The 58,407-nt window shown below is 43.3% G+C and overlaps 4 protein-coding genes across 5 annotated transcripts; 3 read left to right on the top strand and 1 right to left on the bottom strand.

Annotated features, from left to right (window-relative positions):
- Nucleotides 1-1,608: 1,608 nt before the first annotated feature.
- CDC25C (cell division cycle 25C) lies at nucleotides 1,609-14,526 on the bottom strand. The gene is made up of 15 exons (XM_056862674.1): nucleotides 14,339-14,526; nucleotides 13,312-13,409; nucleotides 11,019-11,052; nucleotides 9,681-9,717; nucleotides 9,440-9,529; nucleotides 9,098-9,193; nucleotides 7,996-8,127; nucleotides 6,849-6,929; nucleotides 6,290-6,442; nucleotides 5,271-5,372; nucleotides 3,514-3,576; nucleotides 3,093-3,191; nucleotides 2,881-3,014; nucleotides 2,655-2,766; nucleotides 1,609-1,825 (listed from the first exon to the last, which is right to left on the bottom strand). Exons 1-15 carry the CDS (start codon nucleotides 14,524-14,526, stop codon nucleotides 1,685-1,687), a joined length of 1,560 nt encoding a protein of 519 aa, XP_056718652.1. The 3' UTR covers nucleotides 1,609-1,684.
- Nucleotides 14,525-19,229, top strand: LOC130475542 (histone RNA hairpin-binding protein-like). The gene is made up of 5 exons (XM_056847343.1): nucleotides 14,525-14,697; nucleotides 15,895-15,972; nucleotides 18,514-18,612; nucleotides 18,697-18,801; nucleotides 19,058-19,229. The coding sequence occupies exons 1-5, from the start codon at nucleotides 14,525-14,527 to the stop codon at nucleotides 19,227-19,229; spliced, it is 627 nt and encodes a 208-aa protein (XP_056703321.1).
- Nucleotides 19,230-22,182: 2,953 nt separating this feature from the next.
- FAM53C (family with sequence similarity 53 member C) lies at nucleotides 22,183-36,672 on the top strand. Of its 2 annotated transcripts, XM_056862448.1 has the most exons (5): nucleotides 22,183-22,233; nucleotides 25,980-26,241; nucleotides 31,612-31,669; nucleotides 34,566-35,293; nucleotides 36,251-36,672. In XM_056862448.1, the coding sequence occupies exons 2-5, from the start codon at nucleotides 26,164-26,166 to the stop codon at nucleotides 36,512-36,514; spliced, it is 1,128 nt and encodes a 375-aa protein (XP_056718426.1). In that variant the 5' UTR covers nucleotides 22,183-22,233; nucleotides 25,980-26,163; the 3' UTR covers nucleotides 36,515-36,672. The 2 variants fall into 2 exon arrangements, with proteins under 2 accessions (XP_056718426.1, XP_056718435.1); XM_056862457.1 differs by lacking the exons at nucleotides 22,183-22,233; nucleotides 31,612-31,669 and having other exon boundaries at nucleotides 36,251-36,669.
- Nucleotides 36,673-37,975: 1,303 nt separating this feature from the next.
- On the top strand, nucleotides 37,976-52,220 carry LOC130489887 (C-terminal-binding protein 2). The gene is made up of 9 exons (XM_056863679.1): nucleotides 37,976-38,055; nucleotides 41,103-41,257; nucleotides 41,734-41,878; nucleotides 43,703-43,909; nucleotides 45,830-46,044; nucleotides 49,622-49,752; nucleotides 50,104-50,231; nucleotides 50,741-50,861; nucleotides 51,410-52,220. Exons 1-9 carry the CDS (start codon nucleotides 38,007-38,009, stop codon nucleotides 51,576-51,578), a joined length of 1,320 nt encoding a protein of 439 aa, XP_056719657.1. The 5' UTR covers nucleotides 37,976-38,006; the 3' UTR covers nucleotides 51,579-52,220.
- The last annotated feature ends 6,187 nt before the right edge of the window (nucleotides 52,221-58,407 follow it).

The raw sequence follows: 58,407 nt of genomic DNA, 5'->3' as shown, positions 1-58,407 counted from the left end.
TTCATGCTATTGCCTTAAGAAAACTAAACTTAAATTGAATTGCCAGCTATAGCAGACACAACAGCATTAAAGAAGTCACTAAATCCTACATGCCCCTGCATGCATTACTTAGGCCATGCGCTTCTGCTGTCATCACCTCATTCTTCTTCCCACAACCAAAGGCTTTCTTCCTTCATGGATTTTGGCTTAAGCATTCTCATTGCGCCATCTGGTGGCATTTCTCTTGTCTAGCAGCTGATTCCCCCCCCTTCTGATCAACACCTCTCCCTCAACCCACCAGCGAAGGGCAGTCCAGCAATTCACTAGGCAGCTTATTTTGTCACCCACCTTCTGTGTTCACGATAAGGAAGCCAGCACCACCCTGCTGTAATATGATCTTCCTCCATTAAACCATTGACCTTGAGCTCCTTCCTCCCTGGCAGAAGATAAGGAATTTTCCAACCTTTACATACATTGTGTCTCCTCCCAGAACTCTAGGCTTGAGGATTTTCCCTCCAACCCTTAATAAAGGCTGAATATGTGCAACTGCACCTATGCACGAGTCAGTCAAAGAACACACTTTGTAAACAATTAGTCTAAACAGTAAACCCAAGCAGTGACAGACTACAAGATGTGGCAAAGACCCTGCAGTAGCTTTCTGTGGGATTTTCTTCACCAGATCACAGGGTGAATTGTCTGTCTGGACCCTAACCAGCAGTTTCAACATCTCCTAGTGGTCAACTGTGACCTAAGTTTCAATGTATCGTGAAGATCAGGCCAATGAACTACAGACCATGTATATAGATGTAAGTTTTAAGAGATGCTCAATACTGAGCCTGGGCTCCAGCTACAGAAGAAACTGGCAACTAACAGTGTCAGGTTACAATTCTTTAAGGGCTCTTGCTTTATGACAGACTGGGATACCGTTTTATACAGCAATATACTACCATGCCATTTTGAACTACGGCAACACATCTAACACTAGATTCTAGCATTACGTATTGAGGGCTGAAGTCAACATGAAACCTGAACATCTGAAAGAGCCTAGCTCAAGATAAAGTTGACAGTTCCAAATTAATCAGCTGCTTCCTTTAACTCTACTGCCAGAGTGTACAAAGCATAAGGAAGTTTTCTGATAATAGTCTTATATGGCTCTGAGTACCGCCTAGATTGTGGGAAAAGTGGTATAAAAATAATGTTTAAACAGTGACACAGAGGAGGATTGGAAGTACAGAAATGGTCAGCAGTGAAACACTAGCATCTTGCGGAACAGTTTATTATTTCATGAAAACAAGGCATTTACGTTTTTTTCATTTAACACAACATTAAATAAAGTCTCCCTCCAGCAGCTGGGCTTTGAACCTGGGCTACACAACACTGTAGACAGCTACCTTTGGAAAGCACCTCAGGGGACAGTCTGAAGGTTGGCCACCCCCGAGAACCAAACACTGTTTTTTTTCCACAGCACTACCAATTATACTGGATCTCTTCTGCTATGATACTTTGCTTTCAGGCACAATGTTGCCCAGATGAAGCTTGTGAAATTAATGTACCCCATTTCTGAGCTCTTCACATTGTCACAATGGCCAGATCCACTTGATCCTGGCATGTTCATCTTTCTAGCCTCTGTGCAGAATCATCAGTTACAGAGAAATAAGGCTTTCCCTTTACAGGGGAATCCCTCTTGCTTATTGCCTATGATGCCTCACAGCTTCATGATATGAGCAATTTGATCCCTTCTCTTCCGCTCTCCTGCCCACGTCTTGCTTCTGACACGGAACCTGAGCATCTCTGCCTTGAAGTCCTGATGGTGCATGGGGCAGTAGCTCTGAGGCTCACACAGCTCCTGAGAGGGGGAAAAAAAAAACAGTCAACATCAGAACACAGATTTTTGTAACACAGGATCCAGCAAATTCCTCGCAAATTGCAATCAAAAGAACAAGAAAGCCACTAGCCTTTTGGATACCGAGGGGAAATGAGTCTTATGTACAATTTCTTCTAGATGCTAAGAAGGCAGGAGTCCGAGTGTGAGGAAGTATTCTGCACCAAGAACAGCTTACTTTTCTGCCCTACTCTTCTGCTTCTATATACCCTTCCTTTAACTCTGCCTGGCCAGAATTATTCCCCATGTGTATTCCATTCTTTCCCTGGTTTTGTGCCCACATTTTAAATTCTACACGTGAAATGTACAAGAAGAGCCTGCATGTGATCATGATCTCATATGCATAAGTTTTTCTTGCACCAAAGTCTTCCCATACATCTGGTGTACAGTACACAACAGCAATAGTTTATCCAACTTCTTCAGTTATGAGAAAGCTGTGCAGGGTATAAAAACCGAACAAAAATTTTAAAAAGGGAAGGTGAAAATTTATTTACTTGGTAGAAACAAAGCTGGAAGGGATCCCAAGGGGCATTTCAACCCCCCTGCACAATGCAGAAAATTAACAGCCTTCCCCACTCCCTGTGATCCCTCTTCTATACCCAGAGGAAGACAAAAAAACTCCAGGAACCCTACGCCAATCTCCATCTATCAAGCAAAATGTAGTTTAATCATCTGTCCATAGCAAAGACATGAGAACGGGAAGCTTTAGAGTTCTAATGACATCAGCGACACTATCTTTGCATTTTCTAGAAGAAAAGAATAATGCAACAGAAGCCTTTACACTTGCTATTACCTTGTACTCTAGAAAAAAGTCCTTATATCCACCCTGAAGGACATACAGTTCAGGGTAGTGCAGCGCAGGATACTCATTCATGGCTCGGTCTTCTTCCCTCAAATAACGACACCTTCAACCAACAGGAAACAGAAAGGCAAGGGGAAGATATCCTATCAAGAAACCTCCCAGATTTTATTTTTCTTCTCAAAATAGCTCCTCTGGCCTTAGTGAGACCTACACTCACATCTTGGGGCCTCTCTCAGAGGAGAATTCACAGTGGAACACAAGTATAAGACGCTTCTGTGGTGCTGATGGGAGAAGGGGCTTCCTCAGGAAATGCTCAAAGAGATCCTCTTGCCTGTGGATATTCAAAGCTCCCTGCAACAGGGGAGCGGGAGATAAATTGTGAGCAATACGTACAGAGAACAACCCACTCCCAACAAATGAATTCTTCACCTTGATGTGCCCTCCGTGATACTCATAGGGGTAGCGGCAGTCAATGATGCAGAATTTCTCTATAAGGCTCTGGAACTGATCATGGAACAGAGCAGCCATCTACAAGCAGAGCAGAACACTCTAGTTCAGCTGTAAAGGCTGCCCCCAGCACATGGCCATCTATAGACCAGTGAGACAGGGAACAGCCCCTGCTACAGGATAAATTATGGTCCCAGCTAGGAACATATAGTCAAGCACAAAAAATATTGAAGACAGAGCAAATCTACTTTGGGTCGAGAACTACTGCTATCCTGCCCAGCAAAGTAACCTCAGTTTTAGAATGGGACTTCTACAGAAGCAAGTGTGGAGCCAGAGTGCTGCATGTGTGGAGCAGACATACAAAGCCAAGGACACACACGGAACAACAGGGGCCACTGCTCACCGTCTGTGAGGTGATGTATCTCAGGTCCTGATGCCTTCCCATTACTGTTGGCAGTGCAAACACCTAGAGCGAGAGCGCACACCACATTTTATTTCTGGTCTCTGAAGAGCAGCAGAGGGCCCACTAGCTAAATTCTAACACCAAGTTGTGACCCTTAATTGGGACTCTGGCACCACTGAACTCAACAGGCTGTACTTCCACCCAAGCCATCATGCAGAAATCCATTCAGTCCAGAAACATTAATACAGAAAGTCTTCATTGCAACACGGAACATACCTCGACCCCCTTTTGATAGCAGTGCTCCTTGTGCTTTGAAAAGCAGCACACAACTGCCTGCTTAATCCTTACGCTTAACTGCATGTTCTACAAGGTTACAAGGCACAGTATTAAACTCTAGATTAAAATTGTTGGGTCTGAATAACTAGAGTTATGTAAACTGGGGGAAGCTTATATTTTGTTCAAATAGTCAGGATCAGATAAAGGTAGGTAGGTAAGGAAAAAGGCAATTTATGTGGGTTTGGAGAAGCACCATGGAGTAGGATGATCCTACGGCAACTGCACAGAACACCACATGGGGCAATTTTCATTTGTGGCTAAATTAATGTTATTTGTCTCATGTCAGTTCATGATTTAGATATCACCCAGAATTTCCAAGGTTTCGCTCCATGCCAGTGCTGTTGTTTTACTTCTGATGTAAGGAATGCATTAGTTAAAGCAACACCAAACACCACTATTGGCAGTTTAAGATAGGCCTGAGCTTGTTGCCCAAGTTCACTGTCTGGTTGATTTACTGAGACCAAAGCCCCTTTTTTTGGAATTAGGGTTTAAAAAAAAATTTTTTTTGCATAGACTAAATTTTTTTTAAGGTACTAGAACGATGCAGCAGAGGGAGAATGGGGTAAAAAGTTAGGAAGCAATAGAAGTATTTAAAGAGATATGGACCAGAACTAGGAGTTCTGTAGTACAGAAAACATACTGCCTGATCATTGCTGTAGGTTTTCTGTGCTTTCAGAATGGGTTTGTTTATTTATTATGTCCATTTGTTACCCAGCTCCCCGGCCAAAGCCAGGCTCAGAGCAGCTGAAAGCTCCTCTGCAAAATGATGGCCAGAGAGAATTTATCTGGATTCTGAACGGCACAGCAGGTTGTACTAAATATAATTCCCATTGTCCATGAATCAGCAAAGCAGCTCCCCTAGAGTTTTAACATGGAGAACCGCTGTAAGGCGGCACACACAGATTTAACATTTTGTCTAAGAAATGTAAACAGACCCTCAGGTTGCAGAGCTGATGACTGAGCGTGTAGAAAACCTGAAAGTGAAAGAACTGTGGATGCTTATGCAAAATATATGAAACTATTCATGGACTGTTACACAGCATAGTGGAGCCACCCCCCCCCAAATATTGGTGTTAGATAACAGATTCGACTCACATATGCAATGACCCATTTGGGTGGCCACCTAGGCAGGACCTCCACATGTCAAATCACTCAGCAGAGCAGCTCAGTTGGAGCTCCCCTCACACAGTTGTTTCACAAAAGTCTTCACACAAGTCACTGGATTAGGTCATACTACAGGATGAGTTTCATCCTCTGTCAAAGATTCTTCATGGCTTGAGGCCCATCTCCTCCAAAGGCAGTAGGGACATTTATACATATAATAGAGTCCTCAATTCCCATCGTTGTTCAAGAAGATATTTTTTACACCAACAATTAGCGAGGCTGAGAAACCCCGATTCAGAAGCCAAGAAGAAACCTACATTTGAGAAATCTCCAATTAGCTGTCTGTGGCCAAAGTCTTGATCAAGTGCTCTGACAATCTCCATGTCAGAAAAGGAGGCTGTTTTTTTCAAAACCACAACCTGTAAGCAAACAGTAAGCCATCAGCTACACGTAAGCAAACAAGTCCCTGGTCAGCTACTTTTCTTTTCACTGACCACACAAGCAACATCCCCTCTGCTAGATACCTCCATAACAGCACTCGTATCTTGTTCAGAACCAGGTGAGAGCTGGCACCTGGACTGTAGCGTTTATGTGTAGTTGTTTGTTCTTGTGTCACCTGTAGGCGTGTTTGGGGGAGCAGAATGGGGTGGGAGTTGATGCCAAGTGTCAATAGCATGTGGGGTAGGAGGAAATACAGTGGTGGGAGACGACTGGACAGGGAAGGGGAAGGGACAGCGTATATCTGTGGGCTATTGCCCCTTCTGGCACTTCTTCCAGCCTGGGTGATGCTGGTGACCATATTAACATCCTGATGGGCTATATCTTGCTTTTAAATGCTAGGTCAATTACAGGTGAAACAGCAGCCATCTAGGATTTAATTCTGGATGAGAGGGATGACCTGGCATGGAGCACTGAAACCTGGCTAAGGGAGAGGAGTGAACCTCTCCCAACGATGGCCCCCCAGGGTACTCAGTGATACATCAGCATAGGTCTGGTGGGGAGGGAGGTGGTATTGCTGTAGCCTGCCAGGATTCTATGCCCCTGGCTCGATGCCCAAACTTTGGACATCTCTCCCCAGGAAGATTCATCGGTCTCCCTCTATTGTTGGCTTCCACCCGCAGGTAAAGACTTTGTTTTATTTGCATTCCCCCACTAACTGTGATTGTGTTGTGTGTTTGCCACCTTGGGGGTGGAAAGGTGTCACAGAAATGTTTTAAATAAAAATAAAACACTGTTTGGAATACCAAAGTAAGGCTATAAATGGGAATCCTGTTTTGCCTTTTCAGGTTCATGAAAGAGATACTGGAAGGCATACTTGGAACAAATACAACTGTACCCCATCTGGCTGTTCTTGGACTGGGGTGTGTTTTCGCTTTGCTTTCATGGGCATTTCATCACCATGGTTCTTGGTTGTCTGCTTGAGATTAGCCCTGCTCAGTTTCTCTGGCAGTGATGGAGATCGGAAGAGACGGTTCTTGTTCACGGAGACCTACTCAGAACAGTATGTCAACAGGAAAAATAAAAACTTGGGAGAGGAGGGCAAAAACTTCCCCCAGCTCCCTTAAACACATTGACAAAAACTTCAGGGTTCCCATAGAGAATGCTGGAATTGAATGAGAAAGTAGGTTTTCATTTTGGCAGTTACTAGGCGATGTTTCCTTACATAAAGTTGACTGAATTCTTTCAACACACTCCTTGGATGGGTGTGAAAATAACAGTAACGAATCACCACCTTAGCAGCTTTGCAAATAAGTCCATAAAAAAAGTTACCAGCCTACCACATATTTATACGAGTCATCTGGACTCTAAAAGAGAAAGAAAGAGCAAATTCACCTGGAGGAGAGCACCCGACAAGATGCTGGGCTTGCCATAACACACACAAAATTCATATTCACCTCACTGACATTGATGTCCTGAGAGAGAAGAGGTCCAGACAGCAGGACAGCCATGCTGGAGAGATGGCTGGCAAGTGGCTTCTAAGAGAGAAATATGGCAAAAAGCATCAGATACAGAACCCAACCGATACTTCGTCAAACTAATTTTGCTGAATGCTAGGTTATCCTAGAATTGCTTTTCCTCACGAGAACATAAAGCAACCCTCCCTGTATTTCAACAGATGCAAAATTAGTGTTATCATGCACAGTGTGATGTAGTGGTGGCTTGGAGCGGTGGTATAGTGGTTAAGAGCGGTGGTTTGGAGCAGTGGACTCTAATCTGAGAACTGGGTTTGATTCCCCACTCCTCCACATGAGCGACGGATGCTAATCTGGTGAACTGGATTTGTTTCCCCACTCCTACACACAAAGCCAGCTAGGTGACCTTGGGCTAGTCACACTCTCTGTCCCACCTACCTCACAGGGTATCTGTTGTGGGGAAGGGAAGGTGATTGTAAGCCGGTTTGATTCTTCCTTAAGTGGTGGAGAAAGTCAGCACATAAAAACAAACTCTTCTTCTTCCTCATAAGTCAGAAGAGAGGATTTGTTTCTTTTTTTAAAAAAAAAGCACTACACAGATTCAAGATCCTCTTATTCTACTCCTTTGCTTCAGGGACGGATACATTTTTATGGGGGGGACTGCACTGAGGAGCAGATAGAAGTGCAAAATGTTAGAATAAAAATGAAAAGGTATCAGAATACATTTCCTTTAACTTTGTCCACAGCTCTGATTATCAATCAGTTATGAAACTGTCTCTTGCTGTGGCCCAAACAGCATGTGACGTTTTAGCAAAAGGCTTCTTCATATCAGCAGAGAAAGTACTGACCCAGGAACAGATCTCCATCAAGATTATACAGTCTCATGGGGTTTCACTTTTTGAAAGTTCTTAGTGTAATGCTACACAACTCTGGGGTCTCATGTACTCCCAGACCACGTTCACTTGCCTCCTACCAAAGTTCTCTCTAGCCAAATCTGCAGCGTTGCAGCATAAAGAGATCGAACACTGCTTTCTTGGGGGTAGACCGGTAATGCTGCCACTTATGGCTGCCAACTCCTACTTTTGGTTGTCAAAGAGGTTCCATGCTCAGCACCAACGACCCTTCTCACCTCAGTCTCCCCCAGCTCTTCAGGGCAGAGCTCTGGTAAGCCATCCAAGGCCTCTGGCAATCTTTGTGTTTCCCCAGCAGCAATTGGGCTGCCAAGATCCTTCATCTCATACTCCTCCAGACTACCCCTTTCCTGCCAGGAGAAAAGATGAAACAGTCTCACGGGTGAAAGCCACAGCCTCCCCAGCACAAAAATGCTTATTGTAGTTCATGAATAATGTATTTTATGGATGAGATGGAGACTGACCTCCCTCTGAAGCCCAAGAATCTAAATGAATTAGGATACAGTTTAATATCACTATTATATATATAATCTCTTTGATTTGTTTTTCTAGAATGTTGATTTCTCTTGCAACTTTTATATATCTGTGACTATATGGATAATTAGCCCTGGGGTTTGTGCCATTATGGATTGGATTGTTCTAAACAGTTATTCACTTACAATATTGTTACTTTTAAATCTCAGTGTGCTCCAGAATTCTTGCAAGTGTACCTATTTTTTATTTAGGAACACTCATTCAAAATGTATCAGTATGTGGTGCTCAACTAATGATCTGGGATTATATGAAACTGTAGAGTTGTAAAAGCTGAGCAGGGACAAACCTAAACAGTAGGGTCAATGGGAGACTACTAAAAGCCTTGGGGAAAAGTAGTGCACAAGTACACTATAATAAGTTTGTATGAGTATCTTATTCCCTCTGTGATCCACAGTGATGTACCCACAGTGAGAGTTGTTCCATATTTCATTAGGATTTAGGAGACAACAGGTTTGTACATAAATCATTGCTGGAGCATTAAGCTTGGGGCATGGGTACTCCTGAGCTCTCTCATCCAGATGCCTAATTTCCTACCAGAGAAACACCTAATCACTGAGAGCCAACAACCCACTTGAACTGGCCATTTGAGTAGAGTGCCACATGGGAAATTTTTTTCATAGAAGAGTGGAAATTTGAGCAACCATGCTATACAGATTCTCATTTGTCACTGTGTACTGGACCAAGATACTAATGACCTAGAGCAGACAGCCACCTGATATCCATAGGCCTAGCAGAAGCTTCCATACCTCGGTATATTAGATAATCTAGTAAGAAGTATAAACTCACCAGCACTGCAGCATAGCGAGTCAAGTGTGGTGGTCTCTTCTGGAACAGCAGGGACCTGGGCATTTGCCACCCTGGGTACTTAAAACAGCTGCTCTCCTGGTAGGAGATAAGGAGAGGAAGTAATCTTTAGTGCCAAGAACCAGTGTTACTTCTGGAGTCAAGTACACAGGGAAGTTTCAGAAGGCCTAGGGCAAACATCACTACTAAATAACAGGAAAGAGGTACATGGATCATTTATCCCTTGGCTCTGCTGAGCGGAGGTCTTCTTTCGCCTGGTTGATTTCCTGACATTCTGCTTACAAATACTTATAGGAAGCATCACTTGCTGCAACAGGCACTTACATTCTCCTTGTTCACAGAAGGGCTGTTGATCTCCCAATTAACTTGGTGGATGCAACCTGGGGTGCCTGGTGTACTGCACAGTACCTCAGCCTGAAATGCCAAAAGGGAAAAATATTTATTGCAAATGAATGCAAGAGGTGCAGTTGATGGCACAGGTCCCCTGACTGACATCTTACAGCCTTTCTGGCACCTGCATTTCACGCTAGGTGAATAATACCAATAAAGGAAAGGAAATACTTACCTGGAGCAATTGTGCGCATTGTCTCCTTGAGTCTCTGCTGGGAAAAAAAAGCTTATAGTCGCAGAGTCAGGTTATGGTTTATTTTGCTTTACCAACACCTCCTAAGGAGATTCTGGTAAAAACACAATGGGGACATTTTATTTTTCATTTTCAGTGGGAAGAACTGAGGCAAAGACTCTACTACTGTCTATTCCCTACTTTATTTAAAGGGCACGTCCATCGTTTGTAAACTGGCTCTGAGCTCAAGCTACTTTCCACCCACTTTTTATATTTCCATTGGTCAACCTAAGGAAGGCACAAAGCCTAACCCATTATGGTCAGAATTACCACATCGTGCCCAGCAAACACCCAATATGCTGGCACTGCATGTGCCTTGACAGGAAAGTACAAAGAATACACTACGTAAGCATACGACAGTTCCTTTATACTCTGATGACCAAGAGACCATCAATGAGAATGGCATATATGGAAACAATACCCTGAACTAGGAACAAAATCTTTTTGATGTGGATTAGGATTGCCAGGTCCCCCCAGCAGGGGATGAAGTGGTAGCCAGATCCTGGTTAGGAAATTCCTGGAGATTTGGGGAAAGAGCCTGGGCAGGACAGGGACCTCAGTAGAGTACAATGTCATAGTGTTCACCCTCCAAAGCATCCATTTTCTGCAGGGGAACTGATCCCTGTAATCTAGAGATAAAATGTAATTCCAGAGTATCCCCAGGTCCCACCTGGAGGCTGGCATCCCTAATATGGATGCATGAAGATCTGTACAGTGACCTAGTACCCAGCACTATACCATACAAACTAGCAGCAGCCCTCCAGGTCTGAATGCATCTCCAATGCGCCATTCGATGCTGAACAAATCAGCTGTCACTAAGTTATGAAACAATTGTGCACAAGGGAGTCTAGGTCCTATCAGGCCATTTGGTAGAAAGTAAAAACAAACACAAAAGTTCTCAGCAGTGTGAATTAAAAAAACAAAAAATGTAACCAGCAAAAGAACCAGGAGAAAAACTAATATTCCTTCAAATATTTGATTACAGAGTTTTTCACAACATGCTGCTCTTCAAGCCCTGTGGAATGGGCAATAGCTTTGGTTCTGGTGACAAATGGCAAGTTACAAAGCACAGCGTGATACTGAGAAGAAACCTTGATTTTTGATTTTGACCCAAGAGTTCAAACACTTATATACTTTGAGCAAGTTCATAGTATTTCCTAGAAACCTAGCACTTAAAACAGAAGCCACAAAACTAAAGTTCTTCTCCTACTACTCATATTTTAAAGTTCAATTGAAAATAAAAGATCTATTAAGCTACAAGAATGCATAGACAAAACTTACAGACTATCCTGTGGTTCTGCCGAGTCCTTCTGACCTGTAATGAGAAAAGGAGAGAGGTCAATAATGAGCCCAGATTTAGAAAGTAATTTACAAGCAATGGGATGAAAGCCAGAAGATATGCCAACACAAACAGATTCCTAAAGGGATGGATTAGACAGGAAAATGAAAACAATGCTAAACATCAAAAGAATCTTGTAACAATAATGCCTACGTCCAAGCTAAAATGCTCTCTACAGCTATAATTATACAACAGACCTATTACTGATGGATACTCAATGCTTGCTAAAATGTATTCCTGTTGTGTGATTTCACTTGGCACAAAACCCATGAAGTTAATCTTGGCAAGGGCACTGCATAGCTAAAGCTAGAAGTTAGCGGACGGCATTCAGTCTTTAAATCAGAACCCTGGAACTCAGGAGCTCTAGCCTGGGAGGAAAACCACCATCCGTAGGGCAGAACAAAATGGCACAATAACCTGTATACTCTAGCCACCCCCACATAGAAGCCTAGTGCACTATGTAATTAATGCTTTAGCTTTCAAGTACAAGAAATAGAAGACAGACACTTCTCTCTTGTAGTAGCATAATGAATCCTGCATCCCACCCCCACCATCAACCCCAGGGATTGGTGGGAAACCAGCTTAGGCAGAAGGCTAGAGAACATGTGAATTCTGGGCATCAAATACGTTTATTTATCCTTACAGAAAAAGCATGGAACACCCTGAAACTTTCTATGATGAATAATAAACTTTATAGTCAGAATCTATTTCTTTATTGTCTGCCTTTCTCACTGGGACTCGAGGCAGATTACATAGTGAAGTAAGTGCAATCAATAGAATGAAGAGACATCTAAAACAATGAAATAGGACTAAGACTGCAGAAATAAGGCATAACTATTAATCCCCGTGGTGCAGAGTGGTAAGCTGCAGTACTGCAGTCCAAGCTCTGCTCACGACCTGAGTTTGAGCCCAACGGAAGTTGGTTTCAGGTAGCCCGCTCAAGGTTGACTCAGCCTTCCATCCTTCCGAGGTCAGTAAAATGAGTACCCAGCTTGCTGGGGGTAGGGAAGATGACCGGGGAAGGCACTGGCAAACCACCCGGTAAACAAAGTCTGCCTAGGAAACGTCGGGATGTGACGTCACCCCATGGGTCAGGAATGATCTGGTGCTTGCACTGGGGACCTTTACCTGTTATTAATCATTACATGCTAAAGCAAGGAAAGGTATTACATAAGTAGAAATGTAACGCAGTGAGAGTAACAAAAACAAAACAACAGATAATGCATATTACTAGTACAGCCCACAGTCCTGTCCCTTCTCTTGAAGCATCTTCCTGAATCATTCTGTTACAATGCAGCCCTGTTTTTTTTTAATGCCCTCCTGAACAGTTGTTTTCCATAGGGTCAGTGGGGGGGGGGGCTATAGACAATACACATGTATGGACAGTTGTTGATCTTGTCCATTTGCAGGATGGCACCTGTAGAAGGCCCTGTTCAGATGAGTGAGGTTGTCATGGCAGGGCATAGGAGAAGAGACAGTCCTGCAGATATGAGTGTTAAAGGCCATGAAGAGCTCTGTAGGTGCTGGCCAGTGTCTTGAATTGAACCAGAAAACTAGTTAATACTCAATGGAGTGAATGCAGAACGGGTGAAAAAATCATCCAAAATAAGCAAAAAAAATTTCATATATAGTTGCACTGTCTTTTCTTTGTCACCCTTTGGATACCTCTGCTAGACAGATATGACAAGTGACATCGTATGGATTTATTAGTGCCATTAAAAACAACAACCAAAGCCTCTTAAACCTAAGTATCGTGGTTTAATGTTAAAATTTAATATTCATGATGGGAAAGGTAAGTGCACTGACAGGCCTTATGATAAGCTGTTCTAAATGAACAAAGGCTAGCAGCAGGATATAGAATGAAAGTTGTAACAAATGCTGTCAACAGTACTAGCTTCCTGGAAAATGCTTAGAAAAGTAATTAACAGAAAGTATTGATTATAACAGTAGGAGAATCTAGTAGACAAGTCCATGACGAGCTTGCAAAATATTAACTTTTTAGAGAACGGATAAGTAAATAAGTTGAATATTCAATGACTAAAGTCAGAATAGTATAATAATGGCAAAATACTAGTATCTGTTTTACCCAGGTACAGAATGAGATTGTTTTCTCTCGTAGTTTAGTTGTTAGGTTTTTATAGTGTTTTGTTACATTGACTTTGTAAGTCTGTAGTACATCCACTTTGTCTATTTTTGAAAAACTAAATAAAATACTTATGCAAAAAGAAGAAGTACCAGCTTCCAATGTTCCTGGAGACTGACTGAAGTTGAAAGCAGTTTCCTCTCCCTCGTTACTGAGGTTGGACAGATCTAGGCGGCATCTTGGTGTATCTCTGTGAGAATAAAGTGACACAAATGCTTGGTGGAAAAAACACCTGAAGTTCCTACAATGCGATATAGGACACTGAAATTGAAGACTGGTTTCCTCTGGACATCCGTTTCTAGAGCCTTTCTGCTCTGACCAGTTTGAAGGCTTCTAGGCAAGAGTACCATCCTAAACCATTGTTTTAAGGATAATCATCAGAGGGATTGAAACCAGCACCAGAAAATTGCTATCAATGCAATCCTAAGAAGAATTACACCCTAAGTCTACTCACTTCAATGGAGGGTATAACAGTGCTTAGGAGTGTGCAGCAAGTCATTTACACAGTGGTGACTTTTAGAGAAAGCAAGAGCGACTTTGTACCCCCAGCTCAAATACTTATATCCAATTACTCATCAGCAGCACCTATATTTCTGGCCATCTCTAGGACAGTTATATACCATTCCAGCTTTGCATACCAAGCAATTATTACTATTAACAATTTTATGTACTTACCTCATTTATAGTCCACGTTTCTTGCTGAGACTCAAGGAGTCTTCAGACTCCGTAACTAGAAACAATGCCGTAACAAAGATACAACTGAGGAAGCAGAAAACTTAGCCATTGGGTATGTTGTTGAGCATAGAACACCCCTCTGTTTGGGCAATTTGAATACAGTCAATGATTTCAGGACATCCTCATACACACAAAAATAAATTCACTAAAAGAAATGGAGATTGGATTAAAATTCTTTCTGATGATCAGAAGCCTTTACTGAAACCCCTAGAACATTTAATTTGTCAAGGCAGGCAGGCATGTTACGTATTTGTAGGCTACCAACAAAAGTTAATTTCCAAGTCTAGATGCATTCCCCCTTACTGGTGGCCGCTCAAAGAAGTCGACAACATTTAAGACATAAAATATGACTCAAGGTCTCTTTCGGAGTCCCAAGAAATGTACCTTTCTAAAGCGCTGGCGTTTCTGAAACCTTGAATCAAGTTGGACGCAGGAGCAAGAGGCGGTTCTGGAGTGAAGGGTAGGGAGATCTCGGTCTCCCGGAACAAATTAAGCAACAGCTTGCAGCTGGATCGGAACTGGTAACGCAAACGAGGGACATCGGTCTCCAAGGGGGTCCAATTCGCAGACATGATGGCATGCGGTTCCTTCCACCAACCAGCCGTCCGCGGAGAAAACAATAAGGCTAAGCAGCGGTCAAGCTCGGGAGATGATGCAGCTCACACGGTACCAGCTCTGGACGCTCTTCCTCCGCATTATGAGAACCGCCAGAAATTGCAACACGAAACCGATGCAACCTCCCGGCAGGGGAACCGCCTTCGGGCTGTTCCTCCCCCCCCAGTTAATCACCATCCCTTGATTCCACCGAGTTCTCCCACGGGTCGGGCGCACTTAAAAATCAACAGAATTGTGGGAACTTAAATTGACCGGTCTGATATCGACCAAACGCCTCCCTTTTTACCAACCAATCAACCATCAAAGTACGGGAAGGGGGAAAAAAAACTGGCTATCTGTTTAACAGCTTTTTAATTGGCTAGCGTTCGTTCCTACGTCGACGGCGAGAGAGCATCGATTGGGGGGGCGATGTAGGGGGGCGGGCCTTGTTGGACCACATTTGTTATTGTTCGACAGCTGGGAGGAGGTTTCCGTCCTCCTTTGTGCTCTTCATGCAGCCAATCGCTCGCCCAGAATCAGCCTCCTCCCATCCCCCTCTAATTGTGTTCCTGGCCTCTTAGAAAGCCGCCCTTCCTCCCTGCCGGAGGGAGATTTAAACCGTGGCAAGCGGGTTCTAGCTTTTGCAGGCGTGTTGCTTGTTTGGTGTAAACTCGCCAGTGGGGAGTAAGATGCAGGGCGGCTGGGGTCCTTTGACCAACAGGTGCCAGACCTTGCCTTGTGGAGGGAGGAGGGAGTGTTAGATGGCCCTGGGGACTAGAAAGTGGTCGCAAGTGGTTTCCTTCTTTCCAACGCCAGGGTCGTGGGGATAACAGTAAAGATAAACAGTAAAGATACTACAGGGGCACAGACTTGATGAAAGCTTCCCTGTTGTAGTGCACTTCTGTAATGATTTTTTTCTGGTTTGGGAAGCTTGATTACACAAAGGTTTAATGCTTGTACTCTAGATACCATATAGTCATGTCTGTGTGCTTTTTCTGTCCAGGGGTTCAAAGCTTCTGTGTTTTTTGAGTTTGTGTTCTGGATGTGAGCCCCATTTTATTTTGCTTGGAAACATGGTGTCATGTTTCAGGTATGAACATGCAGGCTTTTGCTAGTTCTATACTGTTGTTGAGTGGGATAAAACTGAATAAGGAGTGATGGCTGGAAGCTATTATTAACCGTCTGTCTTACCAGGAGTCTTGTGAAGTCTGTTTCTTACCTGATGGAGGCCACTTATGTGGTGGGTCAACCTACTATGTGGGGAGAACGCAAACTCTGTTCATTTGGACATTAGTAACAGCTTAGGTATTGGTAACATGATGATCTCTCTTGTAACTTTTCCTCAGTTCTTTGCTTTATGGCTCTTTGGGTTCCAATTATGGAGGACTTGCTGCTGGGACATCACCAGTGTTTGAAAGAATTGGGTAGGTAAAACAAGTTAGGATGAGAAGAGGAATATGAATGTGGGGAGAAGGGAATTTCTACAAATGGTGAAGAACCTTCCTCTACACATTGACAAAAATCAGCCACCTGGCTTTGATACTAGAGTTGCCAACTCCAGCTTGGGAAATTCCTGAAGATTTGGGGAGGGGGATAGTGCCTGGGGAGGGAGCTTGGTGGGAATTTAATGCCTTAAAGCCCATCTTTCAAAGCTTTTGAAGCTCCTACACCCTAATTTGAGAAGAAACTGGCAACTTCGTGTCCTGGAATGTGTTATATCATGAGGGGCATAGGGTATTTAATAGAGAATGATAGCCAGTATTCTTTAAATAATTGAAACATGGTTCATGCCTTTCCCAACTCTGTTTTTTTATGGTCTTGGATTACCCTAATGCAATTCCCAGTAGACCCCCCCGCCCGGACCATTGTGCCTCCACTGAATAAGAGAGACCCAATAAGAAACCCATCTTAGACATGGGGAATGAGTTGGGAGAAGATGTTGGGAGCAACTTGTAACTGCCTGCCACTGAGAACCATGACCCAGAAGAAACTCTGTGAGAGAGCTGGCCTTCTATAGGGTTTCTCTCCCCGCCCCCCCAGTTTATGGCAAGTAGGAATTTTCCGCTCTATTGCGGAATATTTATCAGCACTTCATAATTTACTAACCTCTGTAAAAGTGAATGGCTTCCATTGGCAGAGGCTGCAATCAGAGATGGGAAGAATGTGGTACAAACCTGTCCTGTTGCCCACATATTGGTCATTCTTGTATTGAGAGGTAAATTTTCTCCCCGCTAAGGAGAAAAGCGAAGTATAAACATGTGCTTTCCCCCCCTTTTGTTCTTAGTTGATAGTAATTCCATAAAGATCCTCTAATGGAAAGAATAGCTCCTGTTAACATCTATGGAGCCTTTACTTATTGTGCCTCATGCCTCAACAGGAGAGGAAGGCATAGTGCACCAGAAGGTTAAGTTTATACAAGGGTGTTAAGGAGAACACACTTGAGAAAAATGAGGATATGTATCATGCTGCCGTAGCTGGTGCATTAGCTTATAGGCCAGCTTTCTCTAAACCTTTTCCTCTCATCGGTATTAATTGGGAGAACTGGCTTAATGGCAAGCATTTGCCTATAAGTGATCTGTAGCATCCATTTGTTGCTGAGAATTCTTGAGTCCTTTGAACACATGAGACAAAGGATTTTGCTTGTACTTGTGAACTGCAAAAAAAAAGTTAAGGTAAAAGAGGGGATATGTTTCACAGTGAACCATAACCTCCAGATCAAATTATCTTGGCCCATGTTATTAATGCAATGTTTTCCTTCTCTTCCCACTCAGGGACATTATTCTACACTACAATATAAGATGCTATAGCAATGTGGCACCCCTGAATCTCTTACACTGACAGCAATTTACATAAAAGCAAAATAGCTTGAAGGAGTCCTGTACAAGATTTGAGGTCTACCTATGACTGCTCTCAGGAGAGCAGCCAAGAGCCTGCTGAGAGAGTTGATAATTAATGACTTCATTGTGGCAAAACAAAGAAGGCATGTGGAGTGGAAAGAGATACTTGACTTCAGATATTTTTAGTTTGGTTTGAAAAGTACGTTTTCCATCAGGCAATGAAGGCAGGCAAGCATGTACAATACTGGCCCTTCTCCATCTCTCGTTTATCTTGCATTAGAACAGCTAGGTCCGAGTCTACTAGACTTTTGCAGACCAACACAGCAACCCTCTGAAATTATCTTGCAGAGCTATCATGTATATTTAAAAGTAACAAGAGTTCAATGTTATACTTGACATAAAGTAAAATAAATGCCTGTGATTTGATCTTGAACTGGATCTTTCTTTTATAAATTTTTATTGATTTTTTTAACATAAAAAACAAACATGTAGAAACATATAAAAACAAACAAAAAAAGATTAATAAAAAAAGAAAATACAAAGGAGTATCATTTGCAACAGTCATAATTTTATAATTATAACAAACCAAAACGATACCCCCTCAACCCTTCACCCACCTAAAAAAGTGATCCATCACCCAACTTCCGTAGAAGTGTCTGACAGTTTTAAAAGTAAAAACATTTACCTTAAAATATAAAGATATTAAACCTTATATCTATAGCTCACTAATTAAAATATTAAAGTCCATTTTTGCCAGTTTGTCCCAATATTGATCTTGAACTGGATCTTAAATTGCCTTGCTGTTGAGTTCCAACTGCTAGTCCCCTAGAGGAAAAACATTTTGCACATCGCAGGTTTATTAAAATGATTCCATTATTCAGTTGTTTCCAAGGAATAAAGACTATTTGAACATTGGGGCATCTGTTTTAGCAATTTGTGCTCTGTGGCCTTGTCCATAGCTCTAGATTGCAAAAAAAAAATTATGCTTCACTTTATTTCAGAATTGCAATATATTAGTCTGTAAAGATCATAAAAATGGCAGCTATGCTATGATGGAGGTTGTATGATCCTTTTATAGGTGTCAGGTTTGCATGTTCAGTATTCAAAACCTTATTTTCTTGTGAATAGGTCATCATCATCCCAGGCCTTTTATCTTGAAAGGCAAATGGTCAGTGTGGGTGTGGGCACAAGGCCATATAGGCCAAGAAGATCTTGCCCAGGATTCAGGTGAGTTTTCTTGGGGCAGCAGCTCTGGATCATCAGGAGCTTGCCTTTCTGTTGCCTTCAGTGTTCTCTGTCTGTCCTCTGCAGGTCTGATGAGGAGACGGATGAGGCTGTCTTGCTAAGGAGACAGAAGCAGATAGACTATGGCAAAAATACCATTGGTTACCAACACTTTGTCCAACAAGTCCCCAAGTAAGTGATACCTGCTTCTTGCCTCCTAGGTTTTTATCTAGAGGCGGGCTCTTCACAAAGGAGTCATCCAACCTGTGCTGATTAGACACTTCTCTAATCACACCCTATGATTTTGGTTATCTGGCATGTTCATTTTGGCTTATCTTGATGAGCCCTTGGGGAAATGTCTACTTGCATCCTTGTTTTGGGGAATCTTAATACTGCTTGAAGGCAACCTGAGTGGCAGAACCTGATACATTTTTGTGCTTCAATCCAGAGCTTTTCGGCAGTCAGGTATTCACCCCCGTACTCCAAATAAACATAAGAAGTACAGTCGTCGTTCCTGGGACATGCAGATTAAGCTGTGGCGACGGGCACTGCATGCCTGGGACCCACCTGAGCTGAATGCAGAAGGACCTGAAAGGGAAGTGTTTGTCAGTTTTTCTTGACTTCTTCTGACCAACTTGAAGTGAGAATATTTTGCACTGGAGTAGAAAGAGAGGGTAGGGACACAACTGTGGGACATGTATCCTCATAGCCTAGGCCAGTTTTATCCCCAAACATTCTGCTGTGGTGAACAAATTAACTTATTGCAAGATGCACCTTTAATCTGGGTTCTATATTAGGAAGTACCTTATTGTGCAACATCTGTTGCCATTAGCTTGGTGACCCATGTATGAAGTAATCATGAAACACGGTTCGGGGATCACTGGCCTAGTCTACATGTGCTTTCTCCCTGATACTCCTTATCACCATGGAGACCCAGTTAATTGTCAACAGAGCTGTGTCTGTTCAGTGAGAGCTAATGGTTCCTTTGCCCATCAGAGCTTGGAAATACTTTGTAGTGAGTGACATGTGAATACCTAAAGTAGTATGGCTTGGTGTGGGTATCTTGCACATAGAAAGGAAGTGGAGATGCAGATATGCTATAGAAGGGAGGAAAGTATAAATAACTTTCTGCTGTTTTGAACTGAAGCTAATTTTCTCCCTAATGTACCTTCCAGAGATTAAAAGATTTGAGTTTGTAGCCCTATGTTTACTACCCATACTAAAAACATAAGTAATACGCCTGTCATTGGGTATTTCATGGTTTCCCTCTTGGATATAACCCTATTTGATGTAATTTGATTTCTGATACAATTTGAATGAAACTGTTCTTGGTTTGCAAAGGCAGGAGCTGGTGATTGAGAAGGGTCCTCTGGTCTTCTCACATGGCTGCTTTGGTTCCCAAGAAATGCTAGAAAACCCATGTGAAGAAATCTTAAAACAGGTATTTGGACTCCGTTTGGGTGACATAAGCAATGGCTAGCTGTGGGAGGGTACTGCTGAGTAAGTTGAATTCAAATGCTCCCTAACACTCTCTACTGACTTTGGAATAGTTCGGATGACTAGAGGATTTCAGTTTGTAACCAAAATTATATATATTTTTTATTGGCGTTAAGCTTTAGGAATCCTAGACCTTTATGAGACCAAAGATCCATTGGAATTGCTATTATGGTTAGAAAGAAAGCCATTGAGGTCTGTTATTAGGAGAACTAACTTAAGATAATTTAATTCATGTATTGTTTTTTTTTTTAGGTTGCTAGATTGTCAGCTTCTGGTCACTTTGTTCCATGGCTGCCTGAGAATTATCACTCCAGTGGGGGGAACTTTGCTGAGGGCACAGAAGATTGTTTACTCTTCCCTGAGTGTGGATGTGATGTCCTGAGAGTATGGAGGAGCTTGACTCCCTTGAGAAGACACTGTTTAAATGAGGGAAAGACCTGAGACAGGCATGAGCCTTTTATGCCTCTGCCCCACTTATGTACCTTCCCAGTTATTTTGCTATGATATCCCTAAGTCTGTAGCAGGAGCTAGCCTATCTCTATAGCTGTCATGGTACCCAGTGTCTCTTTTTTCACTCTTCATATACACAGAGTCAGTACCTGATCAACTACCTAATCTACCTTTGTTAGTCACATTTCTATTGTAGGGGTGTGGGTTTGGGTGGATGGGCAATGGTGAAATATTATAGTTGAATAGTTCTTGTAGGCTCCTGACTTGTAAAAAAGAGTGTGATTTGAGCAACAAGAGGATAAACACTGTGCCTGAACTACTTTGGGAAAGAAGAGTATCCCTGCATGCCACTTTGGTCCCACTAAAAGTGGCTGATTAAAAAGTGTTATTTGGCTTTTGATTGCTTGAGCAGGCAGTGGCTGGGGATGTTAACACTCAGACATAAGCTTGATGGTGTGGGGTGAAAGGGGAGGGTAAGAAGCAGAGCTCACACTTGTTTTGTCAAATATACTTCCTGTTCAAAAATAAAAGTTGAAACTGCGGTGAGTAGCCAAGGAAGGCTGATTAATGAGAAGTAAATGAGCAGCTACATAATCATGAAGCGTCCAATGAGCAAGTAGTAGGGCCTGGCCCTTCAAAGCTGGCTGTAAGGCTATACTTAGGCCTTCCTAGCTAGCATTTCCTAGTGTATTCTGCTCTGTATGCCTGTGTTTTAAAGTGAAGCATTGGCTAGTTAAAGAAACAAAGAGCAATAGGTTTCGTTGCTTTCCTGCAGTTACACTACATGGAGCTTTAGCATACCTTTGCCACCAGTTGCTCATTCTTGTCTCATATAGTTACCCAAATGGTTCTTGCTTTGTGCAACTAGACCGGCTGAGGCTCAAAGCAAGGCCCCCCGATTGTATAAGTTTACTTCATATGTCTGAAAACTACGTAATAAAGCGAGGCACTAGAAAATCTAGTAATACATTAACGTTAATATATTATCCCACTGCATATGGCTGAGCCTTGTTCCCGAAAGCACAGCTTGCGACCGCATCTGGCTCAAATTAAGTACTCTACGGAGTTAGAAAATGCTTCTGGGCCGCGAAAGGAAAGGACCAGCGGGGTGTGTGTGTGTGTGGTGGTGGGGGGCGACGACACACAAATACCATTCCCCAGCAGACCCACGTCGAACTACATTTCCCGGCATGCTTTGCCACGTGGTATGGGCCATAGAAGGGGAGAAAAAGAGTATGGTGTTGGGGCAACATCCAGAACCGTGGGAAGATCAGCCCCTCTGGTGTTGCAAGGGGGGGGTGGGGGTGCACATGTCCGGCTCCCTTTCTCAAACGGCCTCGTAGGTCCTTTCCGCACGAGCGGACGTCCACCCCCCCTTTGTAGTGTGTGGGTGGTTTGAGCTCAGCGGGTCGGTCCACTCCCGACCGAAGGGGGGAGCGGAGGCTCCTGAGGGGGGTGGTGGGGCTGGGAGCCCGGGCCGCCGGGGGGAGCGAGGGAGGACGGTGGTGGGCGGTGGGGCTGGTGCTCGGCAACCTTCCCCTCGGCGGATGGTCGGCCCCGGGGGTGTTTCGCAGTGAAGGTTTCGGGGCGGGGGGGACTCGCCAGACCATTCGGGGCGCACAACCGCTCTGGCCCCGCGAGGAGGTCTCGGAGCCGCCGCCACAACCTACTGGCGCGGTGGGTACCGGAAAAGGTGGTATGCGGTGGAGGGGGCTGTGGAGCTGGGTGTACGTGTGCGTGCGCGGGGGGGGGGGTCGGGTCGGTTGAAATATTTTGGGGATGCATTAAGGATCTCGGTGGTGCCAGCTGAGGTGGTGGTCTGGCATCTTCGTGGGGGGGGGGTTGTCTTTGTGATCTGCCTTTCTAAGGTATGCAGTGTGAGGTAAAGGGAATTGTCACGCCAGGGCTGTTTTGTTTACGTGGGTTGAAATTGGCTGGGCCGGTGGGAGCGATGTTGGCGTTTCCAGGCAGGATGTCGGCTTTGGTGGTGCGCGAATGCATCTGTGTGAGAATTTGGGGGTGGAATGGAGGGCCTTCATTGGGAAGCGGCCCCCTCGGTGGAGGATGGGATAGCGATGCTTTGTTAAGTATTGCGTCCCCTGTGGATGCATTCCTAAAAACTAGGTTGTTGGGACCCGTTCTCAAAACGCAGTTGAATCCTCCCTGCATGGGAAAATCATGTCATGGAGGCTTGCGCGGTGTGTCTGTGCAGAGCGGCTGGAGGTTTCCTGGTTGCTTCAAGCCTGCCTGTATTTTTTTTGTGTTTGGTAAATAATGGGTAACTTGAGACGAAGGAACCGAGTATTTGTGCAATCCTGTAGGGTTGGAGAGGGAGACTTCCTTTTGGAATTACCTGAACTTGTTTAAAAAGATACCGGGTCTAGGGGCTTGATTTAGCTGAGCTTTCTAAAGGCCTGTGGCCTGAAGCTGTTAAAGAAAGTAGGAGTGGAACAAGATGCAAAGTACTGTAACCAGTTGCCTAAGGGCAGGAAACAAAGGGCGAGCATAATTTAGCAACATGCCTGCTAGTGAAGAATAACCACAAGGTATTTGGCATATTATATGAGGCTTGGTTGTGTGACTATTGCTATAGATTTCTCCCCCATCCTCAGGGTTTAGGGTGAGTTAACGTTACATCTTTTATCTCATTTTATCCTCACAACAGTCCTGCCAGTTAGGGTGTAGTGAAGAGATAATACTTATCCAAGGCCACCCAAGAAGCTTCATGACTGAGCATGGGTTTGAATTTCAATCTTTCAGATCTAAATCCAATACTCTGTATGCGAGGAAAAATTAATCAAGATTATAGTTTTAGGGGAAAGGGGAAATTGTTGATAATAGACGCTCTCTAGATTAGAGTCTACAGAATATTTAGTGTAGGGAATCCAAATCTTAGGTACATAAAACAAACAGCCAATGAAAAATTAATGGTTGGTCACTCATAGAAGAAGCAAATATATTCCTATGCTAATTAGATTTGATAAGAATGTAGGGTAACTAACTGGGCATCCATGTGGGTATCTGTGTAAAGTTGTAGTTTTTATGTATGAGGAGGATGGATTACAGATACCGTCAATGTTCATGATGCTTTATAGAATTTAATAAACAAAAAAGCAGCTCCCTGCCCCTAAGGAGCTTACAATATATAACAAAATGGAGAAAGGGGATACGGAGGTAGGAAAGGGTGAATGTGAGCAAACATATTTACGGTAAGTTTGTTACATGACTCAAATGGTTTTCTCTTTCTCTCGTACAATATTGCTGTATCTGGAATTTTTTATCATTGAAATATTTCAGTACTTTTTTATTTAAACTAGTAACATTAATAAAGCTGTGGGTTGCCTAGCTCTTCCCCCCCTTTGTAGTAAATCGCCAGTCCCTTTCACCTCAAATAAATGCAACTTGGTCTTTGTGAGCTCTCTTCTTTTCTCTTCTTCCCCCTCCCCCAGTCCACCTTGTTCTACTCATTTTCTCAGGCATTGCCTGATTGCAGTCTTTCCCCTGTAGTCTTAGGACCAGTTCTCTTGTTACTTTTTTAGAATGCAAAAGTCACTTCTGAATGCATATTTACGTAGAAAAATAATACTTGAGGCAGATTTGCTAACAGAATTTTGAATGTAAGAAGATGGATGGTACTAGTGAAAGGAGATGTTATAAGGCTCCTCATAAATGATAGACATTTAGAGGTGGGAAGGATTCCTCAAACTGCAAATTTAGTAATCAGTGTCTGCCTTGGATTTAAAAATTATTGCATTCAAAACCAGCTTTTAAGCCAGACTTTCTGGGTGGTCTTGAATAAATCCAGATTTCTTTGACTAAATTGTGTATTTTTAAAATGGAAACCATAGTTACTTAAAGAATTCTTCTGGGGATAAAATTACTTAATAATTGCAATATCAGATGAATTAATTGATAAATAAATTACTATTCCTTTTAATTTGTCTTCCCTAGGTTAAAAAAGTACTATTAGTAGGCTGCCTTTATTTTGTCTGTCTGCCTTTCTCTCTCTTTACTTTAGTGAAGCTTTTGGCTAAGAAAAACATAGACACTGTTTATAAATCCTTAGGAAAAGCAGTACAGGAGATAATGAAATGTGAATAAAAAGGTTAAATTAACAATTTCTGAGAAGATGCCTTGGAATCTCAGACCTTTGAAGTAGAACTTTATGGGTAATAAATATCCAGAATTATTGCTGTTGAAGTTGTGGATGCTGAGATTTTGTGCAGATCAAGAGAGGCTTCAGGCCTGGATAAAAGTGGAAATGCCAAATAATCAAGCAAATAATCGATCATAGTTGATGTTGTGATTTCCTCTGGAGTACTGAATGCTGACCAGCTGGAAGTTGGAGATTATGGGCCATGGTTCCAATTCAGACTTAGTCACAATATTTTATGCTTTCTTATTTGGGGACATTGTGTCTTTAATTAAAGGCCCAGGCTTCAGTGTGTGTGTGGAGTGTTTGAAGAGTAAGGAAACAGCATCTGAGCGGGCACAGTTCAGATTGGAAGACAAGTGGGCTGTCTTTAGAATGTAATGAAAAAAGCAAAGGGAGCAGAATGCTATGAAAGTTCACAGAGGTTGAAGAGTTCTTTGTTTAACATGGAACTCAGATGCTGGAACTTCCCCCCTTGGTGCTAGTACTTTCTCCCTTTTCTCATTGTGCATGTGAAGAAGCTTTTGCTTGCTTTGCATCTCTATGTGTTACAGTAAATCAGTCTCCATGGCTCAAACTGTGTTCCCTTGGATATTAGAGGAAAGGAGGTACTGGTCCCTGTTAAGGAATCTATAGTACAGGTGTGAATGTTGTCCTGTTTCTTGGGCCTGTGCCCTCAGAAAGCAGTCATAGGGTTGGGATTTGAAGGGACTTCTGAAATAAAATAGATAACCAACATGCTGAAAGCGAGAGTTGAAGAACCGGTATGGTAGAAAGAGTGTTGGGCCTGGATTTAAGTGTCCACATACTTACAAAACTCACTGGATGACAATGGGCCAGTTGTCATCTTTCCACCTAACCTACCTCACAGGACTGTTCGGGTGATATAATGGGGCAGAGAGATAGGGAAAGAGTATACTGCTTAGATTCCCTAGGAGTAAGGCCTCTGGAGATGAGTAGGAACATCTGTGAGCTCATACAAGGGGACTTGGATTGTCAACTTATGGAAGAAAGAATTGGAAGCTGAGCCTTATGTATGCTAAAGGCTTAATGTTATTTAACTTTGCTCTTTCATCATTGCCCAGGGAATTTTAATTGGGAGGACATAGCTTATTTTGCACTGTGTTGGTTTCTCAGACTTTGCTATTGCAAATGTGGGTAACATAAGAAAGCTAGCTCTGTAGATTTCTGTTTTCGAGCATTAGATCTAGAGATACCTAGATGGCAGGGAATGTGGTATGCCACATATTAAAATTCCTGTGTGTTTCAGGGTTCCTGAAGATGTCGTGGAACATGGCTCGCTTGTGATGAAGACAACAGCTTAGTAGGTGTAGCAGCTGATGAGAATGATGATGCTTGAACACGGCTGGACTTGCTGAGGGAGGCAGAAGGGTGGCAGGAGACAAGCTGGAGTCACAAGGGGTTCTGGTGCCAGGCCTCCATGATAAGAAACCATGATCACCCTGATTACTGAACAGCTACAGAAACAGAGCCTGGAGGAATTGAAATGCACATCCTTCAGCATCAGCCTGGTAAGATTGCCGTGGCCTGGCCTTGAAAATTAGGGTAGTGTTAGAAGTACCTTCATGTTTCTCTTTAATTGTAGATCTCTGTTTTGGTTGATGGAAGAGTGGCACTGTGTTGTAAGCTGCTCTTATCTTAGACCAGGATCCAGTGAACCGTGAACTAAATTTTAGAACTGTTCTTTATTGAGCAGTCTCTACCCATACCCGCCAGTGCTGGTTGGCAAACTGTTATTTGAAACTGAGGAGAGGTTCAAAAGCAGCTTATGGAATGGGGAACCTGTTGTTGAAAGTACTTAAAAAACACCAGGCAAGTGCAAGTTCCCAGCTTACTATGTATCAGTCTGTGCCATGGGAAAGCTGAAACTAGCCCCCAGAAATGTGATCTGCACTATCTTTGTATTTTCTGTAACGATTATGGGCAATCTATTTGATAGCACTCACAATAAATAACTGTTATCCATCCCTCTTTTCCTCTGCTTCCCTGTGACCAGAACAGATTTAGAACTTCTTTAAAAATCACCACATTAAAGGATGCATGTATGCCTGTACATTCAAGTAGCTCTTTAAAAAAGCAAGCAAAAACCATCAGTGCAAGACTACCTGCACTCCTCAGCAAAGCCCTGCAATACAATGACACTTTCTTTCCCTCAGGGAAGAAATTGAGTAGACTATTAGTTGCTTCTGATTAGGGAAAGCAGCTACCTTTTAGAGTTAGGAAACACAGGAGGTGTAAATGGGCATTCTTTCTCCCCTCTTCCCATTTTCACCATTACACTGGATGTTTTAATCAAGCGACTGATCCTTGACCAGGGCTAGTGCCGTAGTAGTGGTAAAATGGGAGTAGATCTCCTTTTCATTAGAAATAATAATCTGGCGGCTGCCTAAGATCAGAGATCCCACTCGAGACAAATCACATAATTTATGGAATTCCTCACCATGTGGTGATGCCTACTAAGATAAATGAATAGAAGGCAGACCTAGAGTTGGTTAGAGCCACAATAGGCAGAAGCACAGCATCTGCATTTAGACATGCTTTAGTATGTCTGACTGCAGGGTGCTTAGGACATACGGGGAAAGCTATTGCCATCGTGTTCTGCTTCTGAACCTCCTCATGCCATCTAGGCTGGCCACTGTCGAAAGTGAAAGTTCTGAGCCAGAACATGGATCATTGCTTTGATCCAGCAAGGCAGTTCTTTATGTTGTAGTAGTAGAGGAAGCAGGTTAGAAGCTAACAAAAGATTTGCAAGAGTAAAGGGCTGTTAATTGAAAATACAGAATAGGTATGACTGGGGTGATGATAGATGGAAGGCTTCAGGTAGTAAATAAAACTGAAATTTGACCTACTTGATCACATAAACAGACCATGATATTAGCAGGTGTTTAGCCCGAGGCAGTAGTTTGGATAATCCTATCTTGCTACTAGGAAAGCCAGATTTCATGATTGGAATAAATTAAACACATGAGAAAATGCTGCATACATTTACTTCAGCCATGTAAATAATTGTGCTGGGAGGGGGGCTGTCTGTCTGCTGCTTTGTTCTCCTCTGCTGCTGCTATTCCTTCCACCCCTGCTGCTCCCTCTCTTCTAGTGTTTTGCTATGAAAGAGTGTAAGCCCCATTTGTGTAGTCTCCATAGTTTGATAGTGTGTTCAGCAAACACATTGTTTGTGCTGTGGAGGCTGCAGATGCCTGTCTCTTCTACCATCAAAGGAGTGATTGCTTGAGTGCTAAAAGAGCATTGTGTATACAGTCTTCATGGCAGAGTTATAGAGGGGGTACATATGGCCAACACTGACTTCTAGTGTTAAAAGGTGTAACTGGATTTCTAATGCTAGAGGAGTAAGAGACATTCAGTCAGCTGTGCAGCTCATTGCTAAACACAGCACTGGAGTTCTTACCGTGGCTTCTTAACCTTGCACTTGTCGCAGGAACAGTTTGCATCTTGGGCGCTCAGCTGCTTTCTGTGGGTGAATGACAAATTATATGGCTGACTTGCTTAACTCTTGTTGCTCAACATGTTTGGGAAATGCTTTTGACCGAGTTTGGAAAATATTTTGTTTTGTTTTTGTCACAGTATAGGGAGGCAATTTTGGATCTGCAGGAAAATGCAACATAAAGATTTAGAGAAAGAAGAATGGATTTGGCACCATAAGGAGAAATTGGAGCTTTTGCTGTCTAAAGATACCTTGCTAACTGTTTTGCTAGGAACATATTTTGTCAAAAGTGTTTGTCAAAGCCTGCATTTACACTTCCATTCCCCCCCTATATAACTGTGAGATCTAGAATTCAGCTATTTAGTTTTTTATTTTATTGTTCTGGTCCTGAAATGGTCAGTCTGATGTGGACAAACAAGGTCAGGTGAGGAACAAGTATGGTCTAACAATATGCACATGTTGTCTACAGGAGTAGCATGGATGCGTGTTGTAGCCCTGCAGCTGCATGTCCCCACATGCAGATGTGTCCCACCTTAGTATTAGATCTGTGGCTGTTTCTTCTCTGAACAAAAAAGGGGCAGATTGCTTTTTACTATTGTGATATTGAGATTAGAGGGGCCATTTTGCTAGAGACGGGGGAGGAGGAAAGTGTATGTGTATTTGAAGGGGGAATCTTTACAATGTTAATACATTTCCTTGCTGTTCAGTATCATTCAAGTTTGCACTTGCTGCAGATATAACCAAGGGGAGCAGTGAAAGACTTTGATTTCCTGTCTTTCAGACCCCAGATTCTTTCCTTTAGCTTTCTTGCCATCTTCCCTGTTTAAAAAATCGAGAATTACTCTGTAGTTTTCCGTCTCGCTCACCGGTTTTTAGCTTGTGTGCAAGTATTCTATCTGCCTTGTCTCCTAGCCACCGATATTAAATGTAAAGTGTTCCTGTATCTGTCCTTCTTGGATATATTCTCCTGTCAAGGTCAGAATCAGTGGTAAAAAGGGAGCAAGCCCCTTTTAAATCTATTCCTGTAATCTAGTTAGGTTGGCTTTAATTGGAAACCAAAGGCAATGTGCTCATATGGTAAAATTTAATTTTAAAGGAATGAACCACAGGACTATGAAGTATGTGGCTTCTGATTATTTTTGGTCTGGAGTCCATTTTGGCTCTGTAGCAGCAGAGTTGCTTCTCCTGAAAATTAGTTAGAACAGCACAGTAGCACTACAGGTACAGCTGGGAATAGAATTCACATTCACCTTTTCATACAGGGGTTTGTCTGAGCAGATGGAGCTCTGTGTCAGGGAGCCCAGTAGTCCTTAGAGTTTAAAATGGCTTCCGCCTTATGCATTCTAACTCCCTGGATAATGTTAGGAGGCATGTTATTCTATCAGGATTTTGGAAGCCTTTCTAGTCTAGCTTTCCAAAAAAAGCCTTGGTCCCCTTGGTAGATCACCTACATTGGGAGATGGACAGTGGGACTGTGATCCTATTAATTCTTCTGGATCTTTCAACAACTTTTCATACCATTGACCATGGTGTCCTTCTGGATGGGAGGCACTGTTTTGCTGGGGTTTAAGTCCTGCCTCAAAGGTAGGTATCAGAAGGTAGTGCTAGGTGAATCCGACTTGGCTCTGGCTTATGGAGTACTGCTGGGTTCCATTTTACCTACTGTGCTCTTTATCATCTGTATGAAACCATTGGGTTCATATATCATCCAAAGATTTTTGCTGGGTTGTCACAAACATGTAGGTGACATCTGCCTCTCACGCTTCCAGCTGATTCCAGGAAAGCTGAGGAACTGTGTACTGGTGCCTGGTGGCAGTTTTGGGATGGATATGAATTAATAAACTGAAGCTTAATCCCAGCAAGATGGAAGTGCTACTGGTGGGTGGAAGGACTGATCCAGGATTTGATGGGTCTCCTGCTATGGATAGGGTTGCACTTCCCTTGAAGGAGCTGGTCCATAGTTTGGGGGTGCTGCTGGATCTGGGGATGCTGGTGGGTAGGTAGTCTTCATGCCCAGGAGTGCCTTTTAGAAGCTTCAACTGGTGACCTTTCCTGGGCAGAAAATACCTTGCTACTCTGGTACATGCCCTCGTAATTTCTAGATTACATTACTGCAATGCACTCTACACAGGGCTGCCTTTGAAAAGTCTTGGGAAGCTTCAATTAGCCCAAAACGCTGTAGCCAGGATGCTGACTGAAATACGACATAGGTAATATATTACTCCAGTCTTGGTCCTTACGCACTGGCTCCCATACCACCCCAGGCCCAATTCAAGGTGTTGGTTTTGACCTTTAAAGCTGTATTCAATTTGGGACCAACATACTTTAAGGACCACCTACTCCTATATGACTTGGCAGCTGTGGTCATCCTTTGAGGCCTTGATTCGGGTTCCCCCACTTTCTGAGGCTAGACAGTTGGCAACCTGAGATAAGGCTTCTTGGTTGTGGCGCCAATATTATGGAACTCTCTTCCCAGGATATTTGTCTGTCCCCTTCTATCACTGCATTCTGCCAGTGGGAGAAGACTTTCTTTTTTGTTTTGTCTGGCATTCCCCCAATCCCTCCTTCCTGCCTTATGTTTTAATTATTTGTATGTTGTTCTATATATGTATTTTTAGCTATGGTTTTTAATTGGTTTTATGATATGTTGTTATTATGCCGTTTTAATTATTAGCTGCCTAGGTGGCCCTGATTGGGCAGAAAGACAGGATATAAATATCATAAATAAATAAACCAAACACTGTAAAATGGGGTAAAAATTGCAGGAATACTCCCTTAGTATAACCATTTATGAGGTCCTGAGATTCTAATTAGGTGTGTTTGTGAGTTATTGCCAAACAAGGAGTTGGAGGTGGGGTTAAAATTTAGTTAATTCCTTTGTGCAGGTGGTGAGTTTTAGTAGGTTTTATTGTGTTTAAAGTGTAGCTCTTCCATCTATTAAGAGAGCAGGCCTGTAGAAAAGTAAATAATGGTACATGGTTCTTGGTTGCCTCTGAGAGTTTCCAGTTGTGAAAGAACAGTGAAATACAATGAAAGACGAATATGCTGTAGTACATACTTGGACTTGTTCCATGCTAATAATCTAATTTCTTGACTTACCCTTTCAACACTTTTCTGAGGAGAAAGCATTCATAAACTTGCCATTTTGAGTCTAGTACAGGCATGGCACCAAGGGAAAGATGTGTAGCATGATCCCAGTAGAGAATGGCTTGAGGATAAGGATATCACCATGTAAATGGTTTTGAAGCCTTCTTTGGGCAGGTGTGCTGACTAAGAGGTAGGTACCAGGGAATTCAGATAGAGTAAGATATCCAAATATTGATGAAATCCTGTAGTTGGTATTGACCTATTGTAGGTCATATGGTGGGAATGACAGTTGGAGGTGCTTGTGAGATACTGGTCGTTGCTGTGATGTGGTGACTCCTTGTGTTTCCCTCCCTAGCCTTTGCCTGATCATGCTGATGTGGCCACCTGTGGCAGCCCCTTCCAGATAGCGCCTGGTAAGAGCATCTGGCTGGACTTCCACCTTTCGTGCCTACATCCATTTCTCTCCTGTCTGGTTTATTTATTTTCTGATGTTCTCTATGTGCACCTTGCGGATAATAAAATTGGCCTGTTTTCCAATTTTCCTTGTGGAGACTGTATGTCTTGTGATACCACTTTCACTTAAAGTGAAGGCTTGGTCCAAATGTAGTGTCAATGATGATTAGTTTTTAAAAACAAACATTTACCAGGGTTAGAGACAGGAAGGCTTACCTGAGTAGTGAGAGTGGCTGTTTTTTGTAAATAAAAGTTCTGTACAATTTCAGCTTGATTACTTTATTCTAAATTTTTATTCTAAATGTAATGCAGATGGCTAAATTTGCTTAATTGTCAATTCTACCTGTAAAAGAAGGAAATTTTGTTCTTTATAGTAGTTTCTAAAATGGTTCCTGCTAACATCGTACCTTTCTGTCTCCTATTTTGTACTGGCAATTATCACTACTGTATCTAACAAGTATAGCTGGGTTTTACAGTATTTGTATCAGATGCTGCCCACATTGAAAACTTTATATACATGACCAGGTACCATTACTAGTATTCTTGTTGTATAAAGGCTCCATATAGATGTTGCTAATATTTAGTTATTTAGTAAAAGTTACACTATAGTAGGAGGATTATGTTGGTGGAATACTATTGGTGGAGGAATTCTTGATATGAGCACTTGAATCATGGATGCTCCAATTATGCATGTAAGTAGAATGAATGAGGTAGATAAGAGACTATATTTTTAATCTTAAAAAGAGTAACTGCCCTGTCCAATGCTATTGGCTTTTATGGCTATTGGCTCAAAGAGAATGTTGGTGTAGTTATGTGTTGCAAAACCTTAACAAGTTTGTCAAGCCATCAAAATAACTGTTAGTGGCTCTTTTGCAGCTCTTAAATGAAGCAAAAAAAAAAAGCCATTTTCTAACATGTGCAGGAAATTTCTTCAGAGCACTCCTGATACTGAGCCTGGAATAATACAGCTCCCATTTATTCACTCTAAAGTAACGCTTTAATTTGCAAACACATTTTCTTCTCCAGGCACAGTTGTCTATAAGAGAGAAAGTAAAGTGTTCTCTTCCAAAGAGAGTCAGTTCTATAACGGTTCTGGTCATTTGTGTTACAGCCATGTTGTACAGCAATCTGACTGTGACTGCTTTGTGCTCTGGAGGTTCCAATTAAAATGTGTGCCACTTATTGGCTTGTATGTGTATGCGGAAAGCATTTCTTGTCCTAAATTAAGCTAAAGCCTCTATCAAGATGAACCACTTGGTTTTAAACTTGATCATCCCTGTTTGAGGTACGGGGCATTACTAGCCTGGATGTATGAGGATTTTGAACTGGAGTTCAGGGAGTTTTTTCTTCCATTTCATACTGCTCAGGTGGTGTTTCCAAAGAGGATATAAACAAATAATCCTGTGACATCTTAAAGATTCTGGCCCATGCAAGTGTGTGCCCAAATACAGTTAGAAGTCTTTAAAATACCATAGGATTCAGAGCTTCTACAGATTAATGTAGTTGCTCTTTTGGAGTTCTTAGAGGGTGTATGGGTGACTTCATGTGAAACATAACAGGAAAAATTACTCATCCCTTTTTGTCTTGTCTGAAAATCATGGTTTTTGTTTCATGAGATTGTCCTGTGCCTGCTCCTTTTCCTTTTATTGTGGCATGTTTGGTCCTGGCTTTTCCATCATTCCTTTTGTTTCAGTTTTTTTTTTAATCTAATAATCTCAGCTAATTTTTGGCACATTTTGACTGAAATGATCCATTTTATTTTTTATCAATCTTAGAACACTTTGTCTTGTAGTGGTTAGCCATAGTCAGCTCCTCAATTAATTTTTCTTGGGGTTTTTTGGGGTGTGTCTCCCCCCTCCCCCCGGTAATCACTTCAGGGCTGCATGCCTTCTGGCTTGGTGGTTTACTCATTTGAAGATAGTGAGCACTAGCTTTGGTTACTTCTAAAGTGATGCAAAGTTATGGGCAGAGGAGTTGTGGAAGATATGTGTAATTACATTAAGAACATATTGTTTGTTTCATTAGATGAGCAGCATTGTTGAAGCATGGATTGCTTCTTGCATTACTTTCCTAAGAAGTATCCAAGATATTGTAGGAAAATAGCTGGAAGAGCTGCTGGTTATGAACATGAAAACCACCTTAATTCTCAGTGATACTACATATGGCAATACTTAAAAGAAGCAGGAAGAGTTAATACTTCAACTACTCTTCAGTTTCATTTTGATCTCTTTTAATTTGTGCTCATAGTCAGCCGTTCTCATTGTTCAGTTCCTGTAACTGGGGAAATGACATGTTGCTCTAGCCATAACTGATAGGGGGGAAAAACCAAATTCCTTTGTTCCAATCAGCTTTATTCATTTCTTCTGATCCACAAATGCCTCCTTTTTAGCTTGGTAAGAAAACTACTGCTTGAGTTGAGGGACATCTTATGCACTGTAGGAAGGAAAAGCAGAGACATCATAGTTAGTGTACCAAGGAGCAACTGGTAAATATGCCCCATTTGGGTCTCCTTGTGGGTTATTCTTGAGAGTGATAGTGATCAGGCCAGACTACAGGTTCTATTAGACAGGGGGAAATGTACTGTAAATATTGGGGCCAATTCTGATCTACTAACATAAAGCCATTGTCTGGAAGAATTCTATGCCACCCTTTTGTGTACCATTACAGAAACATTTTTTGGGGTAATTTCATGTGTGTGCAAGGGTGCCCATGCTTTTAATACATTTTAAAGGACAGATCATAGTGCTGATTCCTGTCATTTTGAAAGATGTAATTGTGGGTATCTGGGATGTCTACTGGGGTGGCAGTAGGGGCACTTACCTTGTAATCTTTTGGGTTTTTTGGTATTTCTTGCAGAGGGAGCTTCATGGAGGGACCTGGCTCCCTGTCCAAAGATCCATCTTCAGGACAGCACAGGCCTCTACCAACACTCCAGCTTGAGCCTTCCCCTGCCTCCCTGCAGCCCAGACAACAGTCCTCAGAACAGCCTCACATCCCAAACACTGGCCACCAACTCATCAGTCTCAGAAAAGGCTTCAGTGCCCCCCACCAAAAGACACTGCCGTTCACTTTCAGTGCCCGAAGATCTCTCACGTTGGCAGACTATCTGGAGGCCCCTAGGCTCCAAAGTGTGGACACACATCAAACGTCAGGACAACAGTGGAGGGGACACTTTGGCAGTTCGACCTCAGAACCTGGCCGAGGGAGCCAACAGATCTTGTTTCAATCCTGCCCCCTGTGCCTCTCATCAGTGTGTTCAAGATGGTGCTGGTGGTGGCAGAAGCCCACCTTTCTTCAGTTTGGCCCTGTCCCGAGAATCCCCAGCAAGTGTACAGTGGGAGACTGGAGAGACTTTGCAGCCGTACCCTTTGCAACGACGTTTCTCTTTGTCACCTGTCAGATTTTTGCCGTCCCCACGAAGCTCTACCACCTCCACACCAGAGCTGCTTCGACACCAGCATAGCCTCCCTCGCAGCCGCTCACAGCCATGTGACCTGGACACGAGGAAATGTGGTCTCAAGCGGCGCCATGATGAGGAAGTGAGGTGGCATAGGCCCTCACTTGATTTCTACAAGATGAATCAGGTAGGGAAGGAAGCAGGCACTATCCATTTATCTTCAGAGAAAGTTAGGTAAAGTCATAGGAAAGAAAAAGCTAGTGGACTGGATTAGTAGAGACCAACTGTCTGCTTCTGAAGTAAAGCAGAGGATTGCCTGTTTAACAAAGAACATTGTTCTCTTGACCTCTGCCTTTTAACTAGAGTCAGTATTATGTTACAATGAGATGGTTTGAGAGCCCTGCTGTGAACAGCAAGGAGGAGTTGGAAGCCACATATGGCATTAAGATTCATGTGCAGGATGGCAGCAAAACACACTTGCTCTGCATATATTTATTGCCAATTTGTGATGTGTGTTTTACAAAACTAGATCTTCTGAAGGTAGTATCCTCCATACTCAGTATAAGAGAATCTGTTCTTGCTACTGCTTTTCTTCTTTGCATGAAAAAGGCTAAGTGGAATAGTTGTAGTTTAATACCAACTGAAATGTACTGTGAACAGTACAAAAAACAGTAGTAATTTACCGTTGAAGTTGGTGGCACTAGACTATAGCTGTCTGATACGAAAACATGGTTGGTGCAAGCATAGATTTAGATTGGTAAGGTTGTAGTGGGGAAAGGTGGCACTGAAAGTGCAGATTATGCGAGGCTAGAATGGGTTCATGTAGGCTTTGCTAAGATAGCCTGTTAGCAGTCCCCCTTAAGTCTGTAATGGAAATAGTATTGAACAATTAAAGTCTGGCTCAGCTAACCATCTCTGTAGTCCATAGTAACTTTCCAGTGGTGCTTGTATGTGAAGCCCACAATAGCTCTCCCGTCCTCACAAACTAGAATGAGTTTATCTCTGTAAAGAGAAGGTGAACCAGCTATGACTGTGAGATACACCTGAAAGCATATCAGATCATGAATATGACTGAAAAGCCCTTATGTAACAACGGTAAAAACAAAAAGATGTGTATATAAATTTCCATTGTTCTATTTGACAGAAACCATTTGCAGGAGCTGTCTGTCAGTTAGACAAATCTGAAGAAGGTGGCTATCCATCATGGCTCTTGGCCTGCAGCCCGCAAGCACCCTCAGCTCCATGCAGTCCCGTCAGTAATTGCATCCAGGTGCTTAGTGAAAGCGAAGAGGAGGAGGAAGCAGCAGCAGAAGCAGCAAGGAGACTAAACTGGAACTTAGCCAGCAAAAGGACTCTCTTCCAACCAGACTTTAGTGATCTGGATCTAACTTTGATTGAGGAGAACTAGGGATTGGATGTTCCTTTGAAAACTGACTCTGGGATCAGTGGCAGGGGGAGGCTGCGTTCCTGGTTGAGGGTAGTGGGGTGGGTGCAGAGGGAAAAGTGGCAGTGGGACTGAAGGGGTTTTGTCTGCTTGTTTCTTTTGTATTAAAAAAGGGAAAATCACTACATGAGTTGTATGTCTCTGGGATGCAATGATGCTACTGTTGGGGAGGGGAGCAGAGGCATCTCTGCTAGTGGCACTAATCTTGTTTCTACACATGCCCACCTTGAGTTGTTGGTAAAGTCTTTACCCACCCCCAAAGTACAGAAACATTTTCCAAAGAGAAGTGTAACAAATCTCAAGTCACTTCAGATTCTAATGAAAATCCTTCATAAATAGGCAAGAGTAGTGGAAGTCCAAGAATTTATGTAAGAAGTTCAGTAAACTGGGAATTTACTGGGGTTAGTGGTTCCTTTTCATTGCGCTACTTCATATATTTCCAAAATGTTATTTGGCTCGTTCCTTCTCAGTCCCAAGTAATAATGGCAGAATTTAAAGAAATATTTTCAACATGATGCTCCCTTTACCAGACATATGGGTAAGATGATATAGTAGTCAGAATAAATGGCAGAAAGAGAAGCCAGAAAAGGAAACAGGTTTATTCTCTTTCAGTGAGTAGATACAAATAACAAAGTCATATAGTGCTTTTCTATTTTTTTAAAAATAGAGATCATGATGCTGTCATGGGACTGCAACAAAAAGTAAATAGGACTTGTGTGCCTTTACAGCCCTAATGGGTAGAAATTCAAAAGGCGAACCCCCTCATTTATGTAATTTTGCTTGTAATGAGGCATTTAAGGGTACCAAAGCCTTACCAGGAAACAAGTACTCGGAATCTAACTTCTTTTGTGCCGTGTTGATTGACTACTTCAAAATACTGTAGCTGACAGCTTTAATTTTTTAAAAAAACATAGCGCGCCCGCCCCGCCCCCCCGCATTTCCGTTATTCGTGCCCTGCGCCCGCAGGACTCCACTCCTCCCGTATCGGGGGCCCCACAAGCGCCTCCGCATAAGAGATTAAGAAGCTACACCGGAAGTGATTGGCCGGATCCCGGGACTCTCTAGGCGTTCCTCTATGGCTGACGCGGCCCGCTTGGCCCGAGCGTTCAGCCCTCCGCTAAGGCAGCCCGGCCCTTCCGCTTCCTTTTGGAGGCCGGTGGCGAGCCAGCGGCGGGGGGGCGCTGTGCAAGGGAAGAGAGGCGGCGAGGCGGACGGGCTCTGCGCTGCGCCGACCGAGGTGGCCTGGCTGCTGCCGCCTCCCGCGAGGACAGAGGCGGGCGACGAGCCGCTGCGGGGGGTCCCGCCTGCCGCCGCCGCCGTGCCTTGAGCGGAGACCCGCCGCGCTCCCCTGCCCTCGAGCCCGCTCACTGAGCCCGGGCTGTGCCTTTTTTGTGGCGCCCTCCCCTCCTCCTCCTCCTCCCCGTCAGAGTCGCGTGGGCCCGTCTCGGCGTGTCCTATGGACAGACACAAAGTGAAGCGCCAGAGGCTGGACCGCATCTGCGAAGGTAACGCCCTGAGTGCGAGGCAGGGAAGGGCCGGGCTGGGGAGGAGCGGCGAAGGCGAGCTGTGCTTCGAGCAGCTGGCTGCCGTGTGTGTGTATGTGTGTGTTTCGGCGCAAGCTGCCGCAGGCTCGCATTCGGACCTCCGCTCCCGAATTGCTCTCCACGCGCTGCGGTGACAGAAGCCATTATTATTATTGCTATTATTTTAACGGCATCAAACCGGTTGCCAGAAGTCGGTGCTATTCCTCCCGTTGCAAACTTGGATCCTGGAGCGATTACCCGATTTCTTCAAATGCTGCAGGCTCATCATGCGGAAAGTAATGGCTAGAGTTGCTGTAATCCCACCCTGACTAGTAAAAGTTCAAAGCTGCTTCTTGTGCTCGGTAACACTTAAAATTGATGCACTATTTGCATTGGTACATTATCTTGATAAGCTTTACAGTATTGCTGCAAAGTGGACCAGTACTTTCCCCCCATAATACAAGTGGGGCAGGAGAGAGGGTAAGGCCCAGAGTGCAGTCACCAAGATCCGATTTGAACTGGTGATTTTGCACATCCTGTTCTTGTGGCAACTATTACCTGCTCCCAATAGTTGGGTACCATGTCTTGTTCTTACTTTACTTCAGGGAGTCTCAGATGTTGCCATTGACAGCATCCTGGAGTAAGGGAGGACAGACACAAAGTGAAAGTTTTCTGCAGTAATAAATATAGCACCTTTAACCTGGATTTAGGAGCAAAGTAGATTAGAAGATTTTGGAGAAAAGGGGTCTGCCAGCCTTGTTGAACTCTGAGAAAGAGCCTGTCCTGATAGTATTCATCTTGTATCATATGGGGAAGAGAAAGGCAGCTGCCTATATTATACAGTCTTGTGGGAGGGGGGTCCAGTAGCGGGTTAGGAATTTGTATTTTGGCACAGTCAGAATGTGTGCAAAAATATTTTGCTGCAAGGGTAAGAGCCTCAGCAGGTCACATAAGTACCGAAACATGGTCTTGGAATCTTTGAGAAACAGTTTACTGATACTTTAGACAAGTGCTTCCTGAGTCTTCTGGTATTGTGTAGGAAATCATATGTCAGGCTTCTTGAAAAAGTAACATACACACACAGTTTGCCCAGCTTGAGTGTACTGAAGTATGTAGTTTGGGTGGGCCTGGCAACCAACTTACCTGGCAGCACTACATTCCGGGGCCAAGTGGCTATCCGCAAAGCTGTTCTACATGCATTAAAGCTGTGATGGAAATGAGGGAGTTTTAAATGTACAAGAGGAAATGTGTGGGTACCTAAAGATGCAGGAACTTGTGAGAAGTGTGTGTGTTGATAATGCAGCTACAGATTGGCATTGTGTTTTCTTTACTCTCACAGTCATGTGATTAATCTCCTTTAACTGCCTGATAATAGTTTCTTCGTTAGGATGCTCAGATGTGTACAGTGGATCTTTATAAGAAAGTGCCATGGGTATGGTGCCCCGTGGCCTAAGATGCCACTTTGCCAATAATTCCAGAACCACTTATCATCCTACAGAGATATAGGAAGTTGCTGATGTTGGTGAAAACATCTTATCTCCTCCCCCCCCCCCAATGTTGCAATTGATGAAAGAAGCAGACTGCTTATCTACGTATTCCTTTCTAGACAGCATGACTCTGGGATGACTGCATCATGAACAATATTGTCTAGACACACACTGCATTAACTGGACGGGGAGCAATTTTTCAGAGGCCTTTTCTTCCCTGGAATCCTCACTTAAAACACATCAAAAGCATGATGTCTTTCATGTACTTGTACCCTTAGTGTGAGCAGACTGATAACTATCATATGAGTTGTCTTCATGTTGTTTTGTAACCTGATCCTGCACTCGTTTCCTTAGAAATAAGTTCAATTGCGTTCAATGGGTCTTATTCCCACATGTATGCTAAGGCCTGAAGCATTAGTTTTATTTGAACAGTTTTGTGTCTTGATGCAGGGAGATTAATCACAATAAGGAATTACTGCTGTGTGGTATTGTGTGACACTATTGCCATGACCGGTCTGGACTTGTGCCTGTGCTTTTTCCTTTCTTGCACAAAAAACAAAAAAAATTACTCTTTATGAGCCCCTGTTTTGTATTTCATCATTACCTGTTTGAATCTGAAATGAGTAATTTGTGCACATGTTGGATGTAACAAATGTTCTCGCTCTGGATAGGAGGGCTTCTTTAGAACAGGAGGTCATCTTCAGAACCTTCTCATGATCAGGGAGGCAGGAACAAAAAAGTCTTAACACTTCCTGTCTCCCGGGGGAAATAACCCCGCCTTCTTCAGCTCCATTCTATTTCCAAGCTCACCAATCAGGAAGAACAGGAAGAATAATATAGTTTTCACCAGGCTGACCACCTTAACGTGGCCTCGTCCGGAATAACAAGAGGAACATGGTAACTTTGCTGTTAAAACCTACAGCACTAACCAGTGTAAGAAACATAGAACAAGAGGGTTGAAGACCAACCAACAGGAGGGAGGACCTTGGCCCCGCCTCACAAAATGCCCTCAACCTGTAGAAAACGATTGCCTGTAGACTGAACAAGTATTAGATAGATCCGGAGTGGAATAATTTAGAAGCTGCGAGCAGGTAGGGAGCGGGAAGATGCCCTCCGTATTCCAGAGCAGAAGGAGTCTTCACGGTAAGTAGTCCAAGGCTCGTTTTCCCTCTCTGGAAGTGGATCCCTGTTTCCCTTTATTTTTGGTCACCATAGGAGGCAGAGAAAGGAGATATTAGCATGAGTCACCATTGTGTCTGCCTTCCATGAGATTGCATAGAGTTGCTTCTGTTTTTAGACTGTGCAGGATTTTTTGACAGCCAGTTATATAGTTCATAAGTCTGACTGAGCCCAGCTGCATGCATCATTTGTTCAAGCAATGCTTTTGTGCATGTATTAATGTGACGCTAAGATGATCTTCATCTGCTCAGTGCCTGTATGGGAGGCCTCCTATATAAGCTGTGAGTAAAAAGAAAGAAAGTCAGCATAATATGTACTCTTTGTTCATTTTTACAACCAATTAAGATGCATATTCTTCTGTAGGTATAAGGCCTCCTATTGGTAATGGCCCAATGCCAGCACGTCCCTTGGTTGCCCTCCTGGATGGCAGGGATTGCACTGTAGAGATGCCTATTCTGAAGGATGTTGCCACAGTGGCTTTCTGTGATGCCCAGTCAACTCAGGAAATCCATGAAAAGGTAAGCATGCAATATGACCAGGCTGGGATCTTCTTTCTGTTGAAGAACTGGAGGTCTGGTTCAGGGGTTCACAAATTTTGGCATGGTTCAATTGCTAGCGGTTCTTTGTGGTTGACTCATTCTCTCCCTCTCAAATCCTAGAAAAGCCCAATATGAAGTACAGAGAATGTGGGGAAGGGTGTTTCTCTGCTTTTACACTCTGCTTTTGCCTAAGAAATAAACTGCTTTACTGATTATGCCTGCAAAAACCTAGTGTGTGTGTGGGGAGAACCATCTTGTTTCTCTCCCAAGTTCCCTGTAACTCATGGAGGACTGGGGGGTGGGGGTTGTGTTGGGTGTGTGGGAAAGGGGTGCTTGCCAGAATGGGGTGTGAAGTTCATTGCTGGCAAATCTAGCAAGTGGGTTTTAGTATACTGATCTGATTAGTTCCCAGTGCTGTGCAGCAAGCATCATTCTGTTGTTCTGTCTTCCCATAGGTGCTAAATGAAGCTGTTGGGGCTCTGATGTACCACACCATTACCTTGTCGCGCCAGGACCTGGAGAAGTTCAAAGCTCTCCGGGTCATTGTGCGAATTGGCAGTGGCTATGACAATGTGGATATCAAGTCAGCTGCAGAATTAGGTATGGTGATGCCTTGGAAATCTTTTTTAAAAATATATATGTAAATAGGTAGAGCAAAAAATAAACTCTTGGAAGTCAGTCAGAAAATTAGGATTCCTTGAGTGATGGTTGCTCTCAGGTGATACTTGGGAAGGGCTGTATGTCAGTGGTACAGCATGTGCTTTGCATGCAGAAGGTGCCTGGTTCAGTCCCTGGGATCCTTCAGTTAATGGATCAAGTAGCAGGGGAAGTGAAAGACCTGCACCTAAGACCCTGGAGAGTTGCTGCCAGTCAGGATGGACAGTACTGGTTGGATGGGCCAGTGTTCTGGTTCTGTATAAGGACGCTTCATGTGTACTACTATCATTTCAGAAATGGGCAGCTGGGGCTGAGAAATAGTAATTTGCCCAAGGCAAGTGACTGACATAGCTGGAGTCGTAGCATGGTACTTTGGAACAACAACCTTTTTGCTGATCTGATTGATTAAACAATATTGACACTCCAAATTGACACTCCAAATTGACACTCCAATTGTAAACCATTTTTCTTGAAAATAAAGGATTGGGTCCATGGAAAATTTCTGCTGATGGAAAGGAGGGAAATTATTTTTGCTGACTCCCTCTTCCCTCTGCATATCTTTCATTTTGCTCTTTGGGGTCCCTTGTCTCCCAGGAGGAACATTCTAAGAGGCAATGTGAGCTGCAGTGGGGAAGCAAAGGAAGTCCGTCACCAAAATGAAATTTTTGCTCTGTTTCACTGTAGTTGCTCCTAAACTATGAGCATGTGATAGTAAAGCAAGAAAAAATGTTTAATGGTGCCCATAGCGCAGTAGTAGACTATCAGTGCATTCCTGAGCAGAATGCCTGCGCCGGGCTTAGGCAACGTGGCTGGGCTGCCTCCAAAGGAGATTTCAGCCCCGCTGAAACCTCTTCCTGGCGCAAAAAATCCATGCAACCATCATAGGGTTGCATGGGAGATACGCCACCTAAAATGTGGCGTATCTCTACAAAAATAAAAAGGAGCATTCCTGGCCCCAAAGGGCTTTGGAGGTTGCCTAAAGGCAGCCCCGCCCCCAGGCCAGCGCCAGAACACCCCAGGAACGCCTCCTGGGACGCCATTATTCCCCAGGAATGCCGGTGTGGCTTTCGGACGCCGGCGGAAGGCCCCGTTGGCATCCTGGAGTGGCGCTGCCACGGCAGCAGCCGGCGTCCGGCCCTTCCCACCAGCTTTGGGCCCCCAAATGCCGGCGTAAGTTGCCTGGATGCCAGCGCAGGGCCTTCCCGGCCTCCTAAAGGACTTTCGTCCTGGACGCCGGCGCAGGTCAGGAATGCAATGTAAATGTCATTCCTTTTGAAGATCCCAGGGTCAGTCTGGCTTCTGTGTCTATCTAGTGGATTTTTTATTCTACCCTTTCTCCAATGACCTCAGAATGGTATACATGATAAAAGGACCTTGGGTAGCAGAACTTGAGAAGATCTTTGCCTGACATGTAGGAGAGCTGCTGCTGGTTTAGGGAAAAAACTGTTGTAGGCTAGCTGGACTATTATCACACTCCGTGCAATGCTACGTCTTCTGTTTTCTTCATACAGACTTCTTAGGCCAGAGAATCGTTTTGCTTACAATATGCTATGTATTATGAATAAAACTAATAGTGGCTACAGGGGCTTGGTTCATATGAAAACCAGACTTTGGGTTGGGAAAGGGGCTGATTTAATATCACTGAATAATACATTGAGTGATACGATATGTTGTCTTGTCCATAGCACTGGTATGTGTTTTCACATCTTAGTTTGTGCTTGGGATTGTTTTGGGAATTCTGATAGCCTATTCTGTCTTTCTTCTTAGGCATTGCTGTGTGCAACATCCCTTCCTCTTCTGTGGAAGAAACTGCTGATTCCACACTTTGCCACATCCTGAATTTGTATCGACGGGTTACATGGCTCCACCAGGCCATGCGAGAAGGAAACAGAGCCTCAAGTATGGAACAGATCAGAGAGGTGGCTGGAGGGGCTGTGCGTATCCGTGGCGAGACCTTGGGCATCATCGGTCTTGGTAAGAAATGGATGCTTTTGCATACCCTGAAAGAGCCCTTTTGGGCTTACCAGAGCACTTTGAACATTTCAAAAGTGATAGTGATCGGCAGAGTAAATATCTAGCAGCTAAAACATAGTCCTAATACTGGTATCATGGGAATCCAGGAATAGAACACTGGACTGAAGGCATTGAAAGGCCCTTTTTGTATGCCACCATTTGATTCAGCCCAGTTGCATGATCATTTTTTCCAAACCAAGATGCTTCCTCCCCCACCCCCAATATGCCCTTGCTGAAGAAATGCACTTGGATATGAATAGGGCTGGAGAAAATCTTAGTGACTGCCTTGTGCCAACTCTTTTAACACTCATGACATTGGTGCTGTACCCTGATTCAGAACTGAGGCTCAAGAGGTTAATGCTGTCTTCTGAAAAGGATTCAGTTACAGCGGAACAGAAAACTAACTTTCCAGCTTTTGAAAAAAATGCTTAATATTTGAATTGATAAACTTTAGAGATAGGATTGTGGGTTCCAAATATTGGCTTGCACCTCTTTCCCCTTTCCTTCTGTTTGTCTGGCCCATCTTTGTCAATCCTGGTGAACATGGCAAGTTCCCACTGGCAGAGACTGTGCATTATATAAAGTGTTGCCTTATATGGAATCAGACCTGTAGTCTGTCTAGCCATATACTGTCAGTTGTGGCTGGCGGTGACTTTCCAGGGCTCAAGCAATTTGTAAATTGCCAATAGCACACAGTAATCAAGGCTTTTGTCTTGGCCTCCTCTATTGATCAGGGTTCTAAAAGGTATATTTGTGTTTTTGTTATTTAAAAATCCAGTCCAATAGGAGGTTTTGTTACTGGGCATACCTTTGTTCCATGCGTAAGTCAACTATTATCTGTACCAGCTTTTGGCAATTTGCCTTATAAATGAAAATTATGTGAACGTGATACTTGAATACAAAGGTTCTTCACTGTCTGATTAAGTCAAGACAACTGTTGTAGTGTGGGTGGGTTTCTTAGGAGAAAAAAATACATAGATTTCCTCAAGTACCCACACTTTTTGTCTTTCTACTCCTTTTAATTAATAGAATCATAGAGTTGGAAGGGGCCATACAGGCCACCTAGCACAACCCCCCGCTTAATGCAGGATCAACCTAGAGCATCCCTGACAAGTGTTTGTCCAGCCTCTGCTTAAAGCAGGGGTGGGGAATGTCAGGCCCGGGGGCCATTTAAGGCCCGCAAAATCATTTGGTCTGGCCCTTTGTGGGTCCTGGCAGATCTCTAGCTCAGAAGGATCTAAGACTGGTGATCCGCCCCCTCCCGCAGACAGGAATAGCCTCTATTCAAGGCGGATGTGAGTTTGTTTTGCTGAGAAAAGGAACCTCCTTTCCCCCTTGCAGAAGAGTCATTAGCAATGGAGCTGCTAGGACGGCCCAAGAAGCTGTGTTAACCCTTTCCCACCCGGGCCGTGGAGAAACATGGCAGACACTCAGAGCCGTCTCTGGTCGTGCCTCTTGGCTAAATGTTTGACCAAATATAGCAGGCTAATTTTTAAGTTGATAATTTTGTATGGCCTGCGAATGATGTTATAAATATCCAAATGGCCCTTGGCAGAAAAAAGGTTCCCCACCCCTGGCTTAAAGACTGCCAGTGAGGGGGAGCTCACCATCTCCCTAGGTAGCTGATTTCACTGTCCAACAACTCTTACTGTAAAATTTTCCCCCTAATATCCAGTCAGTACCTTTCCACCTGCAATTTAAACCCATTATTGCGAGTCCTATCCTCTGCTGCCAATTGTAGAGACAGGATAATAAAGGAAGGCAGGAGTTGGCCATGAAGTGTACTCATGTGGATCATTCCTCATGCTCCTCCTAATACTTAGTTCCCCGTTAAGAATATTTTGTGCTGTACTTAAGATGAACACATTCTCTTTCTTTAAGGCCGAGTTGGGCAAGCAGTTGCCCTGCGTGCAAAACCATTTGGCTTCAACGTGATTTTCTATGATCCATATCTACCTGATGGAGTGGAGCGTTCCCTGGGATTGCAACGGATGGCCACCCTGCAGGACCTGCTAATGCACAGTGACTGCATCACGTTGCATTGCAGCCTCAATGAGCATAATCACCATCTCATCAATGACTTCACCATTAAACAGGTGCAGCCTTGCATTGTTCTGGGAATACAAGTTGCTGCTGTGAGGGTTGCCTTGGCTGTATGGCTTCAGCTTCCATGCAACCTTGGGCTGTGCAGATCTGAGCTTGCATTTCTGCTGAGGGTAGTATTTTGTTGACTCTGTGACTAAATCGGTTGCATGACCATAAAATGCCTCTCGCAGTTAAATGTTTGGTTTCAATCTATATATATAAGGAACTCAGTAACTGGCAGTGTCGAGTAAGCCAAAAATATTGGAAATATTTTTTTTAAACTACTTCAAACAGCTACAAATTCTTTTCACCTCATAGTCTTTGCTCTCTTCTGTCTGTCTCCTTAGTGCTCATTTATTGTGCTGTACCTGTTTGAAGGGAACAGTTTTATATTACAACAAGTTTTGGCTTGTTTAATTATGGTTTGATATTTGCAATGCCTCCTTGTGGGCTTTCAGCCATTCTGCTTTCTACTTGTCTTCATCCAGTGGTGCAGAAATTGATTGATATTTCCAAAATGAGGCAGGTTCTCTAGAAGGAAGAGCACAGAATGTCTCAGATTCTTCTAACATTTCCTATTTATTGAACAATCGTTCGCCCCAACTATTGGAGACGGTGGCACAGTTTTTAAAGTTTGTTTTAAAAGCCCTCCAAACAGTTAATTAGATGGCAGTATCAACAAACAGCACTATTGGATGTAACTGTCCTTTAATTGTTCTATAAAGGGCACTTTTTAAATATTTCCATTCCTTTTGAATCCTTCTGTATTGTGTTTTTATGCCAATAAAGGAATGATGATGATAGAAGGAAGAGCTGGCTGTGGGTTGAACTAGGAGGAATCTCCTATTTTCTCCTAAAACCTGAAAGGCTTTCTCCATCTTCTGTTGTAGAGGTTCCAACGTCTGTCCTTAGACTGCCTGGTTTAGACTGGTTTACTCGGTAGTTTGTCTTTGTTAACAGGCCAAGATGAAGAAAAAGCAAGATAAAAACAAGAAGTACCGTATTTTTCGCTCCATAGGACGCACCGCTCCATAAGACGCACCTAGTTTTTAGAGGAGGAAAACAAGAAAAAATCTTGTTTTCCTCCTCTAAAAACGCGGGCAGGGAGCGGGCGCGCCAAGCGCTCAGAGCGGGCGGGGAGGAGGCGGGCGGGCGCTCCAAGAGCTCAGAGCGAGCTGGGAGGAGCCGGGCGGGAGAGGCGCGCCAAGCGCTCAGAGCGGGCGGGGAGGAGGCGGGCGGGCGGGCGCTCCAAGAGCTCAGAGCGAGCTGGGAGGAGCCGGGCGGGAGAGGCACGCCAAGCGCTCAGAGCGGGCGGGGAGGAGGCGGGCGGGCGCGCCAAGCCGCCCCCCCTCCGCTTCCCAGCTGGGAGGCGAGCAAGCGCACAGAGCGGGCTGGGCGGGCGCACAGAGCCGTCTGGGCGCGCTGGAACGGCGCGAGGCAGCTTTCCCCGGCTGCCTCCCAGCGCGCCCAGCCGGCTCTGTGCGCACATTCGCTCTATAAGACGCACCCACATTTCCCCTCACTTTTGAGAAGGAAAAAAGTGCATCTTATGGAGCGAAAAATACGGTAATTAAGAGTGTTGGGAATGTTGCTGGGCCTTCTAAATGCTGTCCCCTGTATGGTTATGCAAGGCAGAATTTTTAATATACCATATCCAGAAAGGGCCAGTTCTTGCTGCTCTGGCTCTATTGATTCATTAGCTCATGCCCTTTTGGAATGGTGCTTTTATGAGGAACTTAGATCAGTTATATCTTTCCCCTTTTAATATATAAATCTAATGCCTCTGTGTCCGATATAATGCCTTTTTTATTAAGTGACAGGAATCCCAAGGCTACATTGTCAGTGGCAAGCTTTATTTCAGTCCTTATGTCCCTCAAAAACTAGATTTAAAATTACGCTGCTCAAGATCAATTGAATCAAGGAGCTTCTAAGGGATAAAGGAAAGGAATGTTGCTGGGCTGTTTTGTTTGTTGCATGTGGTTTTTGAGTAACATGGAATGGCAGAGCCAGCTTTTCTCCCTTTGCTATGGACTGCAGGAATGACCTCCTGTTGGCTATGACTGATGAAGTCGTTGCTGCTTTAGCTAAAGACTCTTGCCTTCCCCCTCAGTAGCTAGGGCAGGAAGTCTGACATTGTCCTATGTAGGTCCATGAAATCTAGAGTATTAGCAGTTGTGGCAGCTTCAGCATTATTTCTGGAGCCCATGACTTCTTTGTAGCCAGGTTGAAATGTCTGCATTAGGAGCAACTGTTAAGAGTTGAAAGCGTTGAACCTTACTGACTGACCTATTTGGTATGTCAGTACAGGGCTGATGGCTTGTTAGATACCTTATGCAGCATGGGCAGAACTACACTGTCACAACCCAAAGGTTGCTCTGTCTGAAACTGTCCTCATCTTTGCTGCATTTGAAGGGGAATTCTGATGTGGAGAGCAGGCAGACAAAATAGAAGCAAGCAGTTAAGTCCAGATGCAAAGTACTAGCCTTCTTTCTGTAAGTCCCCATCTAAGTCATTGGAGAATGATGATCATAGATGCTTGTAGTCCTGTTATTACATACAAAGGAAATTATTTAAGTTAAGCAAGCTGGAAGTAGCTCTCATGGCTCCAGCAAGTATACAGAGGATCTCTGCTAAGAAGGGAGTACCCAAGAAGTCAGTGAAGACGCTGTTTGCCAGGCAGTGGTTTTAAGGCTCTGTTAATGGTTTTTAAGGACCTAAGCAGCATGTCCTCTTGTTGGCTATCTGTGGTCAAACAGTTTGGGAATCTGGCCATCATACCTTGTAACTGAACTTCTGCTGTAAATGTGTCTCCTGAATTTCCTCTGTTTCTGTCGGTGGGAAAGAATGCCTGATTTCTCTGATCAGCACATACTTTCAAGGTGTTTTTAGAGTAAAGGTATCATTTCTCCCCAGCACCTGCCCTTCCTTTCCACCCCTAACCATCATCTCTACTTGTAGCACTTATACTCAGAGCCAGAACACAAAGCAACTCCATCTCTGATCCTTAGACCAAAAGGTAGGATGCTCTTATTGATGTGGGATTATTCTTTTCCTCTCTCCAGGCTGGGGGAAGAGAGGTGGTCTCCGAGACTGGGAGGAGCTTGTTCATGGATGCAAAACTGTTACTAAACTAACCAAATGCATGTTCGTGTACAGGCCCTCTCTTTCTCTCATTTTTAAAAAGCCCCAAGAGAAGCCCAGGATAGAGGCTACAAGCAATGTCATTGGATAGAGGGCAGGGAGGGGCCAGCCTCTCAGCCACTATCTTCAAGGGATTTTAGAAGTTTCCCCCTCCAATGTACATTTCCCACCGCCTTTCTCATTTCTCCTTCTTTAAGATGTTTTTTATATTGCTGTAACTATTGTTTAGATCATTTCAGTACTTGAAGTGCTTTCTGATAAAGCAAAGTGTGTACCCTTTCCACTATTCAGGTTGCAGTGAGCTTACCAGACTCTTGATGTACCTGAGGAAAAATACTTTGCCCCTCGTTCACCATGACTACCCTGTGTTCTCATTTTAATTTTTGCAGCTGTCATCGCTGCCATTCTGTTAGTGCTCAACAGCTTCCTCTGTATTTGTTTCTATAGATGCGCCAAGGCTGTTTTCTGGTGAATACAGCTCGTGGGGGACTGGTTGATGAGAAAGCCTTGGCTCAAGCTCTAAAGGAGGGGAGAATCAGAGGGGCAGCATTAGATGTGCATGAGTCTGAGCCCTTCAGGTAATGACTATACTATCAATATGTGCTGCTGCCATCCTGACCACTTTTCAGCAGGATGATGCTTACTTGGGGTCTCTGGTCTATGGGGGGATCACAACCATAAATCTCTCAGCATCTTGAGATCCAGTTTGATGTAGTGGTTACAGGGTCAGACTAGGATCCGGGGGACCAAGATTCGAATTCCCCTCTGCCATGGCAGCATGCTGGAAGACCTTGGACCAATCACACATTCCCAGCCTAACCTTCCTCACAGAGTTGCTGTGAGAATAAAATGGAGGAGAGGGAAACGATGTAAGCAGCTAAATGAAGTACATAAAAGTAAATAAATGTGCCTCTTTCTCTGCATGACAGCTTTGCAAATGGCCCCCTAAAAGATGCTCCCAACGTGATCTGTACTCCTCACACAGCGTGGTACAGCGAACAGGCATCCATTGAGTCCCGGGAGGATGCAGCGAAGGAGATTCGCAGAGCCATCACAGGTGACTGGGGTAGACTGCTTTGCAGTTTCTTCCAGGATTACTTCCCTGGATCAGATGTATATAGCAGGAACCGTTGTCTTGGTTTCTTAAAAGTTAGGATTTTTGAGATGGAGTTCTCTGCCTGATCAATGAAAAAAGGAATGGAAGTTACTGGATGAGTTCCTTCAACTCCTTAGATTATTTAGATATTTTTTTTCACCTACCTGAGATGAGGAGGATATCCAGAGTTTGGAGTCTAGTGTTCACTCTGCATGGAGTGAGGATTTTCTGTTTAGTGGATTCATGTCTAGTATCTGGCACCAAGGAATTTCTTCTCAAAACCACAACACTGGAGTGCAAATGAGCCATTCTTCTTTGCATGGCACCTTCTAGGGATATTGTATGCACTTGCATGTTGTGATGTGGACTTTTCTTGCATCTCTTAGGTCATGTGTTAGAACTAGGAAGGGACATTTGCTTACCCCTTTTGTGTGCAAGTTAGCTTTTTGCTTTTCTTGACTTCACCTTAGGTCACATACCTGATACTCTGAGGAACTGTGTTAATAAGGAGTACTTGCTTTTAGCGGCTCAGTGGTCCAGTATTGATCCTGCGACTGTACATCCAGAGCTTAATGGAGCTGCAGCTTATAGGTGAGATGTGTGTGCATTTTTACCAACTGCTTTTTTTTTTTTTTTTTTTTTTTTGCACTGGTTATTTATGTGTTTGTAGCTATACATCAGTTCCCTAACTTTCTGGCTTTCTGAGAATTGATTCAACCTTGTGGTGTATCTTTTGTTTGGCAGCAGACTCTTTTCAAGAAATAAAACATGGTTGCTTTCGTAGATTATTGTTCTTGAGCAAAGAGTACCAACTTGGGTGAGCCAAAGTCCTTCTGGACCCTTCAACTTCAGATGAGCTACTAGCTAGATCCCCTTTTAATGATTTTTAACATGGAGGTTCATCCTTAAAGCAATGAGGACCAAACTTGGTAGGCTGGAACATGGTGTTACATGACACAGAAAACCAGATAAATGTTAAATTTCATAGCTGCTTGCAGCTTATTTTGTAGTGGTCTTCACCATTCTTAATTTCTGATGGCCTTTCATTTCATGTATAGTTTTTGGGGAATGACGGCAGTGAAATATTCATGGGGCACTCATAGTAACTTGTAATGATCATGTGTTTTCTTTTGTGACAGATTTCCTCCAGGAGTAGTGGGAGTAGCAGCTCCGGGGCTACCAGAGCCTTCAGTAGAGGGGATTGTAACTCATGGCATTCCCTCTGTGTCTCACTCTGCACCCCATACCCCTTCTCCAGGAGAATCAAATAAATTGGAGCCAGACAGAGAAATCTCCACTGATCAGTAGCATCTCTGCTATCTCTTTTCATCCCTCATAAGAAAGCAGGGGGGTTCTCCTGTTTTAGGACCTATTGTGACACCTCATGGACTGTTTCCTGTTTGTGCTGGGCAGGAAAATGCATTTCATTGTTGGCAAATTCTAGCTCTTGCCTTTAAACAGATTATTTTATAACAGATTTAGTTTAAATCTCTTGGGGAATCTCTTTCCTTGTCTGGGGCAAAGAAGCAGTGACTTTTCATCCTTTTGGTAATGTTTAGTTTTATCATGCAAGTTCCCATGCACCTGCCTCCACTGTGATATGCAGAACAGCACCCGGCTGAACATTAGAACTCCAGTGATTCCAGAACAAGACTGGTGTGGATTCTTAAGGCGACTTCTTAAACTGAAGATCAGCTAAGAACTCAGGTACAAGTGACAAAGATCATCAGAGTGGGAAGGAAGAGCTGTGGCTTTACCTGTTGCGTAGTGGGAATAAGGGGACTCCCTTTCTCAGTTGTGGGCACTTACTGCTTTGATCCTGCCTGTATACTGTTAACAGCTGTAGTTGGTGGGTGACTTGCTTCTAGGGCACTGAGGGGTAAGTATTTACAAGAGCCAGAGTGAATTTGAAATTTTGCCTGGAATCTGATTTATGTTCAAAACATGTGCAGAGAAGTCACAGGAAGGAAGGTTTGAGATTTGAGCCCAACTCAGGGAACGAGAGCTCATCTCCACACAAGAAAGCAAGTGATTCAGGTGACTCTAGGGTTAAGGTTATGTAATGCCCACCCATTCTTGCACACTGGTAATGCAACTTTGCCACAAAAGAAAGTTTATGCTGAAATTCTAGATGTTAGGCCCTCTTTGACTTCACATTGATCCACTTCAAAGGCCCAGCTAGGATTGTTCCCTCTGGCTTTGTCTAGTGTGAAATGTCCCAGGTGTGTGTGCTGGATTTTCATGTTCTTCAGCCCTTTTCTCTGAATTGAGTCCTCCTTGCCTTGCAAAAAAAAAAGAGGGGAAAAAAGCAACAAAAATTCTCTGAGCTTGCAGATAACCACACAATTGTCTTGAAAAACTTAGTTGAGCTATGGCAGTTTCTAATGTTTTTCTTTCTAGGATGTTTTTAAAGGAGGCATTTGAACTATATTTGGAAGCAGAATTAAGGTTGTAAGTTGTCTTTTATGGGGGAAATTGCTTATTTCCTGGTACAGTATATACTTCAGTATCAAACAAAATATTTATTATTGTTGGAGGATAGCCTAGTCATGATGGGGTGTATTGACCAAGAAGGAAAAGATACAGCTTAAAACCACCTGCGTGAGTGTACAACTGGCAAAGGAACTTGGAAATGGAGAATGGGAATTGTTCTTAGAATCCAATTCCTGCCTCTCCCCAACCCCCTTCCCAAACAAAAGAGCAGCCAGTAAACCTGAAACTGTGGTGAATAGCAATCCCAACTTGAATCTGTACTTAGAACTGCAAAGTGAGCATGCTAGCATGTTCCCCAGGTTTCCAGCTCTTCTACAGACTGCTTGCTAATGTTTTCCCCCCTCCACTGCTAAGTGTTAACAGATGGGGGTGCTATTCCTTTAAAGCAAGGAAGAGGTGCATGGAAGAAGGAAATCTTAACTTTCATGTTGTCCAAATTTGGTTTTCCTTGAGATGGCATACGGTTTCCTGGTAGTGTGTGCTTTGTTAGAATGTGAGTTGGAAGTGTTTAATGTAGCATAGATTCTGGTAGGTGGGGGGCACAATAGCTTTATAATCCCTTGGATGATTATGACTTCGTTTTTAAAAAATCACATACCTCTTTGGTTGCTCAGGGTTATATCAATGCTCTCATGGGGGGCACACTAAGTGTGGGGAGCCTTTGAATGAACCATCCAGCTCTAAAGAGCTTTACTTTGGGGCAAAAACAACAAGCTCAATTTTTCTGGTTAGAACAGATTTTCATACCATTTCAAAATGGAGTGAGACTATTGTTTGGGCTGGTGCAGATACAACATGCTGCTGGTTTAGAAATAGGGTTCCCCTTCCTCTGTTACCATAGATTCCAAAAGCTAGAATTAAAGTATTCTCAAATTTATATTGGCCAGAATTAATATTGGTGAAACATAACTCTGAGCCAATATAGAGGGGGGCAGACATTTACACATGGGAGGGACAGCATGTGGTCTTATGGCTGCCCCTTAGTTCTGCATAGGGGCCAGTGTTTCGTTATATCTGCACTGGCCCTTGGAAAGCTGTGTTAGTTAATGAGTATGCTGGCCAGCTGACAGATGATTCTGAGAAGCCTGTTAATAAGGGGGAAACCCAAACTATAAAATACTAACACATTTTTGATGTGTTTCTTGCACTACTCTAGAGGGCTATGTGTATTCTGATCCATCCTCACCCTGAATCTGCATTTGTAATGAATAGCATAAACATTCATAAAGTTTTTTCCACACCGAGTTGTTTTGCTGTTACCCGAGAGAGCAGGGAAATAGCTGGGTAATAAGGGACCTGAAAATTGCAAAGAGAAAGAATTAAGTAGTACTTTGGAAGAAGAACAATTGAGGACCCTGAAGACCTGCCACTCTTGCTTTTTACCATTTGGGACCTGACTGGATACTGGTCGCTCCTTTCCAATTTGTTGGCTACAATGATACAAGCAGAAATGTGCTTAAAAGATAAAAGCGGAGCTTTTCAGGATATTGATTCTGTGTTTGTGTGATGTTCTTGTGCACATGCAGAATACATGTTGCCCAAGGTTATGAAGAAAGATGCCTCCCTACTATTTGTTTCTTACCCTACTTGGAGATATTAATGTATTTCACTGGCCAATGCAACTTAACAAATTATGTGGCTTTAAAACTGCTGCTTAAGTTCTGGCAACCCATGGGTTGAGCATCCCTGCTGTAGAGAAACAGGAAGTTGATTGTCCTGGTGTCAAATTGCATAATAAGCAGAGTACATCAGTAACTCCCCCCCCCCCTTGAACTTGCTCCTGGCAACTCCTGTCTTTAATTTGTAAGTTTTCCAATGAAGGGCCCTAGTTGTGGGATTGCTTGAAGTTAGTTCATCTTTCCAGTTTCAGGGAATAATTACATGATACACAATTAAGGTGGCTCTCATATATTAGTAAGCAAATTCTTTTTTTACACATGAATACCTCTAAGGACTTATCAGGTAAACCTCCATAAGGAGAGAAATCGGGATGATCCCAGCTGGCTAGCACTAAGCCTCTTGTTTTATCTAAAAACCATGCTAGTTATGTTATTAGAAACGTGTACTTAACAATAGTAACAATTGTGTCAGGCTCTGGATGCTGGTGAACATGGTTTTAAGCCTTAAGCTCTCAAAAATAACCAGTATTACCCAAGCTCATGTTTGGGAATTAAAATGACTTTGAAACTACCAGAGTGGCATTATTTGAGGATCCAGAGCAGGGTTGAGACTCCTTAGCTAACACCAAGCATCTGCCCCAGAAAGCAGGATTGGCCAGGTGCTGACGAAAGCGCTCTGATTGCACATAAACAGTATGTTGTTGGCTAGAACTGTCAGTTCCCACAAGAAGGTGTGAATCTTAAGACACTAGTATTTCTCCTAATCCCAAATGTAGGTTCAGGGAGCCCTTCTTGTGTGTATAGATGTGCATCTTCTTGCTCCAGATTTTATGCATGCTGGGGAAGAAACAAACAAACGAGAGTCTTATTTTTAAATTGCCTTCCTTCAGAATTAATGTGGAGCTTAATCCCAAAGAGCAGTAGTCTTTTCCTAACGTTGAGGTGGCAGGAGCACCCTGGGTCATGCCAAGCTTATGTGCAGGAGGAGTTCACTCTGTCCTAAGGTATTTTCTGCTTGTCAGGTTTGCTGTTGCTGACCAGCTTTTTTTATAGAGGACTCAGAGTTTCAGAAATATATTTTTATAGACAATAACTAAACTGTGAAACTTAAAAAAAGTTAAAGCATGTAAAAGCATTTCCAACAATGTTTCCTGTACAAATGTTTCTCCCTTCAATTCTCTCCTGGCTTTTGTTAGAAGTTTGACAGTTTCTTGAATATATTTTAATAAATATTTCCTTTATTGTCATGTGGGTTGTCTTGTTTTACTTTTCAGTGGGTTAGCCCAGCCATGCAGTACTGTTTCAGCCAAAACATTTTTGTAGATCTTAAACTTATTGTGGCAGAAAGTTTTTTGGAAACCCCTCAGATGCATCCAGGGTTTTAATCAGGCAGGAGAAGTAGATATATATAGAGGAGTATAATCAGAAAAGGATAATCAAAGAGACCAAATAGCCCCGCATTCTAACACATAGATATGATACATTACATTGCATAGCACAGATGAAAACAGGAATATTTTACTTTTTTGTGCTGTTCCTACAATATATTTGATTACTAATGATGTAATATCCTTTCTCATTATCACCCTAAAACTGACTATCTGTGCCGCTTGTACTTCTGATGCATTGTTTGTTACAAGGTAAAGATAGCAACCCTAAGGCAGTGAGATGACTCTGGCTCATGCTGTGGGCCTAAAAAGCCTTGTTCTAAATACAAAATCACATGGCATGTGAAAAGGTATAGAGAAATAGCTATTTTTAATAGCTACTTTTTCCTTGTTACCTGAATATCTAATATATAATGCTGGAAATACTGCATAGTTTTAAAGGAACTCCTGCTGACATCATTAAAAATGTACATGAGGTTAATTAGTTTAAGAACATTTTAGAAAAAGACAGAAAAACAAAAATGCTAATTGCCAGAGGATATTAGGACAAACTCTGTTTATTCCAGTACATGATAAATGTAATCAATTCCTTTAGAAATTCATCATTTAATGGATTGCCTTGATTTTCTTATACCATGTCAATTGACTATATCCTCTGCAGCCAATCATACATGTGACTCATTTCACCCCCCCTCCCCCCGGCAATACTCCCAGCACTGCTACGGTGCTTTAGGTAACTGGTAACATAGGAATACATGAAGCTATGTGATATTGAATCAGAGAATTGTTTACCAAGATCATTGTTGTCTACTCTAATTGACAAAGGCTCACCAGGGTCTCGGAAGTGGACAACCGGCTTAGAACTATATTGCCTGGCACTTCTATACTTGACATTTGCCTTTTGGGGCTACTGGAACATAGCCTGGCTGGGTTGGTCAAATGAATCTGGGTGGCAATAAACACCTATTTCTGGCAGGGTGTAGCTCCAGTTGCTTTGAAAGAATAGGCCATGAAGACCCCTCCTGAAGAAGGCATCCTTGGAACCCACTAATAACTACCACTATCTGGTGAGAAACTTGACTTTTTTGGGCAAAGTGCTAAAGTGAGTGGTGGCATTTAGCTTCAGGCAGTCTTGAAGGAGACTGCTTAATTGACCCCACTTAAAGCTATTCAGGCCTTAGTTTGAAACAGCAACGGTCTTGGTCATCCCAACTGAACTTCACCAAGAGTGTGACAGAGGTGTCCCTGCAGATTCACCTGAACCTCTCAGTAACTTTCAGTATCATCAGCCATGGTATCCTGGGGAGGTTAGCTGGGCTAGGAGTAGGGGGCGCCATGCCTTGGTGGTTCTGCTGTTACTTGAGTGACCAGTTCTAAAAGATGGAGCTGGAGGCCTGCTGTTCAGTCCCATGGCATTTATGCTATATGGTCCTGCAGGGATCCATATTGCCCCCCCCCCCATGCTGTTCAACATTTATACAAAACTGCTGGGAGAAGTAATCCAGATTTGGAATAAGTTGCTACCAACAGGCAGATGACACCCAGCTCTATTGCTCTTTAACGGCTGAGTCAGGTGGGTGTGTGGAAGTCTTGACTGGTCTCTAGAGAAGGTAATGCAATGGATGGCCAATAAACAAGTTCAATCCAGACAAGACAGAGGTGCTGCTGGTCAATGGAAAAGCTGCTCAAAGATTGGGGAGTCAGCCTGTCCTGGATGGGGTTGCATGGGGTTTGAATCCCCGCTGCTCCACATGAGTGGCGGAGGCTAATCTGGTGAACTAGATTTGTTTCCCCACTCCTATACACGAAGCCAGCTGGGTGACCTTGGGCTAGTCACACTCTCTCAGCTCCATCTACCTCACAGGGTGTCTGCTGTGGGGATGGGAAGGTGATTGTAAGCCGGTTTGAGTCTCCCTTAAATGGTAGAGAAAGTCGGCATATAAAAACCAACTCTTCTCCCTCATACAGCAGGTTTGTAACTTGGGGGCATAGTGCCTTTTGTCTGATACGCCAGCCTCAGCTGCTCCTCGAAAAATGTAATCTGGCTAGAGATCCATACTTTGATTACATACAGGTTAGATTGCTTTTGAGAACTGTCCAGAAACATCAGCTGTTCCGCATTACAGCAGGCTAACATCAGGGTGGGAGACAGGGCTTGTGCTGAAAGATCTCTACTGGCTTCCTATCTGTTTTCAAGAACAATTTCCAGTGCTTGTTCTTAACTTTAAAGCTCTATGGTTTGGGCCTACGTACTTGAAGTGACTGCCTCCATCTTCAGAGATGAGGCAGATTAAAAATAGAAACAGGGCTTTTCCAGTGGTGGCACCTTTCCTGTGGAATGCCCTTTCCTGTAAAACTCTCTTTTGGGTTCCAGTCTAAGATGTTTATTTTTAGCCAGGCTTCTAAGGGATGATCTTTTAACATCATTTTTATATAATTTGCTTTTAGCCTGAGAACTGTGTGAAGCTCATTTTAAGCTGCTGGATGTTTTTATGCTCTCTGGGTTTTTAATGCTTTTAATTTTAATTGATAACTTAATGGCCTTTTATGGTTTCATTTTGTAAGATGCCTCAGGCAGGATTCCTGGAAATACACAATAGAAATGTTCTTAATAAAAAAGACAGAGAAAAAGAGTTG

The sequence above is a fragment of the Euleptes europaea genome, chromosome 1 (assembly GCF_029931775.1).
Source record: "Euleptes europaea isolate rEulEur1 chromosome 1, rEulEur1.hap1, whole genome shotgun sequence".
NCBI lineage: Eukaryota > Metazoa > Chordata > Lepidosauria > Squamata > Sphaerodactylidae > Euleptes > Euleptes europaea.
This window is presented reverse-complemented; position numbering and strand designations above follow the sequence as displayed.

Bases quoted from the DNA above. Each gene is read 5' to 3' on its own strand.
- LOC130475542 (XM_056847343.1), top strand. From the start codon at position 14,525: ATGATGGCATGCGGTTCCTTCCACCAACCAGCCGTCCGCGGAGAAAAC. The intron at 15,973-18,513 runs GTAGGTAAAACA...TCTTGTGAATAG, and splicing joins CCAGTGTTTGAAAGAATTGG to GTCATCATCATCCCAGGCCT. The intron at 18,613-18,696 runs GTGAGTTTTCTT...TGTCCTCTGCAG, and splicing joins AGATCTTGCCCAGGATTCAG to GTCTGATGAGGAGACGGATG.
- CDC25C (XM_056862674.1), bottom strand. From the start codon at position 14,526: ATGTCTGCGAATTGGACCCCCTTGGAGACCGATGTCCCTCGTTTGCGT. The intron at 9,530-9,680 runs GTAAGTATTTCC...TTGGCATTTCAG, and splicing joins AATGCGCACAATTGCTCCAG to GCTGAGGTACTGTGCAGTAC. The intron at 1,826-2,654 runs GTAATAGCAAGT...TCCCCCTCTCAG, and splicing joins ACTTTTTTCTAGAGTACAAG to GAGCTGTGTGAGCCTCAGAG.
- FAM53C (XM_056862448.1), top strand. From the start codon at position 26,164: ATGATCACCCTGATTACTGAACAGCTACAGAAACAGAGCCTGGAGGAA. The intron at 26,242-31,611 runs GTAAGATTGCCG...TTCCCTCCCTAG, and splicing joins CATCCTTCAGCATCAGCCTG to CCTTTGCCTGATCATGCTGA. The intron at 31,670-34,565 runs GTAAGAGCATCT...TATTTCTTGCAG, and splicing joins CCCCTTCCAGATAGCGCCTG to AGGGAGCTTCATGGAGGGAC.
- LOC130489887 (XM_056863679.1), top strand. From the start codon at position 38,007: ATGGACAGACACAAAGTGAAGCGCCAGAGGCTGGACCGCATCTGCGAA. The intron at 38,056-41,102 runs GTAACGCCCTGA...ATTCTTCTGTAG, and splicing joins GCTGGACCGCATCTGCGAAG to GTATAAGGCCTCCTATTGGT. The intron at 49,753-50,103 runs GTAATGACTATA...TCTGCATGACAG, and splicing joins CATGAGTCTGAGCCCTTCAG to CTTTGCAAATGGCCCCCTAA.